Source organism: Camelina sativa, chromosome 2 (genome assembly GCF_030686135.1).
Source record: "Camelina sativa cultivar CO46 ecotype springtype chromosome 2, ASM3068613v1".
Lineage (NCBI taxonomy): Eukaryota > Viridiplantae > Streptophyta > Magnoliopsida > Brassicales > Brassicaceae > Camelina > Camelina sativa.
In genome coordinates this window covers 17695714-17757878 of record NC_141881.1, presented here as the reverse complement: position 1 = coordinate 17757878, position 62165 = coordinate 17695714, and the positions used below count along the sequence as shown (strand labels likewise).

General features: G+C 38.2%; 1 protein-coding gene, 1 long non-coding RNA gene and 4 pseudogenes across 3 annotated transcripts; 2 read left to right on the top strand and 4 right to left on the bottom strand.

Moving 5' to 3' along the window:
- Positions 1-15398: 15398 nt before the first annotated feature.
- On the bottom strand, positions 15399-20447 carry LOC104724304 (leucine-rich repeat receptor protein kinase HPCA1). The gene is made up of 19 exons (XM_010442769.3): positions 19968-20447; positions 19755-19875; positions 19606-19677; positions 19432-19506; positions 19267-19338; positions 19007-19171; positions 18846-18920; positions 18689-18760; positions 18527-18598; positions 18371-18439; positions 18182-18256; positions 18032-18103; positions 17807-17941; positions 17250-17725; positions 17009-17164; positions 16783-16919; positions 16475-16694; positions 16163-16398; positions 15399-16080 (listed from the first exon to the last, which is right to left on the bottom strand). The coding sequence occupies exons 1-19, from the start codon at positions 20053-20055 to the stop codon at positions 15607-15609; spliced, it is 2862 nt and encodes a 953-aa protein (XP_010441071.2). The 5' UTR covers positions 20056-20447; the 3' UTR covers positions 15399-15606.
- A 1061-nt stretch (positions 20448-21508) lies between these two features.
- Positions 21509-22656, bottom strand: LOC109127343 (uncharacterized). Of its 2 annotated transcripts, XR_015580204.1 has the most exons (3): positions 22564-22652; positions 22320-22383; positions 21509-22106 (listed from the first exon to the last, which is right to left on the bottom strand). It is a non-coding gene; the product is annotated as an uncharacterized LOC109127343 (long non-coding RNA). The 2 variants fall into 2 exon arrangements; XR_002033994.2 differs by lacking the exon at positions 21509-22106 and having other exon boundaries at positions 22131-22383; positions 22564-22656.
- A 5759-nt stretch (positions 22657-28415) lies between these two features.
- On the bottom strand, positions 28416-29522 carry LOC104751798 (UPF0496 protein At3g57100 pseudogene; annotated as a pseudogene).
- Positions 29523-30653: 1131 nt separating this feature from the next.
- On the top strand, positions 30654-31881 carry LOC109131689 (putative F-box/kelch-repeat protein At1g61540 pseudogene; annotated as a pseudogene).
- A 21030-nt stretch (positions 31882-52911) lies between these two features.
- Positions 52912-54018, bottom strand: LOC147948793 (UPF0496 protein At3g57100 pseudogene; annotated as a pseudogene).
- A 1131-nt stretch (positions 54019-55149) lies between these two features.
- On the top strand, positions 55150-56377 carry LOC109126762 (putative F-box/kelch-repeat protein At1g61540 pseudogene; annotated as a pseudogene).
- The last annotated feature ends 5788 nt before the right edge of the window (positions 56378-62165 follow it).

Sequence of the window (62165 nt, the reverse complement as noted above, 5' to 3'; positions counted from 1 at the left end):
CAAATTTGGCTCTTTTCTCGTTGGCAACAAGGGTGTCGATCAATGCTCTCTAGTGTCGATCGATGCCCTCTCTCATATTCGACTCCAAGCTGATTTCCTCCAGATTATTGCTCCAAAATGATCCAAACTGCTCCACTTTGCTCCTTTCATGCTAAAAACCTGTAAAGACTCAAAAACAATCTAGAAACAAATGAAAAGACACTAAAAGACTCCTTATATTATGGTTAAAAACCACAAAAACCATGATATATCAGAAAACAAAAAATCGGACGCTTGCTTCAAAGGCCAATCATGAACTTGAAAGGGTATAGAGACACACAACACACTGATTTACACTTGGAACGTGCCAAGCCAACGCTTTTCTCTTCAATCTTATTAACAAAATATATTTCTTACAGCGATACAATTTTGTCTCGGCCCTTACTCAACCTATTCTACCCAATAGGATTGATCCCGACTAAGAATGAATATAACCCTCTCTCTCCTTTTTTTTTAGCTAAGAGAATAAAACTCACCCTCTCTCTTTTCTATCTAAACTCTCACCAGTGTAGATCTAAGAGAAAGAAAAAAAATTCTTTGTGCACTTAATCACCTCCCTGATTAATGTCACAGAGAACTGGGAACACACCTTCTAAGCCTTATCTTTGTGGCTTCGAAGTTTACAGCTGTATCAATATTCTAGGGTGCTCAAATTGGCTTGTGGCCTACTCCTAGATTATATATACACGACTTGAGAACTCATAGAAGGCGAATTTCCAAGTATCACGGAATAAGGAAACTGTTTGCTCTCAAGCTTATCTTTTCCTTATTTGCTGTAGAGAATATTCTTCATATCTCCAAGGATAAGGAAACTGCTTGCTGCTCAAGTTTATCCTTTCCTTAATTTGCTGTGGAGAATATTCTCCATATCTCCAAGAACCATCTTGTCTCTATCTTCAATGTCAAGTCATCACCTTTCCTCGACACATCATCACATCCACTCACGTCTTGCCACGTCAGCTCACACATCCATGTCAGCAACTCGGGCGTCTGTGATCTGATGCGACTTCCTGATTGACACAATGCTCTGTTCGGCACAACAACTTGTTCCTCACAGCGAGTTGTTCCAGAATCTGCATTTACAATCTCCCCCTTTTTGACTGAGTTTGATAATCAAGCATCTCTCTGGTTCATCCTGAAAAGATACTCCAACAAACACAAGCCAAAAACAGAACAAGCAACAAGTAGACAAAACAATAGTCATTATCAAGCAAAAACAATCAACAGCTTGTTCAAAAACATAACTATGACTAAGAACTTAATAATCAGAAACCCCATTGGGCTGCAGCAGAAACCATGTTCTTAATAGCTCTCTAATCAGACTTGAATAATTGGCATATCCTCAATTATTAACAACCTAAGATCAACCACTTAGTCAATTAAGTCCCCATAAACAATGATTCTCCCCCTAAACCAAGTAGCTACAAGAATTCTCCCCCATAAGTACATAACTCCTTATCATTAGGCGTTGAACAAAAACCAGAACCAGAATCATTCTCCCCCAGCTTGAGTGATCAACTAAGTCAAAAACAGACATATGTATCACAACAGTATACTGAGGTATGGGAATCACTTACCTGCTAACAGTGCTTCGCATCCTTAAGCACTTTGATGACCAGTCAAGTTGCCTATTGAAACAGCTTCTTGTTTGTAGGCATGTTGACTATCCTTGCAACCACAACTGGATGTTGGGCAATAGGATACTGGTAGCCGAGAATTCGAACAACAGATAGCACTTTGGTCGAATCACAGTGTGGATGTGACCATACACAAGCTTTGCAGGAAAAAACAGCACCTTTTGTATCATGATCTATGCTTTCAAACTTCTGCATCACTAATCAGATGAGCTAAGCACATATCACTTCTCCAATTCGTCATCTGTAGGGAACTCAAACATATGATCATCTGTTAACTCAACTATCATCAGTCTCACATGATTAATACCCGCCTAGCCATTTACTCCACCATAAACAAACAAAGTGTTGATTGGTCTTGTGAGACTCCAAATGCACAGTTCCTTACAAGAACAATCACTATCTTGATCAAACCCTTAGCAGTTGACAGATTAGCCCACAAATCACATATACCTTTAGATAAGTAAGGCTTAATCTCAGATACAGTTTTTCAGAAGCCCAGCAGCTTCAAACATCTTCATACATCATCAGCGGAACCAACCACAAACGTTCGTTCTTCAATGGATGTATCACAATCCTAACAACAAAGTATCACACCTCTATCTTCATTGCAGATAACATGTCTCATCACAATCATATGCAACTGTAGGTCAACAAGGCTGAGATGATCTCCTGTCACTCTTTTGTTGACTTCACGACACTGAAGTATCAACCCACTTCTGCAGATTCTCTCTTAACTCAAGAAGATGTCTTCTAGGTGATACAGACAATACTGCACATGTCAAACAGCTGGTGGGACATAGACAATTGCCTCGTAGCACAATCCATCTTCTGGTAACAGTCCCTTGCAACAAATACTTTGATCAAAGATGGAACTCAATTGATCAACCCGACAGTCATGAAAGTCAAACAACAACTTGCAAGGACAGCCTTCTGTCTATGAACACTCATCAGCCTCCGGTACAGGTAGCTCCATTCCTTCGTATCATGGAATTGACACTATACTCATTTATCGATACAAACTGAGTATCAGTCTTTCGAATCGTCCTCAGACGCATGATGACTCAACAACAATTCTCTGAAGCACTTTCACCACTTGAACCAGGTTGTGAGTTTCAGTAACAGCTACTTCCAACCCTTCAGTACTCATGGGACACTTATTTTTCACCCAAATAATTAGATGAACACGCAGCTTTTTGATCATGTTTCCATGATCAATCCATCACTCAAGATGTCAGACCCTTGATCCATTGCTGCTTTCTGGAGTTTACCTCTTAGAGAGTCATGATCATTCATATGGGCTGAAACAAAGAAGCTTAAACCTGAAACACTTAACACACACATCAGTGCACACTTGTTGAAAACATACAAACATTTCTTATCAACAATATTTACAATCAGCCTCGTGTTTCAACAATCAATCATATGAATTTAACTACAAAACATTGATTTTACAACACATTTTTTTCTTTTCAGCCTTTTATACACAACCTCAGACATCTAAAACATGGTTAATCACAGGAAGTGAGGGAACCAGAAAAGCAATAGACCATCAAGAGCACTTGTATATTATTTTTACTTCTTAAAGTAAGCGGCTTTCATACTTTGAGATCTGTTATGTGATGTGTGCCAACCACTTGTTTAGGACTTCACCAGAAACTACCACAACCTTTTGTGAATCTTCAAAGAACAGCTCTATGATCAGTGACTAGTCTTTCGCTCTGGCATGCCTTTGATTCTCATGGTTCATCATCAACGTGAAGTAGGCAGCTGGAATTTCCTTTGGAGAGTGCATTGATAGGAGTGTATCAAGTCATTTTTTTTCTTTTGACTTTTCATGATACACTACCTTAGAGCTTAGATCCAACAGGCATGAATGATCTTCATAGTTTGATGATACGAACGATCTTCTGCTGAATCTCCTGATTTCTATCAACGATATCACTTGACTTCTCAACCGCGGATATTTGTGCATTCCCTTGTTATTATGCTTCAGGACTCTGTTGCAGATATACCAGCCACATAACTCTGTTTTTTTTTTAAATTTACAAACAACTGGTACTTCTTTCAGAATGGAATGCATAATAATGCCACTCCTCAGCTCTTTGACCTCCTTCTTCACGACAACGTTTTACGAGATCCCCCATATGAATTGGCATGACAGGCAGCTGTTTTCCACTGACTCTTCATTTAGACAGAGTGTTGCTCTTTTATACATTCAAGGAATTCCATGGCCTGTTCTGATGCATGTCCTTGTATCTGATTAACACAACTCACATAACATATTAGATCCCACAAACACCAATGACTTTTTCCAGAATCATGTGTTGATCCAAGTCCAATGGTTTTGTAAACAAATCAGCATTTTGCAAATCAGTACTCTGATGTCCTATTACTATCAGTTTCTCCACAACTAATCTATGAATAAACTAATATTCAGGATCCTGTAATTGTAATTTTTGTACATGATCTACAACAATATTAACAAACAAACAATTATCACACAAAATTGATGCAAGGTCTAAGAATGTACCGTACGCTGTTCTCAATCGTTTGATTCTCATCGGGCGATTGAAACAGGTTCCCAAGGCATTAACCTCATATTCAAAAATTGAACGAGGTACCTTAGCAAGCTTCTGAGCGTAGCAAACGGTCAGCTATGTTCGCAGAAGGCAACAACCACCAGATCATTCACGGTGATTCAGGGAGCGATATCTCTTCATGTTTCTGCTGGCTCCTTTTGTCACATCAACCCAATTATCATTCACACAGTCTCTTGATTCATCTTCTAAGATAGACCATTTCCAACTCTCATGGGTGTAGCTTCATCTTCACTTTTAGTTGCTCCGAGTAAACAGATGTCTGAAAGAAGCCATTCCTAGCAATCCTCGTGTTGAAGTGAAGGTGTTGTGTCTAGCAAACTCTCCTTAGAGCTTTGTACGACCAGTCATGCCTTGTTTTCAACAATTTGTCCAACTAGTCCAACTTCTGTTTTCCACAATCCATAACACAACCCCTTGAAGACTCCTCCAAAATCAAACAACATCTTGGAAACTCCCCCATAATCAAGAATCATATTCTTGAAATCCACAATCGTCACCCACAGACAACAAAGTTCCTTCAGCACAATGAATTCACCAGCCAAGCACTGACCTGCAATAACATCTATAGACCTAGTACCACCCCTTTAGCTTCGCCCATGTTTCAATTTAACTCTATTTGCAAAGCTCTGACATGCAACACCACTAACTGCATCCGAACAACTCTGTGTAATAGCAGCAGAAACAACAACTCTGCCCTCCTGAATCCTTCCAGCAGCTTCTTGATGGAAGTGATTCTCACAGTTTTCTGAGTGCTACAGCTTACACTTGATAACAGCTAGTTAATACACTACTTCTCATATCATGTCTCTAGACATCATAAAACACTGCTGATTGAACTCTTTTGTTTGTGGATTGGACGACTTAGATATATAACAACTATTATCAGAGCGCTGACCTTGGACTCAAATATTGTCGCGCTCATCAACCACCTGACATCTTTCCTTAGTGAAGTTAACATCTAAACCCTCGTCACACAGCTGACTGATGCTAATCAGATTGGCTTTTAGATCATAGACAAGGTAGACACCATAGTGGGCTGATCTTTACCCAGAGATGCACTTTTGCCTTTGATTTTACCTTCAGCTTCATCTCCAAAAGTGACCATGTCAGCTAAGCCTTCTTCAAAAATGTGTAGCCTTCCTTGATTCACAGTCATGTACCTTGAACAACCATAGTGCTTCAATACAATAGTCTGTTGATCATCAACAGAGTGTGCAACATAATAGTTCATGTCACATTTCTTAATGTTTACTCGCATGTATCTTCGAACATCTTTGTGACACTCCTTCAGATGCGTGAGTGGTATAGTACAATCCAGACACTTGAAACAGTCAGCTTTGTGGAGGCTCTGACTTGCATAGTAACAGTGACATGTTCTTTTGTTCTGATCTCCGACACTCCACATTCTTGTCTCAACTTCTGATCTTGTCTTTTCTTTCATCGATTTGAGATGTAAACCATTGTTAATTGTGGTACTTGAAGATCCACTATAACAGTACAGATTCTTCTTAATGAAGACTTGATTGCCTCTTCTTCCAATCATTGTGGAACTTCTCCTGGCTTAAAAGCTTACTTACACGATTCTTAAATCTGTAGCAATCAACCTTAATATGACCAATCACACCACAATACCAACACCGACACAGTTTCCCTCTCAGGTTGTTCACAACAATCATCTGCTTAGTCTTCTGCAGGTTGAACTCAGACGCTTGTTTGACAGCACCACCTCTGTTTTGCAGCACTATTGACCCATTCACTGCACTTGTGTCACCACTTGAGTTTCTTCCATGGTTCTTCATCCCACAGTTTGCAATCATAGTACCCTTGTGAGTGACCAGCCGCTTGTCCAGATCTTTTGCTCCTTTATTCAGTCTCTTGTTAATCTTTAGCTGATCCTCAAGACGTTGTCTCAACAGAGACGTAATAACTTTCTCCTCAGACAACAACTTCTCAAGAGTGAAGACTCTATAGAGCAGCTCTTTCTTCTCAGACACCAGATCATAATTCTCCTTCTTCTGCAGAATCAGATCCTTAGATAGAGCGATGACTTGTTTCTCAACAGATAAGCCAGTCACATCATCCTTAGGCTTCAAAACAAACTTCTGATTCTCATCATCTTCTTTGGCTGAATCAATATCACTCCATGTCAAACAAGATTTTGTATGAACACAGCCTTGACGGTTGTAACATTTCAACACGCTTCTTCTTTCAAGTCTAGAACATTCTGATTGGAAGTGTCCATAACCTTGATATTCAAAACTCTGAGATTCTTTCTCTGCATCAGATCTGGATGAAGATTGATGCTGACGTTTGTACACCCTTCAGAATTCTGAACTGCTTCTTAATCAGTACTCCCTCATTACCTTGAACAGACGTCTGAGTTTCTACATTCTTTAGAGTGAATGATTCCTCAGCCTTCTGATCGTTCTTTCTCATCTGCAGTTCATCTGTCTGAACTAATTTCACACACTGGTCAACCTTCTGTTCATCAGAACTTAAAGCACCTTTACCATCAGATTTGTGACAAAGATATCCATGTGATAAGCTTCTGAGAAATTCCTTGACAAACCTTTTATCCTTGTATACCTTCTTCAGCACTACAACTTCCTGACAAGGGGAGCTTAGTTGACTGTTGAAATGACAGGATGGTGATACATCAGATTTTTCCTTCTTCACCCTTCTGGTTTCCTCAAAGAAGACTTCCAAAATATCCCAAGCTTCTTTCGCCGACATACACTCTTGCACCATCGCGAACAGATCTATCGGCAAGCAGCTGAAAATTGTAGATATTGCTTCAGCGTTCTGTTTTCCCTTTAACTTCTCCTCAGCCGTCCATAGCTTACAGGGTTTTATTACAGTTTCTCCTCTCATGTTCGTAAGTGTTGGAAGTGACCATCCATCTTCAACAGCGAACCAGGCTTCCATATCACGACTCTGAATCATCTGTCTGATTTGTGCTTTCCAAAAGTGGAAAGTTTCCAAAAAATGGAAAGTGCTAAATATGGAAAGTTTTGCGGGAGTTAGAATTTGTCCATTTTTAGCGGTTGGGAGCCTTGGAGGGGCTTGTGTGTGGCCTTGGTGGCGGACTTTTGAGTCAGTGTGCCAGTGTGTGGCGGTCTTTTTAGACATTGTGTGGTATTTGTGACGGGCTTTTTAGCCAGAGTGTCTTTGTGACGGTCTTCTTTAGGACATTTGTTTGGCCTTGGTGGCGGTCCTCTTTAGGACATTTGTTTGGCCTTTGTGGCGGGCTGTTTAGCCAGAGTGTCTTTATGACGGTCCTTCGGGACAGATGGTCTTTGTGACAGTCCTTCGGGACAGATGGTCTTTCTGACGGGCTTTTTAGCCAGAGTGCCTTGGTGGCGGTCCTCTTTAGGACATTTGTTTGGCCTTGGTGGCGGTCCTCTTTAGGACATTTGTTTGGCCTTGGTGGCGGTCCTCTTTAGGACATTTGTTTGGCCTTGGTGGCGGTCCTCTTTAGGACATTTTTGTTTGACCTTTGTGGCGGCCCTTGTGGCATGTATATGATCCTTGTGTGGTCATGAGGTATTCCAGAGAGGGGATATGTGGCTGGTAGGACATTGAGATGTTTTACGCGAGCCACGGGAAGGAAACCTGGATAGGGATAGGACTCAGACGTGTTCAGAATCGTTTGCTCGCGACTCTTGGAGGACTTAGGTTCTCCTAGTATTGCCATATTCAGAGACTTTGTGGCTTGGGAATATGGTTGGTATATCGACTTCGGATGGCGATCCGGGGGCGCGCTGTAGGGTGGCAACCCGAGAGACGAGTTGGATTTTTCCTTATATAATATGGCATGCGGGTTTAGGCCCGATGAGGAGCCAACATTTGGCATGCAGACTTAGGTCTGATGATGAGCCAATAAAAACTCAAGGTTTAGGCCTATGAGTAAAGGAAAGTCCAAAAGTCGAGAGCAAATGACGCCTGGAGCGTGAGTCCATCGCCTAGAGGTGACCTTCTGTAGATCGGTCGGAGGAGTGCGGGCCGTGGAGACCGCTGCACAGGAGTCCCTGGCTGATGGTTGTTCGAGATTCGAGGACGAATCCAGATTGGTGGGGGAGAATTGTAATACTCGCAAACCAAATATTGAGATTTTGGTGAGGGTGTCGATCGACACCATAGGAGGTGTCGATCGACACTAGTTGTAGCCGGTTTGGTCGGTTCGATTTTAATTGCCCGGTTTGCGTGGTTGGTTTAGGAAATCCCTAAAATCGAGTTGTTAAAGGGGAAAACGACCTAGGGTCGTGTTTTTGGGGTTATTTGGCCGCTGTTAGAGAAAAACAAAGGAGAGAGTTGGTTCTTGAGCTTTTGAGAGAGATTGGTGAGATTACTTGCTGTTCTTGGGAGATCTAAGGCTGGGAAGGTGCTAGAAGCTTGCTAGGAGTGAGGGAATTCGTTCTTGTTGGTCAGAATCTTCTTGCAAGAGGTGAGTGCATGACCATGGCTAATCTAAGCCTTTGATTCCCTTGTTCTTGCTTGTTGTTGCTTGTTTTGTGTGTTTTTCTTGCTGGGATTGGTTGATACAGGTTCCTACGGAGGTATAAGGCTTGGGTTTTGAGTATTGGACGATTTAGAGGAGATTGGGAGCGAGATTCGACTCTCGACTTTGTGCGGATCGCAGTTGCAGAGGGAGTGTCGATCGACACCACTTGGTGTCGGTCGACACCAGCAAGTCAGGCATCGATCAACATTGTGGGGTAGTGTCGGTCGACACCATTGAGCCAGTGTTGGTCGACACTAGGCTGGTGTCGGTCGACACCTCCCTTCCAGTGAGACGATGTTTGATTTCCTGGTTTGTGTGTTTGTTTGTTGCTTATTTTGGAACTTTGGAATCATTGTTGCTTGTGTGTATAACCCAGTAGATGGGAGGATTGCCTCACTGAGTGTTTATCAAATACTCATGCATCTCAATTTGTGTTTATGGTGCAGGTAAAGGCAAAGTGTGATCGTGGAATCAAGGCAATGAAGAGGAGGATGTTCTAGGGACTCAATTGGATGTTGTCTGGCATTGCTAGGTTGCTAGAGTTGAGTCATTAGAAACATTGCTAGGTTGCCGGTTTCATGTTTCTTGTTGTTTGGTATTTGGATATTGCTTATGCTATGATATTGGAATGTTATTGGGTATTATTGGATATTGTTATTGGTATTGTTATTCCGCTGTTGATTGTGATTGTGGTTAGGTGGCTAGTGGGTATGGAACCACTAGTTGTAGTTTATTTATATATATTATTATTTATAATTTATTATTAAAAAAAAAAAGGTCGGTCGTTTCAGTTACCCTGAGGTATGAGAGACTCTTTGGCTTTTGCAAACGGTGTTCTAGCATGTGCCATGCTTCTGATCACTGCCCCTTACTGGAATCAGCTAAGCCTGTTCAGACTCATCCTATTTCTATGGAGGAAGAAGGGAACCGACCTTTTCAGGGTGCGGTTACAAGTGATCGGAGGAAGGGCAAGGAAAAGGTGGATGAGGGTTCAAGTGGTTCTCACAATGCTGAGAAACAACGACCAACTAAAGGTCGACATGCTTCGGGAGGTAACACTCGGTCTGGTGGTGAATTTGGATTGCCCTTTGCTAAGCCAAAACATGCGCCCAGTTATGTTCAAGTTAATGATAATCGCCATATGGCTCGTGTTGCTGCGGATGTTCTAGCTTCGGTGGTGGTCCCGGTTGAGAAACAACCACAAGGTCGTTCTATGGATCCTGTTGAGCAGAGTCTGTTGGTTCAAGAGGTTAGCGTTCGCCCTCAACTCCCAAACAGGGTTAGAAGACCTCTTTTTCAAGAGTCTGTTGTCGCTGTGGATGGGGATCAGGTTCCAGAGATGCAGTCTGAACAAGGTACAGTGGTTACTGCAACGTTGGTGGAGGATCCGATAGAGGCAGGGGTTTCAGTACCAGCTCTTCTGTCGTCTTCTCTCGCTTGTCCTGTAACTCAGGAGGTTGAAGGGGTGACAGTTCGTGGATCAACGTTACAACTTGAGGATGAGATGGATTGGGGTCATGAGGATAAACCTGTTGATGCGGCAGCTTCGGTTAGTCTTGGTGAGCAGGTGGTAGCTCCGGTGGGCAGTGAGACCTCGGATTCCCCAGTTCTAAAGGAAGGGGAACCTGCTAGTGAAAGGCTGGATACTCATTTTGATGGCCTAGGTGCGGATTCCGCAACTGTTGGAGAGGGGTTGACTGATGGAGGGGAGGACTCTATGGATACATCGGCACCTATTGAAGCATCCTCTTCTTCTAATCCGGTGGTGGAGAAGGGTCGTAAACAAAAGGCTTCTTTGGCTCTTAAAGGGACAGCTTCCAAGAAGCTGAATGTTTATCTGCGTGCCACTCCAAAGGAACGCCCTACACCGAAGTCTAATGAAGCGGGTGGTGAGGGGCCTAACCCAAAGAACCAGGAAACGGAGAAGGGAGCAGCGGGTGGATCCAAGCCACCTAAACCACAGAATAATAAATGAGGATCTTAAGCTGGAATTGCCAGGGGTTAGGGAATAAAGCAACTATTGGATACTTCAAGGATTTATGGGGGAAACATAGACCAGATTTTCTGTTTCTTTCTGAAACTAGGCAACATTTTTCTTTTTTGGAATCTTTTATTGGTCATTTTGGTTATTCTGATTTAAAAACAATTGAACCCATGGGCTGTAGTGGGGGTCTTGCACTTTTTTATATTAATAATAATAAAATTAATAATGTTTCATTTTATTTGCCTCCAACAGACTTATTGATGTGGAATTAATGTACAAAGGAAATTTAATCTATCTCACTTTTGTTTATGGTGATCCGGTTCCAAAGAACCGAGACTTGGTGTGGGAGAGATTGACTCGGATTGGTTTAAACAGGGATTTACCTTGGTTTTTAATTGGGGATTTTAATGAACTGAAAGATAATCATGAGAAGAGAGGTGGAAAATTGCGTCATGCCTCTTCTTTTGTGCCTTTCAACACTATGATTCGACATTGTGGCCTCCTTGAATTCCCTTCTCTCGGGGATAGCCTTTCATGGCGAGGATGGCGAGATAAGAAGCTAATAAGGTGCCGATTAGATCAAGCTCTAGCAAATGAGGAATGGCATGATATGTTTTAAGATTCTTTTACAGAATATTTAACGATGATTGCCTCGGATCACAAACCCCTAATCGCGGTTATTGAGGATACGGTTAGTAGGGGTCGTAGCGGTTTCTGCTTTGATAGATGGTGGCTTAACAAGGAGGGTTTCTATGATGCGGTTACAGAAGGTTGGGGCACACTCTCAGCCGACAACTCTACACTAATGGATAAAATTACCACATGTCGGAGGGCGATCTCTCGTTGGCGAAAGGCACAGATACCTTACGGGCGCGAGACAATTGAGGAATTAAAATCTAAATTAGCAGCGGCACAGGAAAATGATGCTACTACGGTTGATGAACTTGCGGAGTTAACTTGGCGACTGCGGGAAGCATACAGGGATGAGGAAGTGTATTGGTATCAGAAAAGTAGAAGTCGGTGGATGAAACTTGGAGACCATAATACCGGCTATTTCCATGCTCAAACGAAGCAGCAACGAGCTCAGAACCGTATTGTTGGTCTCCATGATCAGCATGGAGTTTGGACGACAGAGGAGAGTGGTATTCAACAAATTGCGGTATCTTATTTTCAAGACTTATTTACGTCGTCGGATCCCTCGGATATTCAGGAAATGTTAGACAAGGTTACTCCGTCTATCACTTCAGAGACAAATGATTTTTTGATCCGCGAGGTCACCGAGGCGGAGATCAAGCAAGCGCTTTTCATGATGCATCCTGATAAGGCTCCGGGTCCGGATGGTATGACGGCCCTCTTTTACCAGAAAGCTTGGGCTACGGTTAAGTCTGATCTAGTTCTAATGGTTAACTCTTTCATGCAGGAAGGGAGTTTTGATGACAGGTTAAATGTGACAAATATATGTCTGATTCCGAAAGTGGATAAACCGACGAGGATGACGGAGCTACGACCCATTAGTCTATGTAATGTTGGTTATAAAGTTATATCTAAGGTTTTGTGTCAGCGGCTTCACACTATTTTGCCATCCCTTGTTTTGGAAACACAATCCGCATTTGTTGAGGGGTGTTTAATTTCGGATAATATCTTGATTGCTCAGGAAATGTTCCATGGTCTACGAACCAATCCTTCTTGTAAGGGGAAGTTCATGTCTATAAAGACGGAGTGGTCTTTTGTTGAACAGTTGCTCAGGCAACTTGGTTTTTGCGACAAATGGATATCATGGATTATGTTTTGTGTGACGTCGGTTCAGTATAAGGTCTTGATTAATGGCCAGGCTCATGGGTCTATTAGTCCTTGTCGGGGGTTGCGTCAGGGGGATCCCTTGTCGCCCTACCTTTTCATTCTTTGTACGGAGGTGCTTACTGCTCAATTCCGGAAGGCTGAGCGGTTAAAACTTCTCACTGGGATTAAGGTCTCGATGGCTAGTCCTGCCATTTCCCATCTTTTATTCGCGGATGACAGTCTTTTCTTCTGTCGGGCTACGAAGGAGCAATGTGTGGTGGTTTTAGAAATCCTAAGGAAGTATGAAAGGGTTTCAGGCCAGCAAATCAATTTTCAGAAGTCCTCGGTTCAGTTTGGGCATAAGGTGGATACTGACCTTCGGGAAGAGCTGAAAGGAGAACTAGGAATCACAAATTTGGGCGGCATGGGATCCTACTTAGGAATTCCGGCAAGCTTAGGGGGTGCTAAGACGAAAAATTTTTCGTTTGTACAAGACAGTTTGCAAGCTCGGGCTAGTGGGTGGCCGGCTAGGCTTTTGTCCAAAGGTGGTAAGGAGGTAATGATTAAGTTTGTTGCTACGGTGGTTCCTACTTTTGTCATGTCGTGCTTTCGGTTACCTAAGACGGTTACGTGGAAATTGACTAGTGCAATTTCTAATTTCTGGTGGAGTTCGTCTGGACAATCACGCGGGCTACACTGGGTGGCATGGGATAAACTCTGTCATGGTAAAGACATAGGAGGTTTGGGTTTTTGGTGTTTGGATGATTATAACACTGCGTTGCTGGCGAAGCAACTCTAACGTTTGATCACAGTACCGGATTCACTTTTTGCACGGGGTTTCAAGGGACGCTACTATCGACATTCTGATCCTTTGGATCCAATTAAATCTTACTCCCCTTCCTATGGGTGGTGGAGCATGATTTCTGCTCGCTCTCTGGTTAATAAAGGACTTATTAAACGGGTAGGATCTGGTGCTTCCATCTCTGTATGGTCTGACCCATGGATCCCTGCTCAATCCCCGAGACCAGCAATAAGCACAGGGGTGCCTTCTGACCCTTTGCTTCGAGTTACAAACTTTATTGACAGGAGTTCTTATTCCTGGGATATAGCCCAGCTTACGGCTACTTTTGTACCGGAAGATGTGGCTATAATTTCTGCCTTGCCGATAAGACAACCGGATGCTCCGGATCTCCTTGGCTGGCATTTTACTAAGTGTGGTAAATATTTAGTGAAGTCAGGGTATCATATTCTTCGTTCAAATTTAATGGTTCCTTCCGAATTGAACGTAATTGGACCAGATATTGTTCCTCTTAAGGCTTTTGTATGGAAAATCAGATGTCCACCAAAGCTTCGTCACTTCATGTGGCAAGTGCTTTCAGGTTGCATAGTGGTTACGGCAAATCTTTGCAAACGCGGTATGGGTTGTGATGCCATCTGTGGTGTGTGTGGTTCTCAGGAGGAGACGATTAATCATTCTCTTTTTGAATGTCCGCCAGCTAAACAGGTTTGGGCTTTGTCACTTTTTCCGACAGCTCCGGGTTTTTTCCCCTCGGAGTCTATTTTAACAAATATGGATTTCCTCTTTTGGCGGTTCACAAATGTTCCGAACCATGAATTTTTCCCATGGATTTTGTGGTATATTTGGAAAGCCCGTAATGATAAACTTTTTGGTAAACTTGATTCTAATCCACTAGCCATCTTACGGTTAGCGGAGGATGAGGCGCGAGCTTGGGCTTTAGCTCAAGTGGATGATCTGGTATTAGCTCCAGATGGTCCTGTTACAACAGGGCGTCCAGAATGTGGGGGCTCAGGGATCCCTAGGTCTCTATCGAGCTATATTTGTTTTGTAGATGGTTCTTGGAAAGCAACAGATCGTTATGCGGGTCGAGGATGGTTCTGTACTTCGGCGTGGGGTGATACCCCAACTATGGGTGCTGCCAATCATCGTCGTAGCCTATCTCCTCTTCATGCTGAGATTGAAGCCCTTGTTTGGGCTATGCGTTGTATGATCGGGGCGGATAATCAATCTGTTGTTTTTCTCACCGACTGCTCTGACTTAGTGAAGATGGTGTCTTCACCTTCCGAGTGGCCAGCTTTCGCATCTTATTTGGAGGACATCCAGACAGACAAGGAGGAATTTGTTTCTTTTTCTGTGGTCTACGTTCCTCGTTCTCAGAATGGTAAAGCGGACAATCTTGCGCGACGAGTTCGCGCTTTACCGCACCCAGTTACCTATGTAAACAATATTCCTTCACATTGGCTCGTTTGAGCTAATCTGATTTCTCTGTTGTCAAAAAAAAAAAAAACATATATATATATATGATATATATTAAAATTCAGTAAATTAGTAACCCACGGTTGGATCGGGTCGACCCGGTGACCCGGTGACCCAGAAGGTTGTCTAGGTTGCTTTCCGGGTCGGATTTAAAAACATTGCCTTTTCCCTAATCTTTTCTTTAAGTTGAAAAGCTCACTACCAATCTATATATTCTACGTGCTACAAAAAGCAGTAGCATTAGCTTTTTGGATATACCAATCTATATTGAATATGCCAGTTATTTTATAAATTTAAAACTCCTATAATAGAAATATAATGCTATTTTTATTATATTTTTTGTTGGACAAACTGAATATAGTTCTATTTATATTTTCTAAGTCAGTCTAAAAGATTCAGTTCGTTTGTTGTTCTAGTTTACATAAGAGAATCTCTACTCTTTTGATTCTTTTGTAGTTTGTTAACATCTTCCCTTCCCTTACATAAATGTTGATGTATTGGAACTAAATTGTGTGTGTTCTGGATGAATCAAATCTATAAAGTTCTCAACAAGAATTAATATATATATACACATGGGACTTACTTTTCTAATGTTTGAAAACTGGTGTCTATATTACCAATGATCTGGAGGGTTCTTCTGAGTTTGACTCCAGTCCTCTGCTATATAAACAGTGACCACATAACAGTATATCAAATCATGCTAGTTCTCACATTCACAAGCATTTCAAGTATGAAGTCACTTACCAATAACAAAAAAAAAAAAAAAAAAGGAAAAAGGAAGACATAATCAATCATTGAGGCTCAAGCTTTGAAGCTGGGAAATTCCCACTGTACTGAAACGATTCACTGCCATAAGGATCACCTGATCCTTTGATAGCGTCCTCGTACGTTCTTGAACTTGTTGCTGAATCTGCGTTAGGATTTAATCCCGCAAGCTGCATTATATTCTCAATCTCTTTCACAACCTCACCCATTGATGGCCTGTTAACTCCTTCCTCCTCCACACATCTCAGAGCAAGATCAACATACTTCTCGAACCCTTTCAGATTCCCACTGCTTGCTATGATCGTCGTGTCCAGCAACTCTTGCAGGTCATACAAATTCCTCGATGTGTTCATCTTCGTCTTCACCTCTCTCACCACATATTTGCCTCTCTCTATTGGACTTCTACCAGTTAATAACTCGAGCATCACCACACCAAAACCATATACATCACTCTTCTCCGTCAGTTGATTTGTCATGTAGTACTCAGGATCCAAGTAGCCCTGAAACCATAGAAAATGTGAGTTGAAAATGTATCTGATGAGAAAAAACAGAGAAAGGAGGATGATTTTATTCTAAACTCACCATGGTTCCTTTAACTTGTGTTGTCACATGAGTTTTCTCAGGGTCTCCCACAAGTTTGGAAAGGCCAAAATCAGCAACCTTGGCAGTAAGATTTTCATCAAGTAAGATGTTATTTGATTTGATGTCTCTGTGTATAATTGGAGGATCAGCAAGCTCATGAAGATAAGCCAAGCCCTTGCCTGAACCTAGTGCTATTTTAAGCCTTCGTGACCAATCCAATCGAATCCCACTCTTTCCTGCATTACTAACATATTCATCAGCATCCAAGAACTATCAATAAATCTTCAGAAGAAGATAGAGTTTTGATATTACCTGAGAGACTGTCTTTAAGAGACCCATTTGAAATGTACTCATAGACAAGCATTTGTTCACTTCGATCAAAGCAGAATCCCAAGAGTCTGACAACATTCTTATGATGGACCCTTGAAAGAAGCTCAATCTCAGTCTTGAACTCCAACCCTCCTTGCAATGATCCTTGTTGAGCTCTTTTGATTGCTATGAGTTGCCCATTTGGAAGAATACCTCTGTACACCTGTTTTACCATCATATTTTGGGGATCAGAATTTCAACTAAGTTCATTGCTACTTTCAATTGAGGTCATATCTTAAGACACAACAAACCTTTCCATAACCTCCACCCCCAACATCATTTGCCTCTGAAAAGTTGTCTGTACATTTCTTCAGCTCTTCAAAAGTATAGGCTTTTGCTCCCATTAGCTGTGGAGCACCAATACTGCTTTTACTCGTATCCCACTTGGCTGCAACATGCAAAAGAAAAAGCTGTCAGGATGGTTCCAGTAAAGGGAGGAGGCTTTGGTAAGTAGCTTAGTAAATTTTCTCGTCTTACCAAAAGGATTATTTTGATCCGTTGCTCTCTCTGCTCTCTTTTTCTGCCTGAGAGCGTAAACCCCAGCTATTGTTAACAACAGTAGAAGAACAATAGCACCAACTACTGCTCCAATGATAATGCCCATGTTTGCTGACTTGGAACCTTCTTCTACATCTGTGGCAAAACAAAGCAGAGCAAATGAACTTATATGGAACAAATACTAAATCCGTTTGGTTGTGTAAGACCAGTTTCATCATACCTGAGAACTTCTTGTACAGAGCAGCTTTGAATATATAAGGGCCAAATATCGGAGGAGGCTTATAAGTCTGGTTACTAAACGCAAAACCGACAAGTGACATTCCTGTCTGATTAAAACTCTCTCTGCCTAATGGAAAGACCAGGAGATCTATAAGAAGCTGATGATCAGTTTCATTCTCTCTAATGTTCCGGACACCCACTGAGTCTACAGGATAATCAAACTTCTTAAAGAAATCCGTGATTGCCTTCTGTAGGATTAAGAAGTTGGTGGAGTTGAACAACCCTGAAAAGGAAGGTGACCTGAAGTAGAGTGTTCCCATGAATGGATGTGCACAGCGGCATGTGGTACTCGCTTCCATGCCCTGTTCACAGGGTGAACAGTTTGTTGGGAGTGTAGAAAAAGAGGTATTGTGTTGGATTGCTGAGCAGTAACTCGGTCCGTTTCCAGCCTCTAGGCACACTGGGTTATTTGCTAATCTGTGCATATGTATCAACAGACATAAGCAATAGGTTGACAAAAAAAAAACATGTCATAAGATTTGTGATAAGGATACATACATTACTTGAAGTTCTTTCTTAGTTGGTTGTATATACTCAGATATGTCATTGTATTGTAAATCCACAAACTCCAACTGGTTGCTAAAGTTGGTACCAAAGTCCAATGTTTCATTTATCTGATTGCGTTTTAGGATACTGCGCAAGTAAAAAAAGGAACGCATCCCAATCAGTACACTTTTCACACAGCTTTAGTTGATTACCAATTTCAAGAATTGTGTGACTCACGCCGTCTGCAACTGAGTAGCACTGAATAGAAAACTTGGTATTGGACCTGTGAGTTGGATCCCTTCCATCCTTCTGGAAGACCATTTTTTTTCTTAGTAAGTATACAAATAGAGATCGAAAAGAGATAAAGAGAGACAGGAAGGCTCATACAATGTTGACAGGGAGCGTAACGAGGAGATCCATGATGGAATGGGTGAGAAATCCAAAGTGTTATTGCTTACATCCCTGTTACATTACAGTCACGTCATGGGATTAGATTGATAGAGAATGAAGGTTTGAGAAGGGTAGTGATGGTAGATTGAGTAGCAAAAGAGGATGAGAAATATAGAAAAAACTTACAATGTGTAGAGATTGGTCAAGGCGGTTAAATTTGGAAGACTACCAGTAAATTTGTTGTTGGCCAAGTACCTGAAATATATTCAACTACAAACTCTTTTACCTCTTTTCACTTATATCTTACAAATACATAACAAATCTTTAGTCGCTCCAACTTACAATTCGTTTAGACTTGTAAGATTATTAAGACTTGAAGGAATCTCTCCAATTAGTCTGTTCCTATCAAGGCGTCTAGAGAAGAAAGAAAGAAAAAAAAAAACACATGATATTAAGGAAGTAAAGATGATTATAAAAAAAATTAACAAATCTTTTACTACTTACAATACTGTCAGCGTGTTAACGAGGCCGAGGCTCTCAGGGATTTCGCCTGTGAATTGGTTTCCATCCAAGAGACTATCGATAAAACAACAAAAAATGCAGTCACTTTGTAAGTTACTAGTCTCAATCTCTCTGTTTTATATCTAGTATGAAAGCTTACACATGTATCAAAGTCATGTTTGAGCTGAAAAGTTCTTTCGGGATCTTTCCCGAAAGCCTGTTTTTCCCAAAATGACTGCAAGAAGAAAGTGAAGGAGAGTCAGATTAAAAGGAGTGACTATAATAAGCAAAATGGAAAGATTTGGGGATTATATATAGTACAAATGCTTAGTTGCAAGAAGCATGTCAAGTCCAGGTGAAGAAGTCCCATTAGAAACTGGTAGCTCTCCCTCGATCTGATTGTCAGCTATATCGAACCAATATAGTTTCGATAACCGTCCAATGGAAGCCGGAATCGTTCCACTAAATTTATTCAAATTCAGGGAGCTGTATGGAGGAAAAACAGATTAATACTAATGGGTTTAGACAATGCAATTGAAAAGGAGAGTGTTTATAAATAATAGGAAGCAACAAAATCTTACAGATATATAAGTTCTTTTAGAGAACCAATGGACTCAGGGATTTCACCACTGAAACTACATCCCACAAGAATCCTGCAGGAGAGTAAAAGAGAGTTAGTAGATAACACAAAGGAGATGTACAAATATAAGTTGTACTAGAGATCTAACGATATTGTGTTTCCTTACAAGCTCTTCAAGTTCTTAAGGTTACCGATATTTGGTGGAAGTGGTCCGGACAATCCAGTATTGTATGACAAATCCCTACAAAAGATTGGATCATAAGATGAGAGAACACAAATCTTTTTTTATGTGAATGGAAAAACAATATATATATATATAGAAAGTAGAAGAAAGACATACAAGATCTCCAATTCAGACAAGAACGAAATATCAGCAGGAAGCTTTCCTTCCAAGTTAAGGTTACCTAGTGATCTGCAACATAACATTAAAAGTCGGCAAGGATTATTGGAAGAAGCAGCAAACAAACCAAAAGAAATCGAGTTTCTTACATTGAAATGACGCGGTCATTTCGACATTTAATTCCAACCCAATTGGTTCCACAAGGATCAGAGCCTTCCCAACCATCAGGAGAACTGGTCCATTCGCTCTTCAGGCCACTTAAAGCAGAAGCTGCACCATATGAAAACCATTAGGAAATTATGATGTTCATCGTCTATATGCTGCTTGTATCTGCATATATATATATATATACATAAACTTACAGTCTAAAGTATTTGTGAGCGCAGATACAGAACAAATGTAGAAGAAAAGCAAGATCAGGAGCATAAAGGCTCCAGTTCTTGAACTCATCTTCAAAACCCACAAAGATCCTCTTACCTCTTCCTCTGTTTTTTTATGATTATACCTCAAAAATTATCTTAAGAAAAAAAGCATGTGGTCTACACAAAGATTTGACTAAATCTCTTAATAAATTTTGACAACCTCGCTCTCAAAACATGTAGACAATAATGTTAACAAAAAGGAAGAAGAAGAAAGAAGACTTTGAACCAATCGAGTGAAAAAAGTATATAAAAACAAGAAAAGAGGGAGAGGACCATAAACAAAAAAAAACTTGGTCAACTTAGAAACAGCTGATAATGGGATTTAAAGACACAAAATTTGGTACATGGATTTGTCAATAGTGGTAATGGGAAGGAACAAATTATGAAACAATACATTTAAAAACACATATGAGTTGTCTTGATGCGAAACTATTGTGGGACCTTTATTTATTTCACTGTATTAAATATACTCATTATTGATTTCAATACAATCACAAAACATATACAGTATATTGTATATCTATCTTAAAACTTCAAAAACATAAGAATAATACTCCCTCTGTTTCACAAAGAGTGTCATTCTGGAGAAAATTTCTTGTTTCACAAAGAATGTCATTTTACATTTCCAATGAGTGTTTTAATGCTAAATTTTCTTTTTTACCCCTAAACCCAAAGCTATTTTCATTGAATTTTGATCATTAATCACTTAATAAATAGGGGCAAATAAGTATAATTCAAATTTTTCTTAATTTGTGTGAAATGTGTCAAAATGACACTCTTTGTGAAACAGAGGGAGTATATGATTTGTTGACCCCAAAAAGTTTGATCTCATCAAAGAACAGAGTCACAGAGAGTTGTGGTCATCGACTATATATGCAGTGATATGGTTTTTTTTAACAACCAACAGTAGAGTAGATAAAGTCAAGGTTGACGGTCGTTGCCTATACGGAACACAAGCATTTACCAACTTGATATACTCTTAAATTAATCATTGAGTAATCTAGTGGGTAATGTAAAACACAAATGTATAAAGTTGATGGCCCCCACCGTTAAGAGAGAAAGATCAAAGATGTGTACCCAATTGGATCTAGTAGCTTACAAGGACGTCTCAACCCTCTTAGCAAGGTAAATTAAGAAGAGAGTACAAAGTAGCAGGACAAACTAGAAAGTGGAGAGACGTTGATAAACAGTGATATAATGGTAGTAGGATCAAGCTATTTGATGTATGCCAAGATAATGTTTTTGTCGATTGACTTCGATAGAGAATGAAAATGTTGGTGTCCACAGAACACTCATGTAATGACGTGTTTTTTGGGGGATACATATAAAAATACTCTACGTGTTCAAGTACGTGAAATTAAGGTCCATCTCACCATTTACATTTGTTAAAAGTTAAAATTTGTTTGTTTTATTATGCCTTAATTATTTGTTAGGAACTTAAGATATTCAACAGACACTAACGAACTTAGGATATTTGTAGGTTTTTCAGCTAATAGTATTTTTGTATCCAATTAATTTTTTGAAAATAACCTGAAAAAATATTTGAAATATCAGAAAATTATTAAAATACAAAAAAAAACATTGGAGTTATATCCAAAGTCCAAACATACTCAAAATAACCAAAACAAATACCCAACCAAATTAACCGGATCAAAACCGGAATAAAAGTGAATTTCCCGATATTATAGATCAACCCAAATAGAATCGAATTTGAAGCGCTCTAAATACCCGAAAATCTCCAAAATTAGCCAAAAAAAATAATCAAATTAACCGGATCAAAACTATATCAAACCGAATTTTCTAGTAATTATAGATTCAACTGAATAGAATAGAATCGAATAGGAAGCGTTTTTAAATACCGGAATGCCCTAAAAAACTGTGGAAAATCTCTATGATCTCAACCAGAGCCGATCTTGAGGCCAAGCAAACCAAGCATGTGCTTGCGGCCGTTTATGAGATAAGTAATATTTCGGCCCCAAATTTGTTGAATTTTCCTTTGACTCAGTTGGTAAAGGGTGTAAATAGTGATGCTTAGGTAACGGGTTCAAACCAATTGTCAGCCGGCTCTGATCTCAACAACTTCAAAAAAAGATCAACAAGAAATGTGGAAAACTCCTGGATAATATATTTTAAACATGTATTATACAAGCATAATATCACAAGGAAGATTGCACTTTTATAAATTAGGATTATTGTTTGGAGTTATAAAGTTTATGTATGGCAGCTGTTCTGTTAACCAAGATGAATGTATAACGCTCATCCATTAATCTTAAGTCTGAAGTGTGAAGGTACCTGCATTTCTTAAAGGCTCTCATACTTGGATTTGAAAGCAGAGACATCTGTTCAACTCTGAACTCTGCATTTTGACGGCAAGACGCAAGAGTGTAACAATCAAGATTGATCATTGAGTATTAGATATATTAATTCCGGATATCTAGAATTCAGATTTGGTTAACTCCTCCGCGAAACCCCAAAAAGTGACTTCTTTGTTTCCGATTAACCAGAATAAAATATCTAATATTGAGATCAAAATAACCTGACACAGCTTCCGTTCTTCTCCGAAATCGCTTCTCCCTCGCCGCCTGAATTAGTTTCTCCATTGTCGGTGTCTCCGATGATCGTCTCTCCCAGTTTTATAGGCTTATTGGGCTTTTCTACTTTAATTTGCTTGGTTCTGTTGGATTTCTTTATGGGCTATTTGCCTTTGCTCCACTATCATATTAAACATGAGTAATTTCCTCTAATCTTTAATTGGCATTTCACAGTAAACACTTAACACCTTGTGTTTGGACTAATAGTTGACTCGGAGATAATTTTGGAGTAATTTGAGTAAAGAAATCTTTTTGGATTTGTTTATATCAATTTTGTTTATCTTTTTTGGTTGTTTTGGGAGAGCAAAAAAAAGCTTCCAGTCCACAAGTCTTGTTACTTGTTGTATGCGGATGGTCTTTCTGCCACTCTTTGATGAACCAAATGGGCAAGCTTGAATGAACGGTTAATGTCATTTTGTTTCTAATGTATGTGACTGACTATGATGAATGATTGATGAATGATTGGTTTATGTTTTTTAGAGAATGCGATTGGCATTGTTTCTGAAAACACCTTTGTAGTGTTGCATAAATTATAAGCTACAGTTCTCATTACATTCATGAGAAGAGCTAAAACACCTTACAATGTTAGTGTATGGTGTGTATATTGTACATGTGAATGGTGAATATGATATCTTATTGATGAGTAGAACATAGACAATATATACAAAGGTGTACAAGCTAACTATAGTAAGTCAATAATCTATACAGTAATTGAGAGAGATTAACGTGAGTGATTGAGTAGCGTAATCAAAGGGATTATATGATTTGATTCTCTGTAATACGCCCCCTCAAGATGGAGGGAGACTTCGAACTCCAATCTTGTGACATGCTCGTTGAAAACCCAGTCTCGACAATGGCTTAGTGAGTGCATCCGCAAGCTGATCTTGGGTGGAAACATGTGAGACCCGTAGTGTGCCAGCTTGAATCTATTGTCGAATAAAATGATAGTCCAAAGCAAGATGCTTCATCCTAGAATGGAATATTGGATTGGCGCAGAGATATGTGGCACCGATATTATCACAAAGGATAACAGGTACAGAAGGTAAAGTAACACCAAGCTCAGTGAGTAGAGAGCATAACCAACGAATTTCTGAGGCGGTATTGGCAACAGCACGGTATTCAGCCTCAGTCGAAGACCTTGCTACACCTCGTTGCTTCTTAGAGGACCATGAGATTGGATTACGTCCCAAGTAGACAATAAAGGCATTCGTAGACACAAAGTCATCTATATCACCAGCCCAATCCGCATCCGAATATGCTTGTAAAGAGATTGTAGAGTTGGAATGAAAGAAAATACCATGTGTGAGAGTTCCTGCTAGATACCTTAAGACCCGTTTAGCAGCTTGCCAATGTTCAACAGTTGGGCGATGCATAAATTGGGACAAACGATTGACCACATAAGCAATATCTGGCCTTGTGAAAGAAAGATATTGCAAGCTCCCAACTACTGAACGATACTGTTTGGCATCCTCAAGTGGTGTACCTCCATGGAGAGTGAGCTTAGGTGAAACAGGAAGCGGTGTCGCAACAGGATTCGCATCAGACATGTTGTGCGCTGCAAGAAGATCAACAATGTATTTCCTTTGCATAAGATGCAAACAAGCAGTAGAGCGTGTGGCTTCTATACCCAGAAAATAACTAAGATCAGTCGGATCTTTAATAGAGAAGCGTGTAGCAAAGGAATGAAGCACTTGATCGACTAGCTTGGGATCATTTCCAGTAACCAGAATATCATTCACATAGACTAGAACATAAGTAAATGTTGTGGTAGTCCGACGGATAAATAAAGAAGTATCCGCAAGGGAGTTTGTAAAACCAGTTTGAAGAAGATGATGTTTGAGAGAAAGATACCAGGCACGCGGAGCTTGTTTGAGCCCGTAGATCGGTTTCTTCAGCCGGCAAACGTAATCAGGACGATTCTTGTCCACAAATCCTTGTGGTTGCGCCATATATACCTCTTCAGTTAATTCTCCTTGTAAAAACGCATTGTTAACGTCCAACTGTTTGATTGGCCAAGAATGAGCAACCGCAACTTCAAGTACCAACCGGATTGTTGTAGATTTTATTACTGGACTAAACGTTTCAGCATAATCAACCCCATACTTTTGATGGAAACCCTTAGCAACCAGACGCGACTTGTATTGATTCAATTGACCATTAGGGTGATATTTGGTGGTAAACACCTAGCGGCAGCCAATAACATTCTGCGATGGATGAGGAGGAACCAAGTCCCAAGTGTGATGAAGACGTTGAGCATTATACTCGACAGACATCGATCGACGCCACCGCTCATCCTTCAAGGCTTGTGTTGCAGTCGATGGTTCTCTCGATTGTCTTAGACCTGCAACATGAAGATTTAATTTGCGTTTTGGTTTTGTGATGTTATTTTTGGCTCTAGTTTTCATTTTGTGGATATTTGCAGGTGGTTGTCGAGGCGGAGGATTTTGGGGCTGTGGTGGAGTGGCAATTGGGAAAGTTGTGGTGAACGAGTCATTAGACTCACAGTTTACGGAGGTATGGGAAGGGTCAGGCTGATTCGTGGGTGTCGAATCATTATTTGTCTGAGCAGTGGGCTCATTGGAAGATTGGTTTTGCTGGGCCGAGGTGTGAGGCCCATGTGTATTTGGAGCAGTGGGCTCAGAGATTGGAGATGAGAAAGAAGAGTTCAAAGAGGACAAAGGCAATACCTGTGGCGACGGAGGGAGAGGCGGAGCAGGGTGAAGACCGGTTCCGGGGGTTCCACTGGTTGACGGAAGAGACGACGGTGATAGACGAACCACCGTTGGCATCGTAGTAGTGAGCAGAGGAGAATCGATTTCTTCAACAGACAATTGAATTGTAGAGTCAGCAAAAGGAAAGCGACTCTCATCAAATCGAACGACGAGATGTATAGATACGACCAGTGGGGATGTGGAGACACGAATATGCACTCTGCGTCAAAGAGTAACCGAGGAAAACACATGGCTTCGAACGACTGTCAAGCTTATTTTTGGCATATGGTTGAAGCCAGGGAAAGCAAAGACAACCGAAAATCTTCAGTTTCTCATAATTGGGGTGAGTCTGAAAAAGCTTAGAGAATGGCGACTGATTGGAGAGCACCGGCGTGGGTAATCGGTTTATTAAGTACACTGCAGTGCTAAAAGCATAAGGCCAATACCCCGTGGAAATAGACGCAGTGGACAGGAGAGTGAGAGCCGTTTCAACGACATGACGGTGCTTCCTCTCTGATATGCCATTATGCTCAGGGGTGTGCGGAGGAGACGTCAAATGGGAGATACCATTGGTGACAAGATATTCACGAAGAGCCAAGAACTCACCGCCATTGTCAGAAAACAGAGTACCAAGTTTCTGCTGAAATCGATTTTCTACCAACGGCTTGTATGAAGTAAAAATAGCTTTGACATCTGATTTGCGTTTCATCGGATATAGCCACGTATATCGTGTGTAGTGGTCAACAAGTATGAGATAATACTTATAATTGTCATGTGAATTGACTGGTGATGTCCAGACATCAGAGTAAACATATTGGAGAGGACGTGTTGAGACAATCGTATTTTGAGAGAAGGGTAGTTTGTGACTCTTATTAAGAAGACAATCGGAGCAGGAAAACATTTTTGAAGTAGAACTTGAAACTGGAAGAGTAAACGCAGAAACCATTGTTTTTAAAACTGATGCAGATGGATGGCCAAGTCGTGAGTGCCAGACTGGAACTGAAGCCTTCGAAATAGTATAAGTAGAAAGAGCCTGGACTTGTGACGGAGTGACCGGCCAAACATAGAGATCATTATGGGTCTTGCCTTGAAGAAGTGGAACCCCCGTTGCCAGATCCTTCACCTGAAAGAAAGCAGGGAAGAATTCAACGGAGACTTGATTAGTATTAAAGAGGCGATAAACCGAGATAAGATTCCGATGAATATCAGGAACACACAAAATTTTATGTAATTTAAGATCACGAGTTTGAGAGGGGAGAAGTTTTGAACCAATGTGAGTGATGGGTATAGGAGACCCATTGGCAATAACAACATCATCACCACCAGTATACGGTTCATGGAGAGACATTGAATGGAGATCAGACGTCATATGGTGGGTTGCACCACTGTCAAGAAGCCACTGATTTGAATCATAAGAGGAGCCAACAGCAAGGTTAGCACGGGGTTGCCATGGTCGGAAAGGACTGGTCTGGGTTGGATGCTGCGTCATAGAGCGGGATCGAAACTGGGGACACCATCTTGCGCTATGACCTTGTGTATTGCAGATTTGACACTTTCCCAAGTAAGGTTTGTGTCCACGATGCCCATCAGAGTGGACCGGCTGTGAAGACTGATAGGTGGAAGAGTTATGGTTGTTGGTGTAGCGCTTACCATTGTTGGAGTGAGCACTGTGATTAGAGTTATTGTGACGGTGAGTGGCAACATTAGCAGAAACAGGAAATGGAGAGGAAGCTGCTTTAGACAAGAGCTTGGCCTCTTGATTAAGTAGATGCTCATGAACGTAAGTTATTGTGGGAGGGATATCGCGTCCTTCTATCTGATCAACGATAGAACGGTACTCATCAGGGAGACCTTCAAGAATAAAGTCAATTTGTTCTTCATGTGCGACCGGTTTGCCGAGAGTAGCAAGAGTGTCAAACCGAGTTGTGAAGCCTTGGAGAAACTCATCGATCGTCTTGTTGCCTTTCGTCCAATGCTTCAGTTGATCACGCAATTGTTTAATATGGCCCCAGCTGGGTTTGGCGTAAGTAGCGGCGAGGGTAGTCCAGATCTCTGCAGCAGTGGTTGTACGTGAGAGAATTGGTTGAACAGCTAGTGATATCAAACCAAGAAGCGCACTGTAAATAAGCTTGTTTTGACGTTGCCATGTGATATAATCAGGATTTGGAACAGAAACATTGTTGACGGTGGTATGAACAGGAGGAACCACCGTGGAGCCATTAAGGTGGCCAATAAGACCATGACCATCAACAAGAGCATGAACCTGCAATTTCCACATGAGATAGTTTGTTTGGGTAAGCTTGGTGACATTAGTCATATTGAGATTGAGAAGTGTTTGATTGTTTGTGATGACGGTGTCGGTGTTGGTTGGAGTGTTGAGAGGAGCAGCCATGACGGCAAAGAAAAATTGAGAAGAAAAGACAAAATTTAGGGTTATGGACCGTAATGCTCTGATACCATGTGAATGGTGAATATGATATCTTATTGATGAGTAGAACATAGACAATATATACAAAGGTGTACAAGCTAACTATAGTAAGTCAATAATCTATACAGTAATTGAGAGAGATTAACGTGAGTGATTGAGTAGCGTAATCAAAGGGATTATATGATTTGATTCTGTGTAATAGTACATTGGCGTTGAGCGTTTCTCATTGTTGTGATGATTGAAGTTGCAGAAAAAGTGGGGGTTCGTTGTTACAGTAAAGCTTATGTTGTTCATGTTTTGCAACGAACCAATAAAGAAATGGGTAACTGAAAAGTAGTGTGATTAGAGATTGAACTGAAACTCAAAATTTAAGATTAAGTGTGGTTGTATCTTGTATAGTATTCGGATTTGTGTGAATTTGTGACTTGAGCAGATAAAACATAAGTGAATGATCTATGATTGAAACATATTGTGTTATTGACACGTAAGAACCAATAAAGTATTACAGAAGCTATTGATTCATATGAGTCCATGTTGAATATAAAGAATTCAACAAAATTAATGGTATAAAACTACAAAATTAGTAAACAACTCAACATACAGTATCAGTACTAACTAGTAACTACATATTAAGAAAAGTAAGAAAGAAAACAATCAACTATTTGGTCAAGCTCTTCTGGCCACGAGACAAAAACTCAGTTATCTTCTCCAAAGCCACCGTGCGTCCAAACTGGGCAAAACCGTCGCACTGTCTGGTCTCTTTGTCAAGCTCCAAGACAGTTAACTTCAAACTCTTCCGTTCCTCCTCCACCTCTCTCATAGCGACAGCCATCGAATACCGTTTCTTAACAGCAGACTCGGCTGCGACTCGAATCGATTTCTCAACACTTTCAAGTCGACTCACCAATTTGGTAATCTTCTCTACTTCTTTAAGAGCAACCGTTGTTCCTCTTTCCATCGAGCTCATCGCGGTCTTTTGTCGTTTCAAAGCTTCGGTTGCTCTCTTCCACCTCGCAGCTACAAACGAACTCAACGCATCCAATGGAACCAATCCAAAAATACCCGCCACCATCTTGCTAATGAATATAGCAACGATTACAGGAGCTAATAAAGCGGCAGTAACAATAGCTCTTCGACCTCTAACACGTCTCAACTTTTTATCAATTCCTTTCATCGTCTTCTCTAATTCCACAATCGTCTTCGCCAGCTCTTCGTGACAGCTATGTAATTTGCTGAGAAACTCACAATAATCCAAGTCGGGGTCATCAAAGTCGTTCAAGTTCCTCAGATCCCTGAATGTTTTTCTGAAACTTGCTTCCATTAGTCCCCCATAACTCAATTGTTCTTCTTGAAAATCACTTAGAGCTTCATCAATCAAGTTATAATCCTTCTTCTCTGCTCTCTCTAAGCATGTGTTGAGAGACTCGCAGATATGAGAAACAGATTTGCTAGTGCTGAAGTATTTGTTGAGAAGATGGAACATCTCCGGATCTTCACGTAGGTCAGTCTGTTCAAATTCTATGAATAATTTGGACACGTCTTCGTCCATGTTGTCCATACAGTCCCCAAGTTTCTTCACGTTATCTTCTGATCGAGATCGAATCATTCCCCTAGTTGTAGTGTTGCCAATGGTGGAAGTAGTAGTAGTAGTAGTAGTAGGTGGTGGTGATAGAAAAGACATGGTGGGAGTGGGATAAACTGTGGATCTAGGTTGACGACGCCTGAGAATACGTGACAAGAATGATTTGCACAATCTAATCTTCATTCTTTCGTAAAGCAAAAAAGAAACAAAGTTTTAGAGAACAGAGTTCACAAACGGAAAAAAATATGATTTTTTTTAAGAGCAGAGTAAGAGAGTTTCACACTTTTTAAGATGAATAAACAAGAATGAATATAGAAATATTGGTCATCTATTGTGTGTTATATATATAGGAAAGAATTTTCCATTTTTTTTTTTGTCAATTTTCCATTTGTTTCGAAGAAATATTTCCTTTCTTTTTTGCCAAGTAGTAAAGATTTTTCCTTTTTTTTACGCTTTGACAGTTGTATAAACCAAGAAAGAAAAGGATTGCAACCAAATGCCAGATCCAACCTCAAACATCTTGGGACTCAACCGTGATACAGATGCAAACATTACAAGGCTCAAAGGCGCGCTGTCGGCTAACTCTACTTGCTTGGCAGTGTTCGTCCTACTTGATCTGGTCCGAGAGAAATAATTGACTTCATCGCCAACACTTCAAAACCACTAACCAACTCCTCCGCCTCATTGATTCCACGATCCGAAGCAGAATCGATTCTTACAGGGACTCCAATCCATCGATGTCTGCCTTGATGCTACAACACTGGTTCTCCACTCCTTAGATGATCGAGTGACGTTTACTATTCCATCGGCTAGGTTAGCCTATTACTAGGTTCAAGTTCACGATCCTTCCACTATGTATTTTTCTCTTTTGCTCACTGGGCTTGGCCCAAAAACACTAAGGCTGGACCTTTGTAAATTTTTTTCAGTATAAATAGAAAGCCCTTTGACAAAAAAAAAAAAAAAAAAAAAAAGAAAAGGAAATATATCTTTAAGTTGATGTAACGGTCAATTCCTAAGTAACTCTCAGGTGGATACTCTGGTAGATAGTTTTTTCATATTTAACCCCCAAAGAAATTTTAATATTCGATATTAACCCCAAACCTTTTCTTTATTTGATTGCAACCTCTTCAACTAAAAATTAAATCCGTTGAGCCCATTAATAACACTCCAAGTTTGGGCCTATAGGCCTAAGTAGTGGTTCGTTTTCCTGAGAACGTAAAGCTCACGTTTCCGATAATTCTGGAATTAAGGGGAGCCCTAAAACTTCCTTTTATTCATTTTCCTGTGAGTTTGATCTCACTAAGTTTTCCCCTGATGTTGTCCAATGCCAGATCTTTAGCCGCCGTGAAGGACGAGAAACCACTCCGTAATAAAAGAAAGAAGAAGATGCCGTCTCTGACGTCTCCGCCTCTCCGGCGACAGAAGAACAGACCTCGATCCTGTCACTTCCTAATGACTTGCTGTTCAACTGCTTCGCACGCGTCTCTAGATTGTACTATCCAACTCTCTCCTCGTTTGCAAAACTTTTCGATCCATTGTTGCTTCATCGGAGCTTTACGAGACCAGATCACGCTTAAACCCGTACCGAGAAGTGTCTCTATCTTTGCATAAACTTCTGTTTGGATCCTATCACACATTGGTTCACTCTCTGCCGGAAGCCTAATAAAACGTAGCCGACAAGTCAAGTGGCTATGATCTTGTCCAAGTTCCATCTCCCATTATTGGTTTGCTTCCTGCGGCATTGTCGAGCTAAATCTTATATTCACAAATTCTGGAAGTCGACACGCTATTCTTCTTCTGTCGATGTCCTTGATTGTAAGAGTCACAGGTGGCGTCAGGCTCCAGGAATGCGAGTGGCCCGTAGCTCTTCGTCCACCGTATGCTTAGTTGATGGGAAGATATATATAGCAGGAGGCTGTAAAGACGACATCTGGTTGAACTGGATCGAAGTGTTTGATCCAAAGAGTCAAACTTGGGGCAATTTAACAAACCCAAGCATCGAGTATCGATATTTTGAAGATCAAGATCTTGGACCTGGACGTGTAGTCAAAAGCTTAGGCCTTGATGAAAAATTATACATGTTTGGGCATTCGCCTGTAGTTTACAATTTTGAGGAAGATAGATGGTACGGTATAGGAGTGGATAGGGATCTGTATCGTGCAATAGACAATAGGACTCGTTTTAACTCTAGCCCTTGCGTGGTAGACAAGGTCTTGTTCATTTGGAAAAAGAGGCTGTTCAAATGGTTTGACTTTAAGGTAAAACTATGGAAGGAGTTGAACGGTTTAGAAGGGACGTTGCCTGATTTACGCGACCGTGAGTATTGTAAAATGGTGGATCTTGGTGGAAAGATAGCGGTTTTGTGGGAACAGTGTGTGACCGGTAAGAATATTAATAAGATTTGGTGTGCTGAGATTACTTTAACCTTGAAACACGCGATGGAGATGACATTTGGGGGAAGGTTGAATGGTTTGATCATGTGCTTAGTGTCCACTCGTCTGGTTCCTTGCTCTATGCCGATGCTGTTTCTGTTGTTTTTTGATTAAATAGGCTACTCATGCGATTAGCTTTAAACGGTTTTTTATGACTATGATGAACGATTGTTTCATATTTTTAGCAGAATGCAATTTTTATGGTTATCCAAAATTAAAAAATAGTGAATCCAAAGGACTAATATTTAAAACTGCATTCTGCTAAACTGTAGCAACAAAATAAAATTAAATATTGAGCATTTCATAAGTGAGGATATCCAAATAAGTTAACATAAATTTTCATTCTATTTAGTTATATTAAAATATTTCCTTATATGTAACTCTTAATAATTTCTTTAAGTGAGGTGGAAATTTGTTTTAGAAAAAAAACCACATGTAAAATTCTAAGATGCAAGTTATAGCGTGTGGTAGCAAATTTTCATAATACTAGGTTATTAACCCGCGCTATGCGCGGGTATATCTATAGCAATCGATTCAAAGTATTTTTGAGTCGCGATACATTTACACAAAAGTTCTACGTATAATGATTTTTTTTATTTTCTTAACACAAATGTTTTTTTTTAATATTTTGAATATCATTTCTGTTATTTAAAAAAGAAATAAAAAGTAAAACTTATATAAGTAATTAATTGTTTTATAAATATGTTGGTAATAATATGTTATAAATATGTTGGTAATAATAAGTTTTTTACAAATGGCGAAGAACCATTTTGAGTTTCAAATATTTCAGATAATTATTCAAGAATTTTTGAAAAATGCCTATTTCCCCATTTCTCTTTTCAGAACAGTCTCTTCCTTAAAAACAAAATTTGAAAATGCCCTTAAAAATTCTAAGATCTAACCAAATACTGTAACCTCATAAAAATATACAAAAACTACATTTATATTTGTATAAAATATTATACATAATTTTTAAACCTTATTAATCGTACACATATTATCTTGTCATCTCCGTACCATTTATTTATGTTTTTTGGTCTTTATATTATTTTGAATATTTTAAATGATAATATGTTTTCTGTGACTAATAATATTTATTGAAAATTTAAAATATATGTTTATATGTCTACTTATTGTTAATAATTTGAATTCCTTGAATTTTAAAATTAACATGGCAAATAGTTCAGTTCAAATACACAGTTAGAAGAAACTCTAACACAACTTTTAGATTTTTACAACATTGATCAAAATAACATATTTTGTTTCACAGTTCTCCATAGTTTTAGATACTTTGGATAACCGAATCTTTCACCGAAGATATTTTTTCATAAATTAAATTTTTGTATGAAGACTAACTTTCACTAACTTTCACAATTTTTTTCTTGGGATCTGTCATTCTTTATTTCTTTTTGCAAACACTCATTGTTTTACTTTTTATTCTCTATTCCCATCAGCTAGCACATCTATCATTCACAAACTTAGACGCACTACAAGAAAACAAGCCATTTGTGACTCCCAAAAGAGTCCTAAAATGGTCGCAAAACAGCAATTTGCGACTATTATGAAACTATTTAAGTTGGTCGCTAAAAAACGGTCGCAAAATATAACAGTCGCAATAAGGTGGCATATTTGCGACTCTTTTAAGACTGATAAATATGGTCGTATAAAAGCGACGGTTTAGAGACACATAGTAATAGTCGTATATTTTGAAACTACGGTCGCAATACTGTCACATATTAGCGACTCTTTGGAAACTAATATATATGGTCGTATATTTTTGATTGCAACTTAAAGTGGTCTAAAGACAGTTGCTAATTTGCAACTAAAAAGTGACTTTGTAAAACAGTCGTATATAAGCGACTACGTCGTGGAGTCGTATATTAACGACGTTTTAACCACAAAATACAAAAAAGAAAAAAAAACAAATTTAATTTTATTAAATCAATAAAAATAATTAAATTAAAAGTAATTTTATTTATTTCTTAAACTCATTATAAACAGTTAATACAATATCAGCATTTTATTTTTATATTTGAAGATTATAAATTACAAAATGATTATGTAGAAAAAAAATTACAATGTCTATTATAAATCAATTAACTAAATAAAATAAAATACATATGAGATTCAATATGAATGTTGTGGTTGGCGGGTGAAAGCTTAGCCTCCGGCGAGTTTGTGGAGGAACGAGACGGTGGAGGAAAAGAGAGGGAGAAGAGGATTGTGGTGGCGGAGAGAAAATGCAGCGGTTGAAGATCATAATGAACGGCCGAAGCTTCCTGTTGTGTTGGTGGTAAACAACGGCGGAAGCTTCGAGACGCGGTGGAGGTGAACGGCGTAAGCTTTGAGATCTGTTGGTGATGAACGATGACGACAGCTTTCAGATCTGGTAGACGGAAACTTCAAGATGCGGTGGTGGTGAACGGTTAAAGGTGTGGCCAAAGGTGAGATAATGAGATGTGGTTAACGGAAGTTTCAAAATTTGGGGAAGAAGGTGAGATAAGAATTGTTGAGAAGAGAAGAAGGAGAAGAGGAATCATTGAGAAGAGAAGAAGAGAAGAAGAGAAGAAGAGAAGAAAGAGAACATTAGAATTTAGATCTAAAGAGAACATTGAATCGTTTGAAGAAAGAGAGGAAGAAGAGAAAGGGAAAAGGAAGGAGAAGATTTGGTCCGTTAGATCTAAATCTATCAAGGGTGGATATTAAAACAACACTATAATCCTTGTCTTCTTGGATTAGCTAATGAGAAGCTTTCTATTTTTTAAGTCAATAAAACCTAAATAATTTTGTATAAGCATTATTATTATTTCATTTTCATTAGACTAAGTGGAACCATTAATTCTAATAATAATCTAATTTTTATTATTTTATTCGTTTTAGGAATTGGGGTTTAAGATTTGAAAATGATTAGATCAGATTTTGATTTTAAAAATAATCAAGATTTTGTTTTTTGAATTTAAATTTTGGATGTATACAATAAATTTTGGAATTATCTACTTTCTGAACAAAATTGTTGATATTAAACACTAATAATCACTTACTCATAATTGTATTCTAGAGTATATATATATATATATATATATATATATTAGTTTAAGAGTTTAAAACATTGTTTTGATAACTTTGTTTTGAATTTTACAAAAAATGTCAAACCTTCTTATTAAAGAAAATGTAACACTTAAGAATGATTAAAAATTATTAAAATTTTGTTTTAAACATTAAAATTACAAACTTTGAGGAAGTTTTTATCACTGAGTTTGATCAAATAAAAGTAGAAATGTAAAGAAACATGTTAACAATTCTCTAATATAAAATTTTGAATTCAAAAAATCGAGAGTTGGTAAGTAGTCGCAAGTTAGTATCTAAATCATGTGTTAGTCGCTAAAGCGTGGATATATATGACGATATTGTGACCAAAATGCGACTATATTTTCTAGAGTGTTAGATTGCTAATTTAGTCGCAAAGACGTAGCAAATGTGTGACTGTTTTGTGACTATAAGTAAAAAATGTTGAAAAAGTCAATATGTTTGAGTCAAACAAAACCTATATATAATGTTACAATCACTCAAGTTACTATGTTAAACATAATCAATTAGTTTACTGAGGCACAACATCTAAATGAAAAGGAAATTAAGAAATTTCAAAACCATTAGTTAATATTACATATAACACTTGTGTAATGTTTTGAAAACTTGTGTAAACCATAGAAAAATTAAAGTTTTAGTTGTATAATAATGATTCACTATCTATAGTAGTTCAAATTAACATAGAAACCTTACAACTTAACATAATGGCAAATCTCTATTGATAAAATCTCTAAATGAAACTGCAAGGGTCACTAAATGGAAGCAAAATCGTCACAACCTCAAGTTTCAGTGGCTAATAAGTAGCATGTATGTAGGTAATTTTTAACTGATTTGTAACATTCTGTATATTTAGTCGCAAAATGTGACTCTTTTGAGACTATCTAATATACATCACAAAATAAAAATCTTGAATTCTACACATTATGAATAAAACTGTTTATATAAATCACTCATGAGCACTCATAGTACTAGTATAAAGTACTTGTAATAGTAAGATTTAGTTAAACAATGTTTATATTACTTAGTTTTGATTTTTCTTCATTGGAACACATTCTTATAAATGAACATGTAACACTTAGGATAAATTTTGAACTTATGGATGTTTAGTTTATAGACATTGAAATTTAATACTTTGAGAAAGTTATTATTGACAAAGTGAGCAAAACAAAGTATAAACTTCAACCTAAACATGTAGATGAATCTCAAATGTGAAATTTCAAAATAAAAAATATATAGAGTGGCTAAACAGTCTTAAAAGAGTAGCTAAATCAGGTGTTAGTCGTAATATTGTAGCAAAAGGGTCGCAATGTGTGACTATTTTAACACTACCTTATTAAAGTCACAAAATAAAAATCTTGAATTCTACACATTATGAACAATATAAATCACTAAAGAGACTCATAGTAGATACAATAAAGTACTTATAATAGTAAGATTTAGTTAAACAATGTTTATATTACTTAGTTTTGATTTTTCTTCATTGGAACACATTCTTATAAATGAACATGTAACACTTAGGATAAATTTTGAACTTATGGATGTTTAGTTTATAGAAATTGAAATTTAATACTTTGAGAAAGTTATTATTGACAAATTGAGCAAAACAAAGTATAAACTTCAACCTAAACATGTAGATGAATCTCAAATGTGAAATTTCAAAATAAAAATATAGAGAGTGGCTAAACAGTCTTAAAAGAGTAGCTAAGTCAGGTGTTAGTCGCAAAGTCTTCAGATACATGTCACAATATGGTCGCAATTTGTGACTACTTTGTTACGTGGTAGGAGTAAAAAATGTGGACGCAAATAAGTCCTCAATATACGACTTTTTTGCGACTATTCTTACCGACTATAGAACTGGTCACAGAATAGTCGCAAAATTGTGACCATTATGAGACGAATTTGTTTTCGACGCAAAATAGTCCTAATGTAGTCGCTTATTTGAGACCCTTTTATGACGTTTATGTTTCGTCGTTAATAAGCAACGTTTTTCTCTCCAATTTTTTTGTAGTCGCTTAATCGTCGCAAATTAGTCGCAAAAGCGTCGCTATATTTTGTGACTGAATAAGTAGTCACAAACTGTAGTCCCAAAATGCATGTTTTCTTGTAGTGACGGACTCTGTTGGCTATGGTCTCACCAAAAAATAAACAAATTAAAATATCTCAGTTTCTTCTGTCGAAGATTGTTTCAATGGTTTAGGGCGTACATGGTGACCAGTTCGAGGTCATGTCATAATGGGGATGATAAGCAAACATGTTCTCATCCTCTACTCCTCCTCGTCGTTCTTGGTTAATACCAAAAATAATCATAATCACATGATTAGCAAGTATGATTCGTTAATACCAAAAAAAATATACAAAAAGTAAAGAATTAATTACTCAAATGTTATCCAAAAGTTGGTTTATTACTCATATCTATAAACCTTTTGAAAATTACTAGAATGTTTAGTGTCCTGGGTGTAATTACAATTTACCCCTTGGATTTTGTTTCTCGAATTTGAGTTAAAAATTAAAAAAAAAATACACATCAGCAAATTAGAATACACATCAGATATGATTTAACACAGACATTAAGCAATCTTTTTTAGATCGCAGTTTTTCTACAGTTCCACAGTTTTGTTTTCTTGTTTATATCAAAGAGAGGGAAAGTGAATAGGTTTTAACTGTTCACAAACCGCGAAAAAAAAAAATATCGAAACTCTCGTCGTCTCTTGTCGCCAGCGATACTCTGTTGTTGTCTACTCTATTGCCGTCAATCTCCCACCGTCATCTCTCGCCGTCATCTCTCACCGTCTTTACTCGTTCTCTCTATCTTCGTCGTCGCACTCTCTTCTTCGTCGTCGCTCTCTCTTTCTCTTCGTCTTCTTCGTCTTCGTCTATCCGGTATGTGTCGACTGTTTAGTTTCGAGTTTTCCGGCTGAATGTGGGTTTTTTCGATGATTTACCGCTGATTGTCGCCGTTGTTAATGACGGCTGATTTGTTAGATCTATTCGATTCGATGGCTGATTTACTTTTTGTTTTATGTTGCGGCTCAGTTATTTTAGGGTTTATGGCTGATTTGTTAGATTTATTCGATTCGATGGCTGATTTACTGTTTGTTTTATTTTGCTGATGGATGAGTTGTGACTGAGATATTTTGTGCTTTAGATCTGAGTTATGTGTTTGTGGCTGAGTTATGTTATGCTTTGTGTATGAGTTTGTTTTATGTTATGGCTGATTCATTTTATGATTTACTTATGAACTATAACAGATGTCGATGGTGATTATTTCTTCTGAAGAACAAGCAAGGGATTACCCCCCAAGACTATACGCTAAAATAGAGTCTAGAGATATAAACACAAATTTCAGGATGAAAGAATTCCCTCAGATTAGGGAATCAATAGGACTGGATGCGTGGGAAGAAACGAAGAAAGTACCTATTGGAATAATCTCTAAGCTAGTTGATAGCCAATTCGTCTGGTCTGGTAAGGTTGTTCATTTCCTACTATGTAACCAGTTAAGGGTACATAAGAAGGAGCTTTGGTTTGTGGTCGGCGGTCAACCTATCAGGTTTGGGTTGAATGAGTTTCATTTTCTGACGGGGTTAAACATAGACCCAATGCCTACTGAACGGTTTGAACTTGAAGAGGAACACAAAGATTTCTTCAGACTTTTGAAAGTGCCTGGTGGGGCAGGTCCAACGCTACTTGAACTCAGGGAAGCATTAAGAGTGTGCCGAGGATGGGTTAACCTTGATCATCGTAAATGGTTGGGGCTGTTGCTTCTTCAACACATTGGACTTTATGGTTTGCATCATAACTCTAGAATTCCATATGAAAGTGCCAAAAGAGTTTTTGATGATGAAGCAATGAAGACGTATCCGTGGGGTCGGTCAGCATTTGAAGCTCTTGTTGATTCCATAAAGATGTTGAACCCTACGGGAAAGTCGTACACCCTCAGTGGGTTTACACCCGTGTTACAGGCTTGGGCGTATGAGTCCATCAAATGCTTTGGAGAACGGTTTGGGAATGCATCAGCTAATGATGGTGGCATACCGATGCTTCAATGGGGTGGAAACCGTACACGTTCATCGCTGGAAACCGCAATTGCTGAAGAGATCAAAGCGCTTGGTGAGGTAAGGTTTATATCTGGTTGAGTGATTGTTTAGTAATGGATGAGTTATGATGTAGTTATGGCTGAGTTATTGTTTAGTAACGGCTGAGTTATGTTTTAGTAATGGACAGTGTTCAAGAAAGCGCTAGGCGGTATCTGGGCGGTGACCCAGCGCCTAGCGCCTAGAACGCCTAATCGGGGATTAGACGGTTTTTAGGCGGTTTAGACGTTTACAACATAAAACATTATATATATAAAATTATGTACAAATATATGTTAGAAAAATAAAAAAAATTATAAATTATAAACAAAATTAACAAAAATACATTTATTTAAGTTATATTAACAACATATAAACATTTATAATTACGTATACAAATATAAAACTTAATAATTTAAATCTATATAGTTAAAAATCAAAAATAAATATTAAAATTAAATTAATATAATTTTAAGCGGTTTAGGCGGTCATCTAGGCGTCTACTGAGCGCCTAGCGCCTAGACGGCGCCTAGGCGGCCGCCTAGACCACTTTCTTGAACACTGGTAATGGATGATTTATGCTTTAGTGTTGGCTGAGTTATGTTTTAGTAATGACTGATTTATGCTTTCATTAGTAATGACTGAGTTAAAACTTACTGATGGGTTTCATAATCTCTTATGTTACAGCTGCGTGTGATTAATATGGTTATGAAGGAAAATGGCTGCGAGCTATTTCATTCGTGGCCAGAAGAAGAAGACGACCCAGCAATCGATCGCCTGATCGAAGACATACATCTGAATACGTTTGTTAAAGGTTTTTGGGATGTTAAGGGGAGTGATAAGAAGAAAAAGAAAAAGAAAGCTGAAGCAGTTATTGAGTCTGAATCTCCTCCCGCAAAGAAGCGGAAAGTTCAGAAGATGAAAGTTTCCAACAGTCAGGAAACTAGTGAAGGAGTTGCACAGGAGAGGAAGAAGAAAGGAAAAAAGGTAAGTGAGGAGGAAGATGTTGGGGAAGATGTTGGGAAAGGTGATTTCTACGAATTGATCTCTAAGTTATACATAAGGTTTGACACCGTTGATAGGAACATTGAAAATGTATCGGCGAATCTGGAGAAGAAGATGGATGAAAGGATTGAAACCAGGCTTGGATCTTTTGAGACGGACCTCAAACAGATGAAAGAGCTCGTGCTTCCAAAGAGCACAACTGACCAGACTTTAAAAATGGGACATGAACTAAATAACCTGGGACATGGACAGGAACTTCAGACATCAAAAGGTCCACCAAAAGTTCCGGTAACGTCTGGTTTATCTTTGTTTTATGGCTGATCTTTCAGAATGTTTAGGCTGAGTTATTATAATTTTAATTGTCTTCGCTATGATATACAGGAAAAGAACTCTTTGACTTCTCCTAAGAAGTCTCCAGATGCTAAGAAACCAGCTGATACGAAAACAGGGCTTTCCACGAGGAGAAATGCCAAAGAGTTAGAGGCGTCAGAGAAGGCCAAAGAGTTAGAGGCGGGAGAGAAGGTAATGTCTGGTTTATCTTTGTTTTATGGCTGATTTTTCAGAATGTTTAGGCTGAGTTATTATAATGTCTGATTTATCTTTGTTTTATGGCTGATTTTTCAGAATGTTTAGGCTGAGTTATTATAATTTTAATATACAAGAAAAGAACTATTTGACTTCTCCAGATGCTAAGAAGTCTCCAGCTACTAAGAGACCAGCTGATACGAAAACACGAGGAGAAATGTTAAAGAGTTAGAGGCGGCAGAGGAGGCCAAAGAGTTAGAGGCGGCAGAGAAGGCCAAAGAAGTAGCTGCGTTAAAGAAGCCCAAAGAAGTAGCTGCGGCAAAGCAGGCTAAAGAAGTAGCTGCGGCTGGAGGTAGAGGTGGATGTAGAGGTAGAGGTAGAGGTAGAGGTAGAGGTAGAGGTAGAGGTAGGGCGCCTAAAAATCCTACTGCTGCTGTTGTGGCTGCTGGTGTTAAGCCGTTGAAATTTGTACTACCTGGAGGTTCAGAAGCTGGTGCAGAAGATATTACAGACGAGTATTTTGCTGAAGCCGACTCACTTGAACCTGAATCTGAGGATGATGAGGAGGAAAATATTAGGCTTGATAGAATTAAAGCTTTAAGGCTGGAGAGTGTTAAGCTGTCAGCGGATGGGAGTGCTTTGAATACACAACAAGATCATCCAAGCTGGATTTTCCCTAATATTGGAGACAACGGACTGACGTGCATGAGGAAGAACTGTTCACCTGGACCTGGAATATATGATCCTCTGGCACCTATTGATCCGGTCAAGTTGCAGAAACTTTTGGAGTACCTAAAGAAAGCCGAGTATGACCCTTTAGACCCTTTTGCTTAACAAGTTAATATGAGCTTGTTAACATTATATTAACTTGTGTTTATTTGTTTGTTAGGAATATCCCGTTAGGCAAAGGCGGAATGGAAATTGAATTCTATAGGGTGCTAATCACCGAACGAAAGGAATGGCCAGTGAAGCCAGAATAATATGGTAAATATGGGTGGCTTACTGATGAAGTAAGTTTATCTTAATGTCTTAGTTATTGTTGTCATTGTCTGACTTATATTACATTATGGCTGCGTTGTTGTTTACTACTCAGTTTTCTGTTGTACAGCACTTGGGCGCGTTTATGAGAGTCCTTAGGTGTAGGTACAAACGAGATCCCTTCCCATTCCACAACAAACGCATTGCGTTTATAGACCCGTGGTTCACCAGTGAAATGGTTCACCGTCATTATCCGTTGTTCAAGTCCGAACCCAAGTTTTTTACAATGACTGGCAATTGTTATGAAGAATTAGTTAAAGGTTTGATTCCATCAGATGAACAAACTAATTTGAAGTGGATAGAAGATGTGGATCACCTGTATATTACTCCACAAATTGGAGGCGATCACTGGGTGGTGCTGCACGTGGATCTCAACAGAAGGCATATTGATTGCTATGATAGCATCGTGGGACAAGTAACCGGAGAGAGTGAGCTTAGAATGCTGAATGCTTGTAGGGCGTTTACGCGGATGATTCCAGCAATGATGAACGCGAACGTTCCTCACGAAATTCGTACACCTACTTACAAACAGTTTACCTTCAGGAGGAGGACAGTCTCCAAGGTCCCGCAAAACGTACAGAGTGGTGACTGTTGCGTGTACGCTTTAAAGTTTATAGAATGTCTAGCGCTTGGTGTGTCTTTCGATGGAATCTGTGATCAAAACATCCAGGGTATATGTGTTAAAATGGCAGCAGAAATCTTCGATGAGTCACCTGATTTTATGAATCAGTTCACGTAAAAAACATTTGTATTTCTTTTGGTAGGTAGGACTTGCACTTTGGATATGTAAAAAAACCTTTGGATTTCTTTTGGTAGGAATTGTACTTGGATATGTAAAAAAAACATCTGGATTTCTTTTGGTAGGAATTGTACTTGGATATTGGAAAAATTTGGATTTCTTTTGGTAGGAATTGTACTTGGATAAGAAAGTTCTTTGTTTAGTATCTTTTCAATGTTACGGCTGAGTTATGTATTTCGAACGGCTGAGTTATAATTAAATATTGAATAAACATATATGTTATGGCTGAGTTATATATTTCGAACGGCTGAGTTATCTACTTCGTACGGATGAGTGAGTTATGGCTGAGTTATGAACTTGGTACGGCTTCGTTTAGTCTTTCGTGCCGTGCCTCGATATTACTAAAAGTGTTGTTGGGGAAGCCCAAACAATAATTCTGTGCCTGCTCAGATCCACACGCGTAATCAATTTATAAAGTTAGTTTTTTCACAATATATTATACAAAATAATTAAAAAATTGAACTCAAAATTCGAATAAAAAATCTTAAAATTCCGACAAATTGACTAAGTGATGGCTGAGTTATTGACTTACACGGCTGACTTATAAAATATTTGTAAATTTACATTATTATAACTCAACATTTAAATGTAAAATTGAATTATGAATATTACAATTATTATAACCAATAAAAAGTAATAATTATAGAGAAAGATTGATTTTTACACATTCTCACCAAGGATGTGTAAAACATACAACACATGACGTTTAGGGGTTAGGGTTAGGGTTAGGGTTGGGGTTTAGGGTTTGAGATGTAGGGTTCAGATTATTTGATTTTTGGATTTGGTTCTAATGTGTTTTAATGTGTATAGTTTAAGGTGGTAATATGGATATAATAATATTATTACATTTGAATATTTTTTAAAAAAATCAAAAAATCAAAAAATATTTGGTTATTTCCGGTTATGGGTCGGTTATATTAATATATAACCATAAATAACCCAAAATATATTGTAATTAAGTAGATTAGCCTAATATAACAGAAATTAAGCCGAATATATCCAAAATTAATTAAACATACCAATTCAAAAATATCAAATTGGAAAATTTATTTTATCGGTCGGTTCGGTTTAGTCGGTTATTTAGTCATTCTAATAAATAACCCAAAATATATTGTAATAAAGTAGATTAGCCTAATATAACCGAAATTAAGTCGAATATATCCGAAATAAACCAAACATACCAATTCAAAAATATCAAATTGGAAAATTTATTTTATCGATCGGTTTGGTTAAGTCGGTTATTTAGTCATTCTAATAATTAACCCAAAATATATTGTAATAAAGTAGATTAGTCTAATATAACCGAAATTAAGCCGAATATATCCGAAATAAACCAAACATACCAATTCAAAAATATCAAATTGGAAAATTTATTTTATCGATCGGTTCGGTTAAGTCGGTTATTTAGTCATTCTAGTTTGAGGGTTGGCTGAGATATCGTCTATGACGGCTGAGTTATAATTAATGATGACTGAGTTATAATTAATCATGACTGAGTTATTAAAATAGATTGATAAAACACCACAACATAGAAAGTTCATATCAATTCCAAAAAAAAAAAAAAAAAACAACGGAGCTTGACTAATCTCACAGATACTTGTTCAAGCTCTCAAACTTCTTCTCCAGCGCGTCATATTTCTTTTCCAAATACAAGATCATTTCTTCTTGAATCTCGATGCGCTTCTTGGTTGCATCCAAGTCCTGCTTCATCTCATTCTTCTCCTCCTGAATAACCCTAAACTCTTCGCGCACTGCATCAGTCCACCACTTCCTGAAACCGCAGCCTTGACCGGGACCCTTACAAATAGTACATAATTCATATTAGACTAAAAAAAAAGTCAGAAACAGAACACAAAACTCAACAATAAGAGTACAAAAATCTTTACATCTGTGATGTCATACGGACAACTGAAATAACGTTCTCCTCTCGTGGTAGGATCATTAGAAGTGGCAACGAGAAGCACCGCACCGCAATTACACCCGATTGGAACGCCCTTGTCTCGCCTCCGGATTTCGCCGTACCTCATTTTCATATTTATTTCATTACGATTCAGTTCCTACAGTTCCACAAACACAATATTAAGATAATGCTTTGAGATTTCAGATAGTCCAGAGATCTACCTCAGCTAGTGCTTCAGAAGCAGTTTTCTCATCAGCCCTAGAGTTGCCGCCGTATATATCTCTATTTGCCATCATCTTGACTCGATCTCGATTACTGAAGCAATAAATCACACCAAATCCCTTAATTTATACTAAAACAATATATCGAACGACGTCGTTTGACAGTAATATACTTGAAGGCTGAGTTGTGTTCTTTACACGACTGACTTAGGATAGTCAGTTAAATTAACAACTTTGTTATGGCTGACTTATGCAACGGCCATAATAATGGTTTTACGGCTGAGTTATCCGACGGCCACCCTATTAATTTATTATATACCCGCTCGGGAATGCAAAAAGGGTTGTTGGGGAGACGCAAACAATAATTATGTTTCTTGTTATCATCCATACGCTTAATAAAAATATTTTAAACGATTTATTATTAAAAATAAATTCAAAAATTTGAATTCAAATTTGTCATGTATTTTTATTTATTATTAAAGAAGGGGCCAGTAATTTGACTAAGTAGTGGCTGGGTTTTTGATTTAAACGGCTGAGTTATGAGATATTTGTAAAATAAGGTTATTGTAACTCAAAATTAAAATTTAGAATGGCAAAATGAATATTACTATTATTATAACCAATAAAAATAATAATTATAGACAAAAAGAGTGATTTTTACATATTCTGATCAAAATGTGTCAAACATACCAAAACATGTTGTTTAGGGGTTAGGGTTAGGGTTAGGGTTTAGGGTTTAGAGTTAGATGAGGTAACATTATTTGTTTTAATATAACAGTTTGGTTTTGGATATAATGTGTTTGAATTAAGGTGGTAATATGGATATACTTATGGTTGAACCATTTTGAAAATAATTTTTTTTTAAAAATTTTAAAATTTTGAAATTAATTTTTGGTTATTTCCGGTTATTGGTCGGTTAGATGAATATCTAACAATAAATAACCCAAAATATATTGTAATTAGGTAGATTAGCATAATATAACCGAAATAAGCCGAATATAAGAAAACTAGGCAAACATACCAATACAAAAATACCAAATTGGGAAAAATTATTTTTTCGGTTCAGTTCGGTTTAGTCGGTTATTTAATCATTCTAATTTGAGGGTTGGCTGAGATACCGTTTATGACTGCTGAGTTATCTTTCCAGCATCGACAGTTACAATGAGAGGGAAAGTGAACGGTTTTTAAACCGCGGAAAAAAAAAACTCTCTGTCCTTATCGTCGGCGAAATCTAACCCTAATTGCGCCGGTGATAATCTGTCTTTTTCTACTCTCCCGCCGTCATCTCTCGCCGTCCTCGCTCGATATCCTCATTCGCTCTTTCTTCTCTTCGTCGGCGCTGGTCTTGTTCGTTTCCGTCTAAGCCGTCTCGTCTTCGAGTTCCGGTATGCGTCTTCCTATTTATTTTTGAGATACGGGTGATTGTCGCCGTCTTGGATGGCTGAGTTTGGACTGAGTTATCTTATGCTTTACGACTAAGTTATGTATTATGGCGGAGTTATTATATGCCTTGTGTTTGCCATATGTTATGGCTGATTTATTTTATGCTTTACTATCAGATGGCGAAGGATATTTCTGAAGAACAAGCAAGTGATTACCCACCAAGACTATACGCTAAAATAGAGTCTAGAGATATAAACACAAATTTCAGGATGTTAGAATTACCTCAGATTAGGGAATCAATAGGACTGGATGCGTGGGATGAAACGAAGAAAGTACCAATTGGAATAATCTCTAAGCTAGTTGATAGCCAATTCGTCTGGTCTGGTAAGGTTGTTCATTTCCTACTATGTAACCAGTTAAGGGTACATAAGAAGGAGCTTTGGTTTGTGGTCGGCGGTCAACCTATCAGGTTTGGGTTGAATGAATTTCATTATCTGACGGGGTTAAACATAGACCCAATGCCTACTGAACAGTTTAAACTTGAAGAGGAACACAAAAAGTTCTTCCGACTTTTGAAAGTGCCTGGTGGGGCAGGTCCAACGCTACTTGAACTCAGGGAAGCATTAAAAGTGTGCCGGGGATGGGTTAACCTTGATCATCGTAAATGGTTGGGGCTGTTGCTTCTTCAACACATTGGACTTTATGGTTTGCATCATAACTCTAGAATTCCATATGAAAGTGCCAAAAGAGTTTTTGATGATGAAGCAATGAAGACGTATCCGTGGGGTCGGTCAGCATTTGAAGCTCTTGTTGATTCCATAAAGATGCTGAACCCTTTGGGAAAATCGTACACCCTCAGTGGGTTTATACCCGTGTTACAGGCTTGGGCGTATGAGTCCATCAAATGCTTTGGAGAATGGTTTGGGAATGCATCAGCTAATGATGGTGGCATACCGATGCTTCAATGGGGTGGAAACCGTACACGTTCTACGATGGTATCGGTAATTGCTAAAGAGATCAAAGCGCTTGGTGAGGTAAGGTTTATATCTGGTTGTGTGATTGTTTAGTAATGGCTTCGCTATAATTTAGTTATGACTGATTTATTGTTTAGTAACGGCTGAGTTATAAACTAGTGTTGGCTGAGTTATTGTTTAGTGTTGGCTGAGTTATTATTCCCTGATGGGTCTCATATTCTCTTATGTTACAGCTGCGTGTGACTAAAATGGTTATGAAGGATGATGTACGGGAGCTATTTCATACGTGGCCAGATCAAAAAGACGACCCAGTAGTTGATCGCCTTATCCAAGACATACATGAGGATAAGTTTGTTAAAGGTTTTTGGGATGTTGATTCTGACTCTCCTCCCACAAAGAAGCAGAAAGTCAAGAAGGTGGTAGTTTCCAACAGTCAGGGTGGTGGATCTGGTGAAGGAGCTGAACAGAAGGTGGTAGTTTCCAACAGTCAGGGTGGTGGATTTGGTGAAGGAGCTGAACAGAAGGTGGTAGTTTCCAACAGTCAGGGTGGTGGACCGGTTGGAACTCTCATTGAGTTGGTGTCTAATTTAACCTCAAGGTTTGACACCTTGGAAAAAAACATTGGAGATAGAATAGAAGAGAGGATGAATGAAAGGTTTGAAACCAGGTTTCGTTCTGTTGAGAGTGATCTCAAGCAGATGAAAGAGCACGTGCTTTCCTTGGGTGTTAGGCAAACTGGCCAAAACAATGTTGAAGACCTTGGGGATGAACTGTTGTCACAAAACACTTGTAAAAATTTCAAAATAAAGAACCTTATTGATGAACTGTTGTCACCAAAAAGTCCACCAGTACCAGCAGTTCCAGGAAAAATGCACCAAAACTACTCTGTCAACAGTCCTCCGGTAATGTCTGAATTATGTTAATCTTATGGCTGAGTTTCCAGATTGTTTAGGTTGAGTTATCATTATCTTTAATTGTCTTCGCTTATGTTATACAGGTAGTTGGCAGTGGTTTGGCTGGGGTCAGTAGGAATCTGAACAAGAGTTTGATAAAGATGAGTTTGATAAAGATCATCTTCTTAATTTCATTGAGAAGTCTCCAGCTGCTACGAAACCAATTCAACGGACTAACACGAGGAAAAATGCCAATAATGGAAAGAAGGACGAAGAATTAAATGCAAAGAAGGCCAAAGTTGAGGCGGCCGCTGCAAAGAAGAACAAAGAGTTGGCGGCAAAGAAGGCCAAAGATGAGGCGGCGGCTGCGAAGAAGGTCAAAGAGTTTGCGGAAAAGAAGGCAGAAGATGAGGCGGCGGCTGCAAAGAAGGTCAAAGAGTTGGCGGAAGAGAAGGTTGGAAATAATCCGCCAAAAAAAAGAGTTAGAAAGACTACTAAGCCTAATCAAATCAATCAATTGGGATCTGATTTGAATGAGGGAGTATCCAAAGCTGGTGCAAACGCTGGTGCCGACGCTGCTGACAGCAGTATATGTGATATGACAGCCAAGATTATGGCTGAATACAATATCCTTGAACCTGAATCTGAGGATGATGAGGAGGAAAAGATTAGGCTTGATAGAATCAAAGCTTTAAGGCTGGAGAATGTTAAGCTGCCCCCGGATGGAAGTTCATTGAATAAACTACAAGCTACACAAGAGAGGACTTTTCCTTATATTGGGGACAACGGACTGACGTGCATGAGGAAGAACTGTTCACCTGGACCTGGAATATATGATTGACCACATAAGCAATATCTGGCCTTGTGAAAGAAAGATATTGCAAGCTCCCAACTACTGAACGATACTGTTTGGCATCCTCAAGTGGTGTACCTCCATGGAGAGTGAGCTTAGGTGAAACAGGAAGCGGTGTCGCAACAGGATTCGCATCAGACATGTTGTGCGCTGCAAGAAGATCAACAATGTATTTCCTTTGCATAAGATGCAAACAAGCAGTAGAGCGTGTGGCTTCTATACCCAGAAAATAACTAAGATCAGTCGGATCTTTAATAGAGAAGCGTGTAGCAAAGGAATGAAGCACTTGATCGACTAGCTTGGGATCATTTCCAGTAACCAGAATATCATCCACATAGACTAGAACATAAGTAAATGTTGTGGTAGTCCGACGGATAAATAAAGAAGTATCCGCAAGGGAGTTTGTAAAACCAGTTTGAAGAAGATGATGTTTGAGAGAAAGATACCAGGCACGCGGAGCTTGTTTGAGCCCGTAGATCGGTTTCTTCAGCCGGCAAACGTAATCAGGACGATTCTTGTCCACAAATCCTTGTGGTTGCGCCATATATACCTCTTCAGTTAATTCTCCTTGTAAAAACGCATTGTTAACGTCCAACTGTTTGATTGGCCAAGAATGAGCAACCGCAACTTCAAGTACCAACCGGATTGTTGTAGATTTTATTACTGGACTAAACGTTTCAGCATAATCAACCCCATACTTTTGATGGAAACCCTTAGCAACCAGACGCGACTTGTATTGATTCAATTGACCATTAGGGTGATATTTGGTGGTAAACACCTAGCGGCAGCCAATAACATTCTGCGATGGATGAGGAGGAACCAAGTCCCAAGTGTGATGAAGACGTTGAGCATTATACTCGACAGACATCGATCGACGCCACCGCTCATCCTTCAAGGCTTGTGTTGCAGTCGATGGTTCTCTCGATTGTCTTAGACCTGCAACATGAAGATTTAATTTGCGTTTTGGTTTTGTGATGTTATTTTTGGCTCTAGTTTTCATTTTGTGGATATTTGCAGGTGGTTGTCGAGGCGGAGGATTTTGGGGCTGTGGTGGAGTGGCAATTGGGAAAGTTGTGGTGAACGAGTCATTAGACTCACAGTTTACGGAGGTATGGGAAGGGTCAGGCTGATTCGTGGGTGTCGAATCATTATTTGTCTGAGCAGTGGGCTCATTGGAAGATTGGTTTTGCTGGGCCGAGGTGTGAGGCCCATGTGTATTTGGAGCAGTGGGCTCAGAGATTGGAGATGAGAAAGAAGAGTTCAAAGAGGACAAAGGCAATACCTGTGGCGACGGAGGGAGAGGCGGAGCAGGGTGAAGACCGGTTCCGGGGGTTCCACTGGTTGACGGAAGAGACGACGGTGATAGACGAACCACCGTTGGCATCGTAGTAGTGAGCAGAGGAGAATCGATTTCTTCAACAGACAATTGAATTGTAGAGTCAGCAAAAGGAAAGCGACTCTCATCAAATCGAACGACGAGATGTATAGATACGACCAGTGGGGATGTGGAGACACGAATATGCACTCTGCGTCAAAGAGTAACCGAGGAAAACACATGGCTTCGAACGACTGTCAAGCTTATTTTTGGCATATGGTTGAAGCCAGGGAAAGCAAAGACAACCGAAAATCTTCAGTTTCTCATAATTGGGGTGAGTCTGAAAAAGCTTAGAGAATGGCGACTGATTGGAGAGCACCGGCGTGGGTAATCGGTTTATTAAGTACACTGCAGTGCTAAAAGCATAAGGCCAATACCCCGTGGAAATAGACGCAGTGGACAGGAGAGTGAGAGCCGTTTCAACGACATGACGGTGCTTCCTCTCTGATATGCCATTATGCTCAGGGGTGTGCGGAGGAGACGTCAAATGGGAGATACCATTGGTGACAAGATATTCACGAAGAGCCAAGAACTCACCGCCATTGTCAGAAAACAGAGTACCAAGTTTCTGCTGAAATCGATTTTCTACCAACGGCTTGTATGAAGTAAAAATAGCTTTGACATCTGATTTGCGTTTCATCGGATATAGCCACGTATATCGTGTGTAGTGGTCAACAAGTATGAGATAATACTTATAATTGTCATGTGAATTGACTGGTGATGTCCAGACATCAGAGTAAACATATTGGAGAGGACGTGTTGAGACAATCGTATTTTGAGAGAAGGGTAGTTTGTGACTCTTATTAAGAAGACAATCGGAGCAGGAAAACATTTTTGAAGTAGAACTTGAAACTGGAAGAGTAAACGCAGAAACCATTGTTTTTAAAACTGATGCAGATGGATGGCCAAGTCGTGAGTGCCAGACTGGAACTGAAGCCTTCGAAATAGTATAAGTAGAAAGAGCCTGGACTTGTGACGGAGTGACCGGCCAAACATAGAGATCATTATGGGTCTTGCCTTGAAGAAGTGGAACCCCCGTTGCCAGATCCTTCACCTGAAAGAAAGCAGGGAAGAATTCAACGGAGACTTGATTAGTATTAAAGAGGCGATAAACCGAGATAAGATTCCGATGAATATCAGGAACACACAAAATTTTATGTAATTTAAGATCACGAGTTTGAGAGGGGAGAAGTTTTGAACCAATGTGAGTGATGGGTATAGGAGACCCATTGGCAATAACAACATCATCACCACCAGTATACGGTTCATGGAGAGACATTGAATGGAGATCAGACGTCATATGGTGGGTTGCACCACTGTCAAGAAGCCACTGATTTGAATCATAAGAGGAGCCAACAGCAAGGTTAGCACGGGGTTGCCAAGGTCGGAAAGGACTGGTCTGGGTTGGATGCTGCGTCATAGAGCGGGATCGAAACTGGGGACACCATCTTGCGCTATGACCTTGTGTATTGCAGATTTGACACTTTCCCAAGTAAGGTTTGTGTCCACGATGCCCATCAGAGTGGACCGGCTGTGAAGACTGATAGGTGGAAGAGTTATGGTTGTTGGTGTAGCGCTTACCATTGTTGGAGTGAGCACTGTGATTAGAGTTATTGTGACGGTGAGTGGCAACATTAGCAGAAACAGGAAATGGAGAGGAAGCTGCTTTAGACAAGAGCTTGGCCTCTTGATTAAGTAGATGCTCATGAACGTAAGTTATTGTGGGAGGGATATCGCGTCCTTCTATCTGATCAACGATAGAACGGTACTCATCAGGGAGACCTTCAAGAATAAAGTCAATTTGTTCTTCATGTGCGACCGGTTTGCCGAGAGTAGCAAGAGTGTCAAACCGAGTTGTGAAGCCTTGGAGAAACTCATCGATCATCTTGTTGCCTTTCGTCCAATGCTTCAGTTGATCACGCAATTGTTTAATATGGCCCCAGCTGGGTTTGGCGTAAGTAGCGGCGAGGGTAGTCCAGATCTCTGCAGCAGTGGTTGTACGTGAGAGAATTGGTTGAACAGCTAGTGATATCAAACCAAGAAGCGCACTGTAAATAAGCTTGTTTTGACGTTGCCATGTGATATAATCAGGATTTGGAACAGAAACATTGTTGACGGTGGTATGAACAGGAGGAACCACCGTGGAGCCATTAAGATGGCCAATAAGACCATGACCATCAACAAGAGCATGAACCTGCAATTTCCACATGAGATAGTTTGTTTGGGTAAGCTTGGTGACATTAGTCATATTGAGATTGAGAAGTGTTTGATTGTTTGTGATGACGGTGTCGGTGTTGGTTGGAGTGTTGAGAGGAGCAGCCATGACGGCAAAGAAAAATTGAGAAGAAAAGACAAAATTTAGGGTTATGGACCGTAATGCTCTGATACCATGTGAATGGTGAATATGATATCTTATTGATGAGTAGAACATAGACAATATATACAAAGGTGTACAAGCTAACTATAGTAAGTCAATAATCTATACAGTAATTGAGAGAGATTAACGTGAGTGATTGAGTAGCGTAATCAAAGGGATTATATGATTTGATTCTGTGTAATAGTACATTGGCGTTGAGCGTTTCTCATTGTTGTGATGATTGAAGTTGCAGAAAAAGTGGGGGTTCGTTGTTACAGTAAAGCTTATGTTGTTCATGTTTTGCAACGAACCAATAAAGAAATGGGTAACTGAAAAGTAGTGTGATTAGAGATTGAACTGAAACTCAAAATTTAAGATTAAGTGTGGTTGTATCTTGTATAGTATTCGGATTTGTGTGAATTTGTGACTTGAGCAGATAAAACATAAGTGAATGATCTATGATTGAAACATATTGTGTTATTGACACGTAAGAACCAATAAAGTATTACAGAAGCTATTGATTCATATGAGTCCATGTTGAATATAAAGAATTCAACAAAATTAATGGTATAAAACTACAAAATTAGTAAACAACTCAACATACAGTATCAGTACTAACTAGTAACTACATATTAAGAAAAGTAAAAAAGAAAACAATCAACTATTTGGTCAAGCTCTTCTGGCCACGAGACAAAAACTCAGTTATCTTCTCCAAAGCCACCGTGCGTCCAAACTGGGCAAAACCGTCGCACTGTCTGGTCTCTTTGTCAAGCTCCAAGACAGTTAACTTCAAACTCTTCCGTTCCTCCTCCACCTCTCTCATAGCGACAGCCATCGAATACCGTTTCTTAACAGCAGACTCGGCTGCGACTCGAATCGATTTCTCAACACTTTCAAGTCGACTCACCAATTTGGTAATCTTCTCTACTTCTTTAAGAGCAACCGTTGTTCCTCTTTCCATCGAGCTCATCGCGGTCTTTTGTCGTTTCAAAGCTTCGGTTGCTCTCTTCCACCTCGCAGCTACAAACGAACTCAACGCATCCAATGGAACCAATCCAAAAATACCCGCCACCATCTTGCTAATGAATATAGCAACGATTACAGGAGCTAATAAAGCGGCAGTAACAATAGCTCTTCGACCTCTAACACGTCTCAACTTTTTATCAATTCCTTTCATCGTCTTCTCTAATTCCACAATCGTCTTCGCCAGCTCTTCGTGACAGCTATGTAATTTGCTGAGAAACTCACAATAATCCAAGTCGGGGTCATCAAAGTCGTTCAAGTTCCTCAGATCCCTGAATGTTTTTCTGAAACTTGCTTCCATTAGTCCCCCATAACTCAATTGTTCTTCTTGAAAATCACTTAGAGCTTCATCAATCAAGTTATAATCCTTCTTCTCTGCTCTCTCTAAGCATGTGTTGAGAGACTCGCAGATATGAGAAACAGATTTGCTAGTGCTGAAGTATTTGTTGAGAAGATGGAACATCTCCGGATCTTCACGTAGGTCAGTCTGTTCAAATTCTATGAATAATTTGGACACGTCTTCGTCCATGTTGTCCATACAGTCCCCAAGTTTCTTCACGTTATCTTCTGATCGAGATCGAATCATTCCCCTAGTTGTAGTGTTGCCAATGGTGGAAGTAGTAGTAGTAGTAGTAGTAGGTGGTGGTGATAGAAAAGACATGGTGGGAGTGGGATAAACTGTGGATCTAGGTTGACGACGCCTGAGAATACGTGACAAGAATGATTTGCACAATCTAATCTTCATTCTTTCGTAAAGCAAAAAAGAAACAAAGTTTTAGAGAACAGAGTTCACAAACGGAAAAAAATATGATTTTTTTTAAGAGCAGAGTAAGAGAGTTTCACACTTTTTAAGATGAATAAACAAGAATGAATATAGAAATATTGGTCATCTATTGTGTGTTATATATATAGGAAAGAATTTTCCATTTTTTTTTTTGTCAATTTTCCATTTGTTTCGAAGAAATATTTCCTTTCTTTTTTGCCAAGTAGTAAAGATTTTTCCTTTTTTTTACGCTTTGACAGTTGTATAAACCAAGAAAGAAAAGGATTGCAACCAAATGCCAGATCCAACCTCAAACATCTTGGGACTCAACCGTGATACAGATGCAAACATTACAAGGCTCAAAGGCGCGCTGTCGGCTAACTCTACTTGCTTGGCAGTGTTCGTCCTACTTGATCTGGTCCGAGAGAAATAATTGACTTCATCGCCAACACTTCAAAACCACTAACCAACTCCTCCGCCTCATTGATTCCACGATCCGAAGCAGAATCGATTCTTACAGGGACTCCAATCCATCGATGTCTGCCTTGATGCTACAGCACTGGTTCTCCACTCCTTAGATGATCGAGTGACGTTTACTATTCCATCGGCTAGGTTAGCCTATTACTAGGTTCAAGTTCACGATCTTTCCACTATGTATTTTTCTCTTTTGCTCACTGGGCTTGGCCCAAAAACACTAAGGCTGGACCTTTGTAAATTTTTTTCAGTATAAATAGAAAGCCCTTTGACAAAAAAAAAAAAAAAAAAAAAAAGAAAAGGAAATATATCTTTAAGTTTATGTAACGGTCAATTCCTAAGTAACTCTCAGGTGGATACTCTGGTAGATAGTTTTTTCATATTTAACCCCCAAAGAAATTTTAATATTCGATATTAACCCCAAACCTTTTCTTTATTTGATTGCAACCTCTTCAACTAAAAATTAAATCCGTTGAGCCCATTAATAACACTCCAAGTTTGGGCCTATAGGCCTAAGTAGTGGTTCGTTTTTCTGAGAACGTAAAGCTCACGTTTCCGATAATTCTGGAATTAAGGGGAGCCCTAAAACTTCCTTTTATTCATTTTCCTGTGAGTTTGATCTCACTAAGTTTTCCCCTGATGTTGTCCAATGCCAGATCTTTAGCCGCCGTGAAGGACGAGAAACCACTCCGTAATAAAAGAAAGAAGAAGATGCCGTCTCTGACGTCTCCGCCTCTCCGGCGACAGAAGAACAGACCTCGATCCTGTCACTTCCTAATGACTTGCTGTTCAACTGCTTCGCACGCGTCTCTAGATTGTACTATCCAACTCTCTCCTCGTTTGCAAAACTTTTCGATCCATTGTTGCTTCATCGGAGCTTTACGAGACCAGATCACGCTTAAACCCGTACCGAGAAGTGTCTCTATCTTTGCATAAACTTCTGTTTGGATCCTATCACACATTGGTTCACTCTCTGCCGGAAGCCTAATAAAACGTAGCCGACAAGTCAAGTGGCTATGATCTTGTCCAAGTTCCATCTCCCATTATTGGTTTGCTTCCTGCGGCATTGTCGAGCTAAATCTTATATTCACAAATTCTGGAAGTCGACACGCTATTCTTCTTCTGTCGATGTCCTTGATTGTAAGAGTCACAGGTGGCGTCAGGCTCCAGGAATGCGAGTGGCCCGTAGCTCTTCGTCCACCGTATGCTTAGTTGATGGGAAGATATATATAGCAGGAGGCTGTAAAGACGACATCTGGTTGAACTGGATCGAAGTGTTTGATCCAAAGAGTCAAACTTGGGGCAATTTAACAAACCCAAGCATCGAGTATCGATATTTTGAAGATCAAGATCTTGGACCTGGACGTGTAGTCAAAAGCTTAGGCCTTGATGAAAAATTATACATGTTTGGGCATTCGCCTGTAGTTTACAATTTTGAGGAAGATAGATGGTACGGTATAGGAGTGGATAGGGATCTGTATCGTGCAATAGACAATAGGACTCGTTTTAACTCTAGCCCTTGCGTGGTAGACAAGGTCTTGTTCATTTGGAAAAAGAGGCTGTTCAAATGGTTTGACTTTAAGGTAAAACTATGGAAGGAGTTGAACGGTTTAGAAGGGACGTTGCCTGATTTACGCGACCGTGAGTATTGTAAAATGGTGGATCTTGGTGGAAAGATAGCGGTTTTGTGGGAACAGTGTGTGACCGGTAAGAATATTAATAAGATTTGGTGTGCTGAGATTACTTTAACCTTGAAACACGCGATGGAGATGACATTTGGGGGAAGGTTGAATGGTTTGATCATGTGCTTAGTGTCCACTCGTCTGGTTCCTTGCTCTATGCCGATGCTGTTTCTGTTGTTTTTTGATTAAATAGGCTACTCATGCGATTAGCTTTAAACGGTTTTTTATGACTATGATGAACGATTGTTTCATATTTTTAGCAGAATGCAATTTTTATGGTTATCCAAAATTAAAAAATAGTGAATCCAAAGGACTAATATTTAAAACTGCATTCTGCTAAACTGTAGCAACAAAATAAAATTAAATATTGAGCATTTCATAAGTGAGGATATCCAAATAAGTTAACATAAATTTTCATTCTATTTAGTTATATTAAAATATTTCCTTATATGTAACTCTTAATAATTTCTTTAAGTGAGGTGGAAATTTGTTTTAGAAAAAAAACCACATGTAAAATTCTAAGATGCAAGTTATAGCGTGTGGTAGCAAATTTTCATAATACTAGGTTATTAACCCGCGCTATGCGCGGGTATATCTATAGCAATCGATTCAAAGTATTTTTGAGTCGCGATACATTCACACAAAAGTTCTACGTATAATGATTTTTTTTATTTTCTTAACACAAATGTTTTTTTTTAATATTTTGAATATCATTTCTGTTATTTAAAAAAGAAATAAAAAGTAAAACTTATATAAGTAATTAATTGTTTTATAAATATGTTGGTAATAATATGTTATAAATATGTTGGTAATAATAAGTTTTTTACAAATGGCGAAGAACCATTTTGAGTTTCAAATATTTCAGATAATTATTCAAGAATTTTTGAAAAATGCCTATTTCCCCATTTCTCTTTTCAGAACAGTCTCTTCCTTAAAAACAAAATTTGAAAATGCCCTTAAAAATTCTAAGATCTAACCAAATACTGTAACCTCATAAAAATATACAAAAACTACATTTATATTTGTATAAAATATTATACATAATTTTTAAACCTTATTAATCGTACACATATTATCTTGTCATCTCCGTACCATTTATTTATGTTTTTTGGTCTTTATATTATTTTGAATATTTTAAATGATAATATGTTTTCTGTGACTAATAATATTTATTGAAAATTTAAAATATATGTTTATATGTCTACTTATTGTTAATAATTTGAATTCCTTGAATTTTAAAATTAACATGGCAAATAGTTCAGTTCAAATACACAGTTAGAAGAAACTCTAACACAACTTTTAGATTTTTACAACATTGATCAAAATAACATATTTTGTTTCACAGTTCTCCATAGTTTTAGATACTTTGGATAACCGAATCTTTCACCGAAGATATTTTTTCATAAATTAAATTTTTGTATGAAGACTAACTTTCACTAACTTTCACAATTTTTTTCTTGGGATCTGTCATTCTTTATTTCTTTTTGCAAACACTCATTGTTTTACTTTTTATTCTCTATTCCCATCAGCTAGCACATCTATCATTCACAAACTTAGACGCACTACAAGAAAACAAGCCATTTGTGACTCCCAAAAGAGTCCTAAAATGGTCGCAAAACAGCAATTTGCGACTATTATGAAACTATTTAAGTTGGTCGCTAAAAAACGGTCGCAAAATATAACAGTCGCAATAAGGTGGCATATTTGCGACTCTTTTAAGACTGATAAATATGGTCGTATAAAAGCGACGGTTTAGAGACACATAGTAATAGTCGTATATTTTGAAACTACGGTCGCAATACTGTCACATATTAGCGACTCTTTGGAAACTAATATATATGGTCGTATATTTTTGATTGCAACTTAAAGTGGTCTAAAGACAGTTGCTAATTTGCAACTAAAAAGTGACTTTGTAAAACAGTCGTATATAAGCGACTACGTCGTGGAGTCGTATATTAACGACGTTTTAACCACAAAATACAAAAAAGAAAAAAAAACAAATTTAATTTTATTAAATCAATAAAAATAATTAAATTAAAAGTAATTTTATTTATTTCTTAAACTCATTATAAACAGTTAATACAATATCAGCATTTTATTTTTATATTTGAAGATTATAAATTACAAAATGATTATGTAGAAAAAAAATTACAATGTCTATTATAAATCAATTAACTAAATAAAATAAAATACATATGAGATTCAATATGAATGTTGTGGTTGGCGGGTGAAAGCTTAGCCTCCGGCGAGTTTGTGGAGGAACGAGACGGTGGAGGAAAAGAGAGGGAGAAGAGGATTGTGGTGGCGGAGAGAAAATGCAGCGGTTGAAGATCATAATGAACGGCCGAAGCTTCCTGTTGTGTTGGTGGTAAACAACGGCGGAAGCTTCGAGACGCGGTGGAGGTGAACGGCGTAAGCTTTGAGATCTGTTGGTGATGAACGATGACGACAGCTTTCAGATCTGGTAGACGGAAACTTCAAGATGCGGTGGTGGTGAACGGTTAAAGGTGTGGCCAAAGGTGAGATAATGAGATGTGGTTAACGGAAGTTTCAAAATTTGGGGAAGAAGGTGAGATAAGAATTGTTGAGAAGAGAAGAAGGAGAAGAGGAATCATTGAGAAGAGAAGAAGAGAAGAAGAGAAGAAGAGAAGAAAGAGAACATTAGAATTTAGATCTAAAGAGAACATTGAATCGTTTGAAGAAAGAGAGGAAGAAGAGAAAGGGAAAAGGAAGGAGAAGATTTGGTCCGTTAGATCTAAATCTATCAAGGGTGGATATTAAAACAACACTATAATCCTTGTCTTCTTGGATTAGCTAATGAGAAGCTTTCTATTTTTTAAGTCAATAAAACCTAAATAATTTTGTATAAGCATTATTATTATTTCATTTTCATTAGACTAAGTGGAACCATTAATTCTAATAATAATCTAATTTTTATTATTTTATTCGTTTTAGGAATTGGGGTTTAAGATTTGAAAATGATTAGATCAGATTTTGATTTTAAAAATAATCAAGATTTTGTTTTTTGAATTTAAATTTTGGATGTATACAATAAATTTTGGAATTATCTACTTTCTGAACAAAATTGTTGATATTAAACACTAATAATCACTTACTCATAATTGTATTCTAGAGTATATATATATATATATATATATATATATATATATATATATATATATATATTAGTTTAAGAGTTTAAAACATTGTTTTGATAACTTTGTTTTGAATTTTACAAAAAATGTCAAACCTTCTTATTAAAGAAAATGTAACACTTAAGAATGATTAAAAATTATTAAAATTTTGTTTTAAACATTAAAATTACAAACTTTGAGGAAGTTTTTATCACTGAGTTTGATCAAATAAAAGTAGAAATGTAAAGAAACATGTTAACAATTCTCTAATATAAAATTTTGAATTCAAAAAATCGAGAGTTGGTAAGTAGTCGCAAGTTAGTATCTAAATCATGTGTTAGTCGCTAAAGCGTGGATATATATGACGATATTGTGACCAAAATGCGACTATATTTTCTAGAGTGTTAGATTGCTAATTTAGTCGCAAAGACGTAGCAAATGTGTGACTGTTTTGTGACTATAAGTAAAAAATGTTGAAAAAGTCAATATGTTTGAGTCAAACAAAACCTATATATAATGTTACAATCACTCAAGTTACTATGTTAAACATAATCAATTAGTTTACTGAGGCACAACATCTAAATGAAAAGGAAATTAAGAAATTTCAAAACCATTAGTTAATATTACATATAACACTTGTGTAATGTTTTGAAAACTTGTGTAAACCATAGAAAAATTAAAGTTTTAGTTGTATAATAATGATTCACTATCTATAGTAGTTCAAATTAACATAGAAACCTTACAACTTAACATAATGGCAAATCTCTATTGATAAAATCTCTAAATGAAACTGCAAGGGTCACTAAATGGAAGCAAAATCGTCACAACCTCAAGTTTCAGTGGCTAATAAGTAGCATGTATGTAGGTAATTTTTAACTGATTTGTAACATTCTGTATATTTAGTCGCAAAATGTGACTCTTTTGAGACTATCTAATATACATCACAAAATAAAAATCTTGAATTCTACACATTATGAATAAAACTGTTTATATAAATCACTCATGAGCACTCATAGTACTAGTATAAAGTACTTGTAATAGTAAGATTTAGTTAAACAATGTTTATATTACTTAGTTTTGATTTTTCTTCATTGGAACACATTCTTATAAATGAACATGTAACACTTAGGATAAATTTTGAACTTATGGATGTTTAGTTTATAGACATTGAAATTTAATACTTTGAGAAAGTTATTATTGACAAAGTGAGCAAAACAAAGTATAAACTTCAACCTAAACATGTAGATGAATCTCAAATGTGAAATTTCAAAATAAAAAATATATAGAGTGGCTAAACAGTCTTAAAAGAGTAGCTAAATCAGGTGTTAGTCGTAATATTGTAGCAAAAGGGTCGCAATGTGTGACTATTTTAACACTACCTTATTAAAGTCACAAAATAAAAATCTTGAATTCTACACATTATGAACAATATAAATCACTAAAGAGACTCATAGTAGATACAATAAAGTACTTATAATAGTAAGATTTAGTTAAACAATGTTTATATTACTTAGTTTTGATTTTTCTTCATTGGAACACATTCTTATAAATGAACATGTAACACTTAGGATAAATTTTGAACTTATGGATGTTTAGTTTATAGAAATTGAAATTTAATACTTTGAGAAAGTTATTATTGACAAATTGAGCAAAACAAAGTATAAACTTCAACCTAAACATGTAGATGAATCTCAAATGTGAAATTTCAAAATAAAAATATAGAGAGTGGCTAAACAGTCTTAAAAGAGTAGCTAAGTCAGGTGTTAGTCGCAAAGTCTTCAGATACATGTCACAATATGGTCGCAATTTGTGACTACTTTGTTACGTGGTAGGAGTAAAAAATGTGGACGCAAATAAGTCCTCAATATACGACTTTTTTGCGACTATTCTTACCGACTATAGAACTGGTCACAGAATAGTCGCAAAATTGTGACCATTATGAGACGAATTTGTTTTCGACGCAAAATAGTCCTAATGTAGTCGCTTATTTGAGACCCTTTTATGACGTTTATGTTTCGTCGTTAATAAGCAACGTTTTTCTCTCCAATTTTTTTGTAGTCGCTTAATCGTCGCAAATTAGTCGCAAAAGCGTCGCTATATTTTGTGACTGAATAAGTAGTCACAAACTGTAGTCCCAAAATGCATGTTTTCTTGTAGTGACGGACTCTGTTGGCTATGGTCTCACCAAAAAATAAACAAATTAAAATATCTCAGTTTCTTCTGTCGAAGATTGTTTCAATGGTTTAGGGCGTACATGGTGACCAGTTCGAGGTCATGTCATAATGGGGATGATAAGCAAACATGTTCTCATCCTCTACTCCTCCTCGTCGTTCTTGGTTAATACCAAAAATAATCATAATCACATGATTAGCAAGTATGATTCGTTAATACCAAAAAAAATATACAAAAAGTAAAGAATTAATTACTCAAATGTTATCCAAAAGTTGGTTTATTACTCATATCTATAAACCTTTTGAAAATTACTAGAATGTTTAGTGTCCTGGGTGTAATTACAATTTACCCCTTGGATTTTGTTTCTCGAATTTGAGTTAAAAATTAAAAAAAAAATACACATCAGCAAATTAGAATACACATCAGATATGATTTAACACAGTCATTAAGCAATCTTTTTTAGATCGCAGTTTTTCTACAGTTCCACAGTTTTGTTTTCTTGTTTATATCAAAGAGAGGGAAAGTGAATAGGTTTTAACTGTTCACAAACCGCGAAAAAAAAAAATATCGAAACTCTCGTCGTCTCTTGTCGCCAGCGATACTCTGTTGTTGTCTACTCTCTTGCCGTCAATCTCCCACCGTCATCTCTCGCCGTCATCTCTCACCG

Coding starts and splice junctions, on each gene's coding strand:
- LOC104724304 (XM_010442769.3), bottom strand. CDS start 20,055: ATGAGTTCAAGAACTGGAGCCTTTATGCTCCTGATCTTGCTTTTCTTC. Junction 19,339..19,431: donor CTTAAGAACTTGAAGAGCTT/GTAAGGAAACAC, acceptor ACTCTCCTGCAG/GATTCTTGTGGGATGTAGTT. Junction 18,921..19,006: donor CTTCTTGCAACTAAGCATTT/GTACTATATATA, acceptor TTCTTCTTGCAG/TCATTTTGGGAAAAACAGGC.